At 47.3% G+C, this 70913-nt stretch overlaps 2 protein-coding genes across 3 annotated transcripts; both read left to right on the plus strand.

Moving 5' to 3' along the window:
• Nucleotides 1-14781: 14781 nt before the first annotated feature.
• Fcamr (Fc alpha and mu receptor) lies at nucleotides 14782-25991 on the plus strand. The gene is made up of 8 exons (XM_051203965.1): nucleotides 14782-14820; nucleotides 17046-17103; nucleotides 18393-18533; nucleotides 22374-22712; nucleotides 23634-23750; nucleotides 23907-24534; nucleotides 25015-25130; nucleotides 25685-25991. Exons 1-8 carry the CDS (start codon nucleotides 14782-14784, stop codon nucleotides 25837-25839), a joined length of 1593 nt encoding a protein of 530 aa, XP_051059922.1. The 3' UTR covers nucleotides 25840-25991.
• A 22591-nt stretch (nucleotides 25992-48582) lies between these two features.
• On the plus strand, nucleotides 48583-67335 carry Pigr (polymeric immunoglobulin receptor). Of its 2 annotated transcripts, XM_051203958.1 has the most exons (10): nucleotides 48584-48703; nucleotides 56220-56564; nucleotides 58892-59545; nucleotides 60744-61076; nucleotides 61799-62131; nucleotides 63319-63511; nucleotides 63917-64038; nucleotides 64409-64540; nucleotides 64652-64710; nucleotides 65941-67335. In XM_051203958.1, exons 1-10 carry the CDS (start codon nucleotides 48631-48633, stop codon nucleotides 66034-66036), a joined length of 2340 nt encoding a protein of 779 aa, XP_051059915.1. In that variant the 5' UTR covers nucleotides 48584-48630; the 3' UTR covers nucleotides 66037-67335. The 2 variants fall into 2 exon arrangements, with proteins under 2 accessions (XP_051059916.1, XP_051059915.1); XM_051203959.1 differs by lacking the exon at nucleotides 60744-61076 and having other exon boundaries at nucleotides 48583-48703.
• The last annotated feature ends 3578 nt before the right edge of the window (nucleotides 67336-70913 follow it).

The following is a 70913-nucleotide window of genomic DNA, read 5'->3' on the forward strand; positions in this document are numbered from 1 at the left end:
CCATGTCCTCCCTCCTTTTGATTTTGTAGCCATGTGTCCAGTAGGGGCTGCCTGCCGGAATGTGGGCTGAGCTTGTTGACTTGACCCTGTGTGAGTAGCTGCAGAGAGTTTGTGGATGAAATAGCCGTGCCACGAGCAGAAGACAGCATCTCACTGCACGTCTCCCCACCCCATACTGCACGTCTCCCCATCCACCCCCTCACTGCATGAGTCTTGCTATGGATTATGAGATCTGTAACTGAAGCTGAAAGCTTGGGGAGCGCAGTGTTCATGGAGAGATCACAGGCTGGCCAGCTTCATGTACGTGGTATTGTGTGCTGAGTCTGCTTGCCGAGAGGGATCTGTTCCATGAGTGCAGAGATGCCCTGGGAGAGGTTGAGTGTGTAAAGCGAGGGTTACGGTCCCTGAGAGTACACATGGAGGACAAGAATGTTGACAGTGGTTGCAAGGCGTGCCACTGAGGCTGAACTGCAGAGGAGGAAGTGCAATGGGAAAAGGAAATGTGCCTGCCATCCCCCACATGAGCCTCTAACCTAGAAGGCACATTAGACAGAGCAGATGACTCAATGCAGGTGCTGCCTTATAGCTAGGGTGATGGAGGAAAAGAGTACACAGACGGTATCTGTGCTCCAGAGACTTTCCTGGGATCCAAAACCCTGACCCCGTGGGAAGAAACAGGGATTAAGGAGGAAGAACGCACGCCGGAAGTAACAGAAGGCACCCTCAGGCCAGACGTTCCGTAGAGAAGAATGGAAAATCTGAAAATCAACGTGCTATGGAGGCTTAGGGATACTCGGCTCCTCCGCTAAGCTACTGAGTTGCGAAAGAGTCTTAAACAAGCATTGTGTCTCTCACAGCTTGGCCTCTGACGCTGCAGGACATGGGAGCAGATGAGGTCAGTATAAGCGCTGTGGAAGCAGAAAACCCAAGTAATATGGCTATTCATCCATGCTTAAGATTCCTGCTGCATAGCCCGGGACAATATAAGAACAATCATTCCCCCAATGGACTCACTCATATGGGACAACAGGGGAAGTCCCACCTAACCTCTTCCTGCTAGCTATTGGCCATTTAGTTCTTTATTAAACCAATCAGATGGTGTCTTGGCAAAGACACATCTTCACAGTATAAACAAATGTTCTGCAACAAAGCCCCTTGTTCCAGTTTCCCTCCGAGGACTCTTTGGGACAGCCGTGAGTTATACCTGCTGTCCCAATACAATGATTGCAAGCTCAGGCTTGCTCAGGTCTCTCTGGCCATGGAAGCTCTCTGACACAAGGCGGCAGCAGCCACCCACAGTTCCAGCCCTTTGGCAAGATCTGCTAGGGAAACGATGGAGAGGTTAGTGACCGGAGACCGAGGAGCTTGGTCCCTGATAGAAGGTTGGATGGAAGACAGCCCTGCCAACACCACCACCCCCTTCCACCCCACATCCTAGAGCATGTGCACCCATGCCAGCAAACACACACACACACACACACACACACACACACACACACACTGTTCCCCCCACCCCCCACACCCTCCTAGTCTCCATTTACCTGAGAGACGGCTGGACTAAGCTACCTCAAGTTTAGGTTTTTGTCTCTTGCCTCAGCCTTACCAGAAACAGACTGATTATCAGTTTGTTTCCGTTTCTTTATCAGCCCCTAGGCTGATAAGTTAAGAAACCTTAACTTGAAACCACAAACTACTGCAGGAAAACACTTTCGGCTGCAGACAGAGGAGAGAACGTTCGTGCTTTTTCTGGTGCATTTTGAACTTGTATTGAAAAAACGTTACTCCCCCCCCCCTCCTTTATGTTGAGCATGGCTAAGCACGATAGGACAGGGATTTTACATTTCCAATACCCCTCGTGTTACAACCTTATAAACGGTAGTGGACTGTGAATCATTAACGGCAGAACAGCAGCAATGTGGGAAAAGTTCGGAAAACGGTTTTCTGACGACACAAAAGAAATATGCATTACAGTACAACCGCCCTTATGGAAAGAAACATTTCCCTTTCCTAAACAGAAACAGACCAACAATCTGTTCCACTTTGTGCAAAGAAAAACAGGATGTGTTTTTAAATCGAAATCACTCAACCAAGCTTGGATTAATTACACACACACACACACACACACACACACACACACACACACACACACTTGTGGGTACGAAGATGTTTCAGACCTCCATTAGTGTTTCTCTTCCTTTTTATTAATTGTGTTCTTTGACAGCTTCATTGTCTAAAGCCAATAGTTCACAAGTGAGGGTAGGACCCTCTAATGCTTGGCTCCAGTCATGTGGGGCTGCTGATTGGCCTGTTATCACTCAGAGCCAGAGCAGGCATCGGCAGCTGCTATGAGGTCATGGGTTTCATGGCTGTGTTGTGGCAATAGAATAATGGCATTTCCCAGTCCTTCTCCATATCTTCTGGCTTTCACATTCCTCTCCCCGTGTCTTTCGCAATGTTCCCCGAACCTCAGAGAGTGGGACATGAATCCCTTGTGTCCCTGCTTTCTCAGGAACAGCCATTCTTAACAAATACTTAAGACCTCATGCCCCCCTTCAAATCTCTTCTCAACCACTCCTCCAGGGTCTCCTTCCTTTCTCCTCCCAAACCAAGAGGACATCGGTCTAGCCTTGAGTTGGCTGTCCCAGCTTATGATTTCTGATCGCTGTCAATTTTCTAACAGGCTTTCACTTTTCAAATGCTTTTCTTCTAATTCATGGGTCTACTGTCAGCTGCCCTGCTTTTAAAAAAAAGCAAAAACAAAAACAACCTCACAAGGTCGATCCCCAAATGTTTTTAAGACACATCGTCATACAGATTTGTCTGGAAAGGAACAACTCGAGTGACGGTGAGGGACAGAATCTTCAGAGTTCTAACCTGTAGTAGGGCCAGCAGTAAGGACTTATGAGTCCTGCAAGGCTAATATTACATATGGGCGGCATGAGCAGACGTTTGGCAGACAGAAAATCAATATGGCAACTCACACCAATAATACTTAAAGTTTTTCATCCAGAGGAATGTGAATATTCAGGGAAAAACAAACAGAAAATGCTAGGAAATTATTTTAAATTCTACTGGGATGGGGGCGGGGAGGGGAGTGGGCGAAAAGAATTAATCCTGTATTTCTCATTCCCAAAGACACAGTAGTACCAACAGGTAGATATCAAAATGAATTAAACATTTCTTAGTTAGAATTTCTTAAAACTTGCACATGAAAATGAAATTGGTTTTCAGTTCTCTGACACTGGAGATAATCAAATGGAAACTGCCTCAGTTTTAAAGATAAAGCCTTTAAATGTATTGTGCTTTAAGTAAACTAAGGATTGCTATTTTAAAATTCCATAACAGTCTACGAGTGGTTGAAAATTATTTCCTAACCACTCTGGACCATTATGTTTTTCTCACCCTTCAGAAGTCCTTTTTTTTGTTTTGTTTTTTTTAAGAATATGCAAATGATGAAGCAAACTGTGTGTTTACAATATCTATTCTATGATTAGGTGGTTGAAATGAGAAAGAAAAACATGGGTAAAAGAGGACTTAAGAGTAGCAACCTATAATAGTAATTTGCCTCCCCGGGTAAAGTAATTATGTCAGTGTAGAGCTTGAACGTTGTGGTAGTGTGAATGAAATTGGCTCCCATAATCTCAGGGATTGGCACTATTAGGAGCTGTAGCTTTGTTGGACTGGGAATGGCCTTGTTGGAGGAAGTGTGTCAGTGTGGGGGCGGGCTTTGCAGTTTTCTGTGCTCAGGATGCGGCCCAGTGTCTCAGCTGGCTTCCTGTTTCCTGTAAAATGTAGTAGGATTCTCACCTACTCCAGTACCACATCCGCCTGCATGCTGCCATGTTCCTTGCCATAGTCATAAAGGACGGAACCTCTGAAACCATAACTGAGCCACCCCAATCAAATGTTTCCTTTATAAGAGTCGCAGTGGCCATGGTGTCTCTTCACAGCAATAGAAAATATAACTAAGACAGAAGTTGGTACCAGGGACCAACTGGGGTGTTGCTGTGATAGGCCTGACTATGTGTTTGTTGGGAGGAATTTGGACTTTGGTGGGGTTATGAAGGCGGTAGAATGCCTTAAGCATCACTTACTGGGCCATACTAGTAGGAGCATGGAAGTCAGAGTTATTTGAATTGTCAGGGGCTTACTCAAGAGGTTACAGAGGAGAAGAATTTTAGTATGTTTCCTAGACATTGTCCTTGTGATATTTTGTTGAAGAAAGTGGCTGTTTTTTGCCATCGTCCGGAAAGTCTACCTGAGGCCAACATGAAGAATCCGGGGTTAATTCTCAAAACAGCCTAGCATAGACTCTGTTGTGTGGGCTCTGGTGTTTGTGCTTATAAAGACTTATAATGAAAAGGAGCAAACTGAAGAGGGTAAATTACAAAATGTCAATGCTGAGGAGAGAAAGAGAGCACCAGGAAATGCAATGGAGCTAATTTCTGTGTTCAAGAAAATAAGTGGATTAAGAAATGGAATATAGGGAGTGGTGACCTCAGGGCTAGACACCACCCAGCTAAGTTTCCAACTTGTGGAAAGGGACTGAAGAAAAGTTTAGAGTTGGGTGTGGTGGGGTACACACCTTTAATCCCAGCACTGGGAAGTCGAGGCTAGCAGTTTTTCGAGTTTGGGGCCAGCCTGGTTTAGAGATCCAGTTTCAGGATAGCCAAGCTTAGGCAGTAAAGGACGGAAAGTTGGTGATGATATAATTGAACATGGAGACCACCTTCAGGCACACGGTTCTGGCATTAGAGTTAAGGATAGAAGAAATGGGCTATGGAATTTGCCTCCACACCTAAAGAAAGCCACTAAGACCAGGCATGTGCCAGGCTGTCCCTGAATGGAGGCCTAGTAGAGAGGCCATTGCATGAAGCTGAAGCCTAGATTGCCTTGGGGAACCAGAGATGTTAGAGATGCCAGAGTCCTGGGACACCTGCCTACTAGCGGAGTGGGACAAGCCCAAGAGAAGTAAAAGTATGTGTGGTCAACAAAGCTGAACAGAGGTGGAGATGTGAGGAGCACTTTGACATCAGACTTGGAGACACAGAGTTTGGAATTTGCCCAGCTGGTCCAGTATTTCCCCGCTGTGCCCCCTTCCCTGCTTTTGGAATGGTCATGTTTGTATCCTGTGCCTTTATATGTTGGAAGTGTGTGATGATTTTGATTGTATAGGGGATTACAGTTCAGAGATCACAGGAATCTCAGATGAGACTTTGAAGTTTGGACTCTTAAACATTGTTGAGACTGTGATAGACTATGGGGACTTTTGAAGTTTGTCTAAATGCGTTTTGCATTACGATATTGGGAGTGGAATGTGGTAGTCTGAATGTCATTGGCCCCCATAATCTCATAGGGAGTGCCACTATTGGGGGGGTAGCTTTGTTGGAGTGGGTATGACCTTGTCACCGTGGGGGTGGGCTTTGTGCTCGGGACACTGCCAGGTGTTTCCGTCAACTTCTGGTTGCTTTCTGATCAAGATGTAGCCAGCACCACATCTGCCTGCATGCCACCATGCTCCACACCATGATGAAAATGGACTGACTCTCTGAAACTGTGAGTGAGCCACCCCAGTCAAATGTTTTACTTTATGGGAGTTGCTATGGTCATGGAGCCCTAGTAACCCTGACAAAGGTAAGAGTGGGAAAAACCATAATTGTTTAGAATGTGAATAAGAATGAAAATCCCCATCACTGTGGCCCAGGAAGTATAGTATTCATAAAATCCTAAAGACATGATCTCATCACTTGGTTGCCCACCATAGCTGAATGGTAAGAACCCATTACTAAATGCACCACATTCTAACCACAGCACCCAGAGAAACCAAGCTGTAACTAGCCCAGAAGCTTCATGTCTGTTAGGTCATAGTGATGATGCTGTAAGATGCTATCCAGGCTGCGGGGCAGAAAAATCATCCGTGGACTTACCCAGCAGTGGGCAGTGAATGCTACAATATTCACTTGCCAGGAAAAGTGTGTCCCCTGATGCAATAGTGGTACAGCAGCTCTGGGAACAACCAACCATACTAGGATTGGATTTAAGGGTGACTCCATAGGAAGTAAACCTAGTCAAAATTCCATGGTGTGTGTGTGTATACACACACACACACACACACACACACACACACACACACACGAGCTTGTAGAGGATCCAGATTTGATTCCCAACATCTACAAGCAGCTCTCAACCTTCTATAACTCTATGACCTCTTCTGGTCTCCATGGGCACCAGGCATGCATGTTATGGTGGTTTGAGAGAAAATGGTCCCCAAATGGAATGGTACTATTAGGAGGGTGTTTCTTGTTGGAGGAATTGTGTCAGTGAGGGGGTGGGCTTTGAGGTCTCTTTTGCTCAAGCTTCCTTCAGTGTCTGTTTACTTACTTCCTGTTTTGTACAAGATGTAGGGCTCTCAGCTCTAGCGCCACGTCTGCCTGCACGATGCCGTGCTCCTCATCGTGATCAAAGTAGACTCTGAACCTCTGAAACTGTAAGCAGGCCACCCCAATGAAATGTTCTCTTCATAAGAATTCCCTGATGAAAGCAGAAACAGAGACTCACACCTAAGCACTGAGCCAAACTCCTGGAATCCAGTTGTAGAAAGGGAGGAGTGACAAGCAAAGGGGTCAAGACCAGGCTGGAGAAACCCACAGAGACAGCTGACCTGAACAAGGGGGAGCTCACAGACCCCATTCTGACTGGGGAAACATCATAGGATCAAACCAGACCCTCAAAATGTGGGTACCAGCCAGTTAGGAGGCCTGGGCAATGTATGGGGCTTCTGGCAATGGAACCAGTATTTATCCCAGTGCACAAATGGACTTTGGGAGCCCATTCCACATAGAGGGATACTCTCTCGGCCTAGATACATGGGGAAGGGCCTAGGCCCTGACCCAAATGATGTGACAGATTTTGATGATCCCCTATGGAAGGCCTCACCCTCCCTGGGGAGTGGATGGGGGTGGAATGGGGAGGGGGGGTCAGTGGGGAGGAGGGGAGGGAGAGGGAAAGGGAACTAGGATTGATATGTAAAATAAAGTTGTTTCTATTTTGTGTGTGTGTGTGTGTGTGTGTGTGTGTAATTTCCATGGTCATGGTGTCTCCTCACAGCATGCAGACATACATGTAGCACCCATATATACACACAGAAAGAAGTCCCTCTAGGAGGAATCTATTACTGTGTGTGTGCTTTCCCCCCTAAACATTCACACAGCCCACTACATTCTAACGATGGGATAGTGCAGCTCCCGCTCTTACTCAGAGCAGCTCCCGTTTACGGTCAGAAATGGCTGATTCAGAGACTCCTAATTGGTCAAAGTGCTAAGAGCAAGAGATGAGAAAAAGTGCTCATCTCAAATGAAGCATCTCCGTTAACCACCACGCGCACAGAGGACATCACAGAAGAGGAGGCAGGAACACGTAAGAAGCAGAGATGGACGGAGTGTGGAGAAACGCGGTCTTCCGGACACGGCATGGCTGTGGTGCTCATGAGCTCACAGTGACCACCTGTGCAAGACCTGCAAAATCAAGCCAGTCGAGATTACAGCAGGGAAAACTAGCGCATGGGTCCATGAAGTCCCCGTCCCAGCAGACGAGCTATTGGCAGTTGATGGCTGCTGGGGGGGGGGTGGGGGTCGTTTTTTAAAAGAGTATAGCCCCTGGTTGGTGGTCCATGTTTGCGCAGGTGGCACTAACCAGATTCCGTTTGCTATTTAAAAAGCAAGCAACTGCAACAACAAAACAGAAGAGGAGATTATGAGAGTGGGAGGGACGCCTGTTAAAGGAAAGAGGGTAGAATTGGGAGTTGATGTGATAAAGATACATCATATACATTTGTGAAATTGTCAGAGGAAAAAATTTAAAATATTTTAAAATAGGAAGAAAGGGATGAGCTAGCGAGAAGGACACCAGGAATCCTGTGGGGGTCAGGAAGTAAAGTTTTGGCCAAGGTCTAACTGGTTCTATTTGTGTGTGTGTGTGGGGGGGGTGATGTGTGATTGGAATTGATATAGACGTTAGTCGGGTCAGTGGGTCAGAGGGTTGTGACTTAAGACTGTAGAGGGGCCACATGAAGTCCTTGAAAGTAACCCTTCTTTAGCAAATGTAGACCACTATCTCACAGGAGTAATTCTGGATATTATGACCACTGTGCTCCCACAATGCCACCGCTAAATACTACAGTTTTCCCCATCAGAAACTAGGTGAGCTCTCGACAACAATTCAAGCTCAACCATAGAGTAGTTCCAACACGGCACCTGCTTGTCTTTCTCTTCCCTGTCAATTTCACAACTTGCTGTTTTCTTGAGAAGAGGTTTAAAAGTCGTTGGCATTCATGTGGATGGATAACTATAAATATTTTCAATTCTGTCCCAGATCTATTTACCCTCCTAGTACTCTCTCATGATATAGCCCCAAATAATTTAGATGGTCCAGATGGTTTGAAGAATTCCCATTGACCGACCATTGGATGGCATTATGTTCACTAATCAAGCCACATAAGCGGGAAGTAGCCACCACAATGGCAGCCTTAGTGAGACACACATGGCGCAGAGCGTGGGAGGCAAATGAAGATGTAAGAACCTGTGACAGGGCAGGACAATGCAGAAGGTCCCCATCCTGTATTCTTGCTGAGGCCATTTCAATTTAACTAGATTTGATCTCCTTGGTGGAGAGTCCCATGGAAAACCACCCAGCTCTATCTATGAATCAAAGACCAGGCTGTCACAGCTAACTTACTTTAGCCTTTGCTAAAACTGCCTGCTTGTGCCAAACCTTCTCCAGCCAACCACTTGGCTTCTGTTACAACTGCTTGCTTCAAACCATTCACTTTGGGACACTCCCCGCCACCCTCTTGTAGCTGCAGAGCAAGATAGCTGGTCGAGGTCTCTGCCTTTAAACCCCTGTGTTCTGGACACTCACTCGGGGTCACTCGTAGATCCCACGATACATGACTGTACTCCCAGCCCCCTGGAATAGACTTTCAATTGGCTGTAAAATGTGTCTGAGTGGCCATCTCTGGTGGACTACCCATAACAAACCTGCTAGATCAGGAGAATTTTCAGGCATCCAATGAGTCTGCCAGGAACTCTCTACCAAAGGGGGGAAAAAAAATCCATCGTATACCCTCTACTACAATGAAGAAAGCAATATGCCTGCTATATGTTTTTGGCTTAGGAAACAGCATCTTCCACACTGGAGAGTTCTGTTTGGGTGCACACAACAAGCGGCATAAAATGAGGCCCACTGAATGAGGTCATTATTTGGGAGCTGGTGGTCCAAAGGAAATTCAACTACAGCACACACACCCTTTCATCTCCTTCCCATTTCTGCCAAACTCCTTTTTCCTTTCCAACAAGTTCCTCTCTGTGCCATATTCAGAAGACAATGTCTCACACCCTCTCTTCTACAACGCCCCCTGGGCCTTGGAGGGAGGAATGCAGAGTCCTGCTTCAGATTAGACTCTCACCAGCCACTCATTCTCAGCACTTTGACCAATAAGAGTCCACGTATTAACTGCAGCACACTGCTGTAGCCAAGGTTTGAGAGCAGCGCTAATCTTTAGGTATAGATATAAATATTTAGAAAGAAGTTTAGCAATGAGTTTATTTAGCAAATCAACATTAGTAGCTGCCTCCTCTAGGGCTTGTGACCCACCCACCCATGTGCATTTCACTAAATGTACAGTAGCAGAAATGAATTCCTATGAAACAGGCCTCAAGTTCAAGCAGAACAGAGTTGGTTGCTCCCAGAACACTTGTGCTATCATAGAGGAAACTTCTAGTTCAATTATTGCTTATTTCTTTATAAGCTATGATCAAAGCATGTAGCGTCTTCAGCAACAGGCTTAATATTCATTTCTGTTACATAACTGAGGGGAGATGTCATTCTGTAGATATGTTTCTCTTATTGGTTAATGAATAAAGCCCTGTTGGCCAATAGGAAAGCAAGATAGGTGGGACTAGGAGACAAGGAGGAGTCAGGGAGAGTTAGAAGATTCAAGATGTAGGGATTTGTGAAGAAAGTCTGGACCCTCTCTCCAGTAAGCCAAGACCACGTGGACATACTTAGATTGATAGAAATGGGTTAATATTTAAGACAGAGCTAGCCAGTAAGACACACTAGTAACAGGCCAACAGCTTTATATCTAATACAATGTCTCTGTGTGTTGTTTGGGGCTGATGTGGCAGTGGGACCAGGCTGGCAAAAATCAACTCAGTAACACACAACCAAGAGCAATGGCAAACAACCTATAATGGAGGGGAGAGGCTACCCCTGGGGTCTTCCTGACCAAAAGTACATAGGGAGATATCCCACACCTGGCACTGATATTTTCAAGTAATAACCTGTGGCTTCTTGGAGCCACATTATTTATCCACTTAGAACACCTCCATTCAAACTCTTTCTTATCATCGTGTAGTTTAATTATCTTTCAAACAAGTAGATTTTCATGACTTTTTCACCCATCCCTAGTCTTGACTCCTAGCTCCTCATCCTTCCGTACCTTCTGTAGACAGATCCCTGCCCCCCAATTTGGGACACCAGCTCACAAAAAAAAAAAAAAAAAAAAAAAAAAAAACCAAAGACACTGAGACTTAGTATTAATTATGGAAGCTTGCTTAGGCATGTCCCATTTGCCCCTATAACAAATTAACCTGCCTATCCTGCTTTCTCAATGTCCTGCTTTCTTCTTCCCAGAGCTCTCTGTCTCCAGAAGTCCCACCTAACCTCTTCCTGCCTAGCTAATGGCCATTCAGCTCTTTATTAAGCCAGTCACAGTGACACATCCTCACAGAACATTCCACAACAACCTTCTGCCTGTCATCCCCCACTTCAACTTTCCCATCCCGAGTGTTCCTCATCTTTATTTTCACAACACACCTGGAGTACACCTTCTTAACAGCGATGATAGAAGAGGCAGAAGTCCCAGGCTTCATGCAGGGATGCGCTAGTTTGGTATATAGGGTCGGGTTGGAAAGGAACAGTAGACACACCATAAGACGTAGCCTTGGAGGACAATGGCAGAGAAGGCCCTTCCAATGGATCAAGCTCTAGATTGAGTGGCCAGTTACCTATTTTAGATGAAATAAAAAATAGCCTGATAAGAACTGGAAAGATGGCTCTGAGCACTGAGTTTAGTTCTAGGCTGTTCCACCAGGTGGCTCACAACTGACGCTAACTCCAGTTCCAGAGGCTCTGACATCTTCCTCTGGCCACCGCTTCATATCAAGAAATATATGGAAGCCTACGTGTATAAAGAGTCGGAGATGGGATAGAGGCCTGCGGGTGTATGGGGAGTAGGTTAAATGTGTGCAGGCCAGTGTCCACAGCTTTGAACCCACGGAGAAAGACACAATGAGGCCCTAAGTGGACACAGTCATTTGGCCATGTAACAGCAGCCATCTTAAGACGCTAACCACTCAGTGCTGGCACGGGGGATAGCGCCCTCTGGCGTGGTCCAAACAGCATAGTGCTCAACTAAGCTAACTAAGGTGAGTTAGCTACTGTTTTGTTGCTGTTGTTATCTGTCTGTGAGTGCTGAGAATGGAACCCAGGACCTCGTGCATGTTAGGCAGGTTCTTGGCTTGAACACCTACTTGCAAGCCCAGTCCTACAGTATTTACTTTGCTACCCAATGTCTGCCAGCTGAACATTTAACCTCAGGTAAGGCTCCATTCCGTCATGATGCCATCAGCTTCCTTAGTAGTAGATTAACTACTCAGAGCCCCTTCCATCTTGCAAGGGAGATGGTTTTAGTATCTCAGGGTAAAAAACTATGATCTTAACCACATAATCCCAACCAATAAGAACATCCCTCTCACTTTCCAGACTCAAGTCCTTCTGGAAAGAGGGCAGCGGTGAGCTGTGGGCTGTTTCTCACAGCGATCCACACCAGGCATTCTGGAGTAAACCACAGAGGATGTTTTCAAGTAGCTTGCATCCACTCCTGAAAGATCTCCTTTGCCCCCCCTCTGTGGGCAGACTGTACAGCCACTCAACGGAACTCAGCCCTCTCCTAACTGCCTTTAGCATGCAGTCTGAACCTCAGGGTTGAATATGGCCGGGTCACAAGCTCTACTATCAGCTAAATGATGGTTACGGTTGTAAAAACTCCACTGAGTGCCATTATAAAATGATTGCTTGCGCTACCCAAACAGTTTGCTCTGCTATTTGGAGTGATGACAAGTCTCATAGTTCAACTTCCTTTGCGAATTTCTGAGTGAGTGATCAGGGCATGTAGCCATGGGGTTGGTTTTCCAATCCTTGACATGCTGACACGAAGGGAAAGTGTATCTTTTCCAGCAGATAACAAGAGCAGGGGAAAGGGCTTTAAAGCAGGTAGAAGGGTCAGAAAACTGCAATAACACAGCAGGAGTATAAGTCTTGACTGGTAAGGAAAACTGCCCAAAGCTTCTCCATTCGTTGCTGTCCGTTGTGGGTTTTAGAGCTAAATTTACTGTTTGCTATTTTTTAGTTTTGTGAATGTGTTCAGCACGTACAGCCATTTGCTAAACCTAGGAATGGGAGCTTGAAGGATGCAGGAACAGGTAGAAAGAGGCTAATAGTGTACAGCCACAAGATTATTTAGCCTGATTCTGAACTCTGGAGACCACAGTATATGACCCGGTAAAGGCCAGTGTAAAAGAGCCAGCCCAGACTTTGCTCTGGGCAAGGAAATCCAGTTACACCCTCATCTTAGTAGGAGCTAGTACAGTAGGAGCCAGGACAAAGTTTTCTGTCCATAAAATTTCAGAGCCAGAACATCTTGGCTCTGGGTCTGTGCTTTGAAAAGTAGCCCAGTGTGACAACAACCATTTGTGTCTTCTGTGGCCTTAAAGTCTTCAAACCAATGCAAAGTTGATTACATTCTGAAGGCACACTTTAATATGTATCATTTATACAGTGAATGTGTGATGTTGCCTTTAAAATATGAATTCAATTCAGCGTCATCTTTAAACCACTTTAATTTTAGTCTTTCAAATACCAATGAGAGGGAGAAGGGAAGGAAGGAGGGGGGGAAGGAAGGAGCCAAGGGGGGAAATTCATGAACAGATGAAGGGATGCAAGGGATTTTTAGTTTTAGCATTTGGTTAGTGTAAGGCACCTGCTTCCTCTTGCTATAAACTAAAGTAAGGATATCATCACTGGCTAACATTTCCTGGGAATGTATTACAACTTTCTTTCTTTCTTTTTCTTTTTCTTTTTTCTTTTTTTTTTTTTTTTTTTTGCATTTATCCTACATGATATCTTTATGAAGCAAGAGCTACTACTTCTTGATTACACAGGAAAACAATATTCCCTAAAGAGAATAAATAATCTGGCCCATATTATTTTTCACAAAGATTTGAAGGGAAGGGAAGCCTGGCTTCAAAGTCTGTGTTATTCAACACAGTATGATGTTATTTCCTGAGGGGCTGACAGCGGGGAAAACCAGGACTCAGTTACCTCTCCACCACCTGCTGGAGAATGATTAGTTCTGGGGATGAGCCTCTGGGGGCAGGGCCATGTGCAGTCTCTCATGCTGCACACTACTCAAGGATGCCTCTCACACTGCAGGAGCATTCCAATGTATCCAGGAGGTTATTGGTGGGGATGAAGACCAGGAGCTCTGGAATGGAAACCGAGTGGGAGTCTATGATGGCCAAGTCCTGGCATATCTGTAGACTTGACTGTCACAGTCACCAGTATATGTACACACACACACACACACACACACACACACACACACACACACACGGGCAAGGCGGGGAGAGAGAGGGAGAAAGAGAGAGTCCTAGCCATACTCCAAGAATCCCACTTTAACATCTTCAACCTGGGCAAGCACTGTATAGTACCCACAACTGCCCATGGCTGATCATGTTGTGCAACCAACAGAATTCATTCTAAGTAAGGAGGGCCTTCTGATTTGGCCCAAGGGTGTCATTAACCATGAGGGGTCCTGGAAAAGGTCCTGAACCACAGGCCTCAGCATCCTTCCTCCTTTGAGCACCTTTGCTTTGAGCACTCAGTTTGTATCAGTTCAAGACCAGAGGACATTGGAACACTGCATCTTTCACAAAGAAAAGAGCCTCTGCGGACAAATTCCCAAGGGGAATTCCTGTGGTGCTTTTCACCTCCTCCATCAGCTTGGACCACGCTTGTCCGTGTTCCCCTTCTGCGAAGAACACCTCACTAATTTCATTGTTCATTGTTCAGGGCACAAGTTGGTAAGCACCAGAGCGCGAATCTAAGAGTCACTGAACCAAACCACTCAAGTGCCTTCTTCACAGGAGCCGAAGTGTCCAGGTCAGCAGTGGGACAGCAGCTGGTGGCTAGCTTTCGGGAAATCCTCCCCCCGAATCCTGAAATCCCCTTCTCCCCTGCTCAGGCCATTGCATCACTGGTTCTGGAGGTCCCCAAGTAGGGCCTCTGAGATGGGGCACCCTAAAATTCTGGGCCTCCAACAGGGTATAAGAGAAGAGAAAGTAGGGACCAATGTGCTTCCCTGAAGCAACTGTCACCAACCCTGGGGAAGGTCCCAAAGAAACAAGTGACGGTGAGAACCAGAGGCCAGAATTGACTTTCTCTCTTCAGTAAACTAGAGAAGGGACCCCGATACAACAGGCACGAGGTGAGTACCGAGGCTTCCTCTTTGGTCCCCCATCTTCCAGATCCACCTCCCACTATGAACACATCACGTTGCCTTCTCCGTCTCCAGATTTAGAGAAAGCAGCTGGCAGACACCGCAACACCAGCATCTCCTTGGATAAAAGAAAAGAGTCCAACGTGATTTTGCTCTGGACTGAGATGGACCAAGATGCCCCAGCTAAGCCCAGAGAACAAAAGGTGATATGGCTTTGTCTTGGAGGTCTGGGTCTTACTCTAAGAAGGGGTAGTATCTGCAGCAGCAACTGTGACTTTTGCTCTAGGAACCACCTAATACTAGGCAGGCTCTTTCCAGAGGCCAGAGAAGACTCGGGGGTGGGGGTGGGAGTGGGGAGGTCGGGCACCAGCATTTCTTTTCTGCACCCTCTTCTCAGTCCCGGCAAAGGATACTGGGAAGGACAGAACCAGCACACACAGCTGCCCAGGCAAGGGTCCTCTTTTGTAGTGGAGGGCAATAGGCACCCGTGTGGGTGAACGTAGCAGCCTCCAGCAAAGCCAAGCCTGGTGATGCTGTGCGCTTCCTTCCCCGTGCACATGCCAGACCATCCCACAGAATGGGGGAGAAGGCGGAAGAGAAGTGGGGTGGATTCAGAGGGGCTCCGGGTGGGCAGGGACGTCTCGAGTAAGGAAAAGGAGGTGCCTGTGTTTCCCGGCAGAACTCGGGGGGCACAGGACTCTACTTGGGGTGCAGGGTCACAAAGGCCTGGGATCCCCGGTGCCCCGCAGAGAGGATTCCTGAAGGTCATTGGCAGGGAGAGTGACTGGAGACATTGCACTGATGATAACCCCCCAGTCCCCAATCATGACTGATAAGTAGCTAGGGACATTTCATTTTATCGCACGCCATGCTTCCTCATTGCCCTGCGGAGGCAGCTTTGCTCCTGAAGCTGAGATACTGTCACACCATCAGGCTTCAAAAGAACTGGGCGGCATGGTGATGTCGGCCTTTATGTGGACTGTATTAGGACTTGGCACGTTGGAAACAGTAGCCTGGGAAAATCCAAGCACCAGGCATGCAGGGAACCTGGGTTTGGTGAATATTAATCAAACTAAGGACTACGTGCAACCACACCCTGGGAGAGCTGGGGTGTGTGTGTGTGGGGGGTGAGAGGCAGGGAAGGGCGAGGACTGCCCTCAGCAGTGCCCAAGGGAGGGGACACATTAATGGTGGTAGGGTGGAGGGAGCTGGAAGGTGACAAAACAAAACAAAACCTATGTCTTTTCAAACCGGGGACTCTGGGTCCCTGGATAGTCAGGCAGCCAAAGGTTCCAGTAGACATGACTGAGGCCAGCCAAGCCCAGTGACAAGCAGCTGCTGGAAGCCTAGTTTTTATTTTATTTTTCCTCTCCTCCTCTTTCTGCCCATCTCTTTTATCTCTTATCCCCCTTTTACTCTCCCTTTCTCCTGTTTCTCTCTTCCCATTCCCATTTGCTTTTCCCCTCCTTTGATTCGATCCTGCACAACGGGCCAGTGGCTTTCTGTGGCATAGTTGGGAGTTGTTCCTTGCCTGGGTTCCAAACCCCTGGCATAAAGTTGGTGCACTGATCGTTCTCCAGACTGGTAAAGTATACGCTCACATTAGAAGAAAACACAATGTCACCTGTGTGGGTCTGCAGCCCACACAGCCAAGCACCTGTGAAATTTCTCAGAGAACACAGACGATGTGTACGGGGTACAATCTCGTCCTTCTTAACTGAGAAGTGACCCCTTCGGGGTTCTCTGGTGGAGCACTGGGCTCCTGGTCCCAGTAGCTGCCCACAGGCTCACACTATGCTCCATCTAGTGTCGGGGTTTAAAAGTAAAAGGATGTGTGTGACACAAGGCTCTGCATTCAGTGGGTTCCCAAGGCCAGAAGAAGAATGCAGAGCAGGAGGGCGGATGGAGATGGAGAGGGCGGGAGAGAGCTTCCTAGAGATCAAGTCGAAGAAACAGAGTGGTACCCTAAAGCCAGCAGGATGCAGGGTTAGCACTAACTCAGTCCCACATGAGCAGTGAAACACATGGACACACCCCCCCGAAGAAATAACTCTTCCTCTGCAAGTAGAAAGGATGAAAAGAGACAAAGGAAGGGTTGCCCTGCATCCCAGGAGTGCGGTACCCCACACACAGTGTCCGCCAGTGACTCAAAGAGCCCGATCGATCATCTCCAGGAATGCCTTCCAAGCATCGCAATTCCAACCATGCGCTAGCTTTGCAAGGGCTCTTCCCCTCTGGACTACTCTGCAGAGCCGCGCCTCCCAGGACACACCGCCCTCTGTCCTCTGGCTCTGCCTTTCAGGTGGGGCCACCCCAGCTGGTGGGGCAAACTCAGATTCCACAGCCAGAGCGCCCAGCCCTGGACCCCCTGCCACTCACTCTAACTTGACGTGTCTCCCTCAGGCCTCTTGTCTTTATGTGGTTACAGGTCTCGGGCCAGAGAACCAGGTGGAAAACACTTCTCCTCATACTCAGCCTGCTGCATGGTGAGTCCACACACAGCCCAGGGTAAAGCTTCAGAGCCTGCTGGGGACCTGGAATTCAGCCCAACCAGGCAGATGTATAGTCTTCTCTCAGGGGACCCCACACCATTGTGCTGCAGATAATGAAGGCCGTGAGAGATCACCGAGACTGCTTATGCCTGACTTAATGATATCTAGAATAAAAGCCATGGTTTAGACAATGCCCACCCCTCTCCCCCAACACACACACACACACATCATCAAGGTCCCCTCCAGCCCTCACCCCCACCCTTCCACCCACCATGCTCACCCCCCCCCCCCGGCTCTTCCATTTAAGTGGATGACTAAAAATTAGCTGTTTACAGAGTGTTACAAGGTTCCAAGATATGCAAAACACAAAGTTACAGGTTTCATTTCCCATCGTTTTACAAATACCTAAGCGCCAGGCTTAGCAACATAGAAATGGAGACCCTATCCTACACACAAGAACAGCAGTATACAAAGAAATTGTATGATGCCAAATGTGAATGCATTTAGTCACTTATCTAACGTATATTCATGAAGTGTTTGGTGTGCATCAGGAGCTGAGAACAATGAGAGGAGGAATAGAATCCTAACCGTATTTGCAGCCTGGTACGCTGGCTGGCAGGCCAGAAGTAGGTAGGCCAGGCCTTTCCCCATGCAATGATGTCTGTACATTTTATTATGATGGTATTGGTGAGCTCCTGAAGAATGTAGGGTGTGTGTGTGTGTGTGTGTGTGTGGTGTCTGTTACTTTGACCTAATCCAGGGAGGTAGGCGTTTTACAAATCATTGTTGAATTCATTAATGAGTGAAAACATTATGATAACACTAAAAATGGACTAACCATGTCTGGTTCATCAACAAATCAGATTGAACCAACAGGCAGTGCTGTCCGGTGTGTGATGTAGAACTCTTAATCACTCACTGCCCTTCAGGAAGGTACAGGACCTCTCTGTTCACATAGAGATTAATAGTCTTCTATGTCTTGTATATTCTAAACTTGATTGTTCCAAGTTTTCAATTGAATATGTTGGTCAGTACTTTAATCCTCACCCAGGGACACATCCTGACTCCCCATGTGCACTGTGAACTAAGGTATGTAGTCTCCCGCTGCCCCAACCTCTGCTCTGCCACTTAATCCCCACCATAATCAGAGCCAGCAGGACACTGTGATGCTCTCTTAGTCCATGGGATGTGGGGCAGGAATTAGAGCTTGACTTCACGTTTCCTGAGAATGGCTTTGTAGGCATTTGGTGGCCTCTGATAGCTCGGTTTCTCCCTTTACCCAGGTTCGTCCATGACCCCTCCACACAGACGACCCCATTCCAGAGGGCTACAAGCTGGCCCTCCCTCTTCCAGGACCCATCTCTTCACTGCGGACGCACACACAGCTTCCACACCCCCTTGCTACTGGAAGAACTCCCTTACAGGTACAGCCCCTCCTCTGCCTTTGCCTGGCCAAAGACTTCTTTTGTCAAACCAAGTCCTGTCCCAATGTAAGGTCCGTCTCAACTGCAAGCATCATTCCCATCCCTGACCCCAGTGGAAGTCATAGCAACACACCGCCATTCAGCAATGATAGACCGATGAGGCCTCGGGTACCCCACATCCACCAAGAAGCAGGGAATTAGTTAGCAACAGGGCCTCCAGGCGCCTTAATCCTAAATGCCAGTCCTTTCTCTAAGTCTCAGCATTGGCTAGTATAAAATTCAAATCCTTTAATTGTAATGGAAGTCAAGAGTTACCGATTGGCAGCTCACCACTTGAGGTATTGGTTCTTAATTCTGATATTAATGAAAAATTATGTGTATTGCAAGAGTCAACCAAAGATACTCAAGTAGAAAAGCTAGACTGCCTCATCATCCTGACTAACGGTCCAGTGATCCTATCAAATGTGCCAACTCCAGGACACAAGAACTTCTAGAATCTAGGGTGTGAACATTTTAATAATAATAATTTTAATGCCGATTAATATTCTTGCTTTTTAAAGATAAAATGTAATAGTAGTAACCTTTATCATGGGTGATGTGGTTTGAGGTATGTTGTTTAAATAAGGCTTCAGTGGTATTGCTACAAGCAAAGCATTTATGATTGCAACTCTCCTGTAATTAGACCTCAGGTCATCACACACAAGAGACAAACCCCTTACAAATCCATCTGTACTCAGAAGGTGGCTGATTTTATGCTCTGCTGTTGCTGTCTTAGAATTATTTTGTTGCTATTGCCGGTTTGTCTTTGTCTTTTTAGCCTAAATTGTTAGCTTTATTTATATTAGTATATATAAAACAATGGGCTTCATTATGACATTTCATATGTATGTATGTATGTATTATGTATGTATGTATTATGTATGTATGCATGTATTGTGTATGTATGTATGTATTATGTATGTGTGTATGTATTATGTATGTATGTATTATGTATGCATGTATTATGTATGTATGTATTATGTATGCATGTATTATGTATGTGTGTATTATGTATGTATGTATGTATTATGTATGTATTATGTGTGTATGTATTATGAATGCATGTATTATGTATGTATGTATGTATTGTGTGTGTGTATTATGTATGTATGTATTATGTATGCATGTATTATGTATGTATGTATGTATTTTGGCGATATTTGTTCCACTCCCCTTTCTGGCCCCCACTTCTATTCTAACAGATCTCCTTTCTCTTCCTAATTAGGCGCCTTCAACTTTCGTGTCCTCTGTGTGTGTATGTGTGTAAGAGAGAGAGAGAGGAAGAGAGAGAGAACTACTTTAATTAGGGTTGCTTATAGGAGCATGGATGAAGGGTTGTTTGCAGGATTATGGTCAGTTTACTAGTGTCTATACCAACAACCATTAACTACCAATAGATCCTCAGAGAAGGCAGGAGGCCCTCCCCCAGCAGGCGTTAACTACCTATGAGTCCTCATGGAGGGGCGGGGCCTCTTCAGCCCCTCTTATCTCCTATTAGAATATTGGTAGACTGGATCTTGTATCAGTCTTGTGTGGGTAGTCATAGAGACTGGGAATTCATGCGTCTGCGTTCATCAGGAAGACTGGTTTTTGCTTTTCCTTTATATTGTGTGTCTGGTTTGGGTGCTGGTGGTTCCAAAACCATAGGCAATTGGCTTTTCCATAAATTCATACCTTTATGTTGGGCGCCAATATGAAACGTGAATAATAAAAACCCAGAGACAGATATTGGGGCTCAAGCTGAAGATCAGGAAGGCAAAGCAGCCAAGCCACTAGAGAGCTCTTACCTCTCCGAAATCTTCGGACTGAAAGGAGAGATCCTGCCCCTTCAAGTTCTCAGACTGAATCCTCTGAGGTCCTGTCCCACCCCACCCCACCCCCACATCCCTCTCTCCACCCAGACATATCACTCCTGCCCCCACCTCTCTAGTGCTGGGATCCAAGGCGTGAGCTCTGTTTCTCTTTTAGACTGATTCACTCTCACGTAGCCCAGGGTGGCCTTGAACTCATAGAGATCTGTCTGTCACTCCTGGGATTAAAGGTGTGTTCCACCACTGCCTGGCTTCTATGGCTGTGGCTAGCTTGGCATTCTGATCTTCAGGCAAGCTTTATTAGATCGCCACAAAGGGTTTAATGGCATCCCTTTCTTTCCTGTACGGTGGGATGGTTTGGGGAAGCACTAGTCTCAAAACTCTTCCAGTCTCTGCCTCTTGGTGAGCTTACAGCATGTGTTGTCATACACAACCTCATCTTGCAACGTGATAATTTGGACAAGGAGTCTTGCACTTTCCTCTTACACTAGGATCCACAAATTCTTTAACTGTTCCCAGTAAGGGAATACTAGTCAGAAGGGTCTTGGGTTCAGAAGCCCCAAAGACACATACCAAACTACCAGGTAACTCATACCAAATGGCAATGCTTGGTGGCATTTCTGTGGGAAGGAATTATGAGGCTGGCTTTGACAACAGCCCGCCAGGCAGCCGTCCTGGCTCCTAAGGGAGGGCAAAGACCCTCAGGAGGGCTGAGGGATGTGACAAGTGTGCTGGGCAGAGATGGACCCCTTTGTCTCACCCTAACCAGTGTGAGGGAAGCAATGTCTAGAGCGTGACCCAGTACATGTGCCATTATACTCCAGGTTTCGTCTGACAAAAGGACAAAGTGTGCTTTCTTCGACCCAGTGTAGGGCCCTCACCAAGAGAGGGGATTTAGGCCACAAAAAAAGAAACACCAAATGTGCAAATAGCCAGAAGTCGCAAGGTTGTTATTGGCAGCCATAAAAGGCCAGCAAAATGAGAAGCCAGTCTTTCAAGGAGGACACTAGAGACAGAAGCCACCAGAAAGATATCTGGGAGGCAAATAAAAAAGAGACTACTTTGAACATTAGCCGGGTTCAGAAACACTGCACCACAACCTCAGCCCCCCCCCCACCCTCTTCTCAGTTCTGAGTAGCCAAAGAACACAAAGCGAGGGATCCAACCAACCTGTACATCTCCTCCCGGGTGGCCTCCTAACCTGGCAGGAACAATAACAAAAAAAAAAAAAAAAAAAAAAAAAAAAAAAAAAAGCCTTCCGCCGGATGAGACACTTGAGTTTCAGTCTGTTGTACATATGGATGTATAATTTTAGGCCACACTAGACTCTGTGTGCCTAAAGAGACAATGAAATCTACTATACACAGATTATGCCTGGGGTCTCATTAAGGAACACAGAGTCCTCAGAAAGTGTGAAAAGCCAGCGAAAGAATGCACTTTGCTTCTGCTGACATCGTACCAAATTAAAGGCTTCCTGTGGCTAAATATTGCCAAAGCAGGTGTACCATAATTCTTCTCACCCATGCTCCTGTACCAGCCATGCGCCACGTACGTGTCGTGTTCTGTCCTGTGGAGAAGTTGCCAGTGTGGGAAAATGTCAGCCACTGATCTATAAGATGCACCATCCAAGCTAGCAGAGGATGCCACACTAGTAACACTTCTCTTTTACATGCTGTGCAAACCAGAGCCCTCTGCTTGGAGTTGCCTCCTCCTCCTTACAAGCATGTAGATGGAGTTTAGTGGCATGAATGAATGCAGGCTCTGGACAGACTTGCAAGAGAACACCTAACACATAAATGTGAGCTAGATACTGGATAAGAGTCTTTCAGGTGAGGCCTTGAATTCAGCTCCCTCCCATACTTTGGAAAGGGGCTACTTCCTCAGTGGCTAAGCTCTTCGGTATCTTCTGATGAGCAGAGTTCATAACTAGCTCCCTAACAGTAGTGATACTCACTGCCCCCTTTCCTTTGACAATTTTCTCTGCCTGCAGATGCAAATGCATTAAGAGGCCCACGACTGGTGTCTGGAGAGACTGGGGGAGCCGTCACCATCCGCTGCCATTATGCCCCCTCCTCAGTCAACAGGCATCAAAGAAAATACTGGTGCCGCCTGAGCCCTCTGTTGTGGATTTGCTACACCATCGTGTCCACCAACCACTACACTCACCATGACTACAGAGGGCGCGTGACCCTCACTGACTTTCCACAGAGCGGGTTTTTCATGGTGAAGCTGTTGCAACTATCCCTGAATGACACGGGGCTTTACCGCTGTGGTATCGGGGACCGAAATGACATGCTGTTCTTCAGGACGGATCTGATTGTGGCTGCAGGTATGAGCTGACTGATGGCTGATGGGCAAATATTTGTAAAGCTGAAGTTCAGAAGAAGTGGGTACAAGAAAAGGCTCAGAAGTCCAAGAAAGCCCTGTGCCTTTCAAATTAGAAAGGGGAATAGGAGCAAGGCCCTAAGAGGTACACTTTTGGTGTAGATAAAAGTTATCTTCAAGAAGGGCAGATGCCAGGGAAGGGTGCCCAATGGAGTATATATAAGGCTGCACATTTCTGTCCTGAATGTTGCAGGATGAATGTTTGAATTAAGTTCTCGGATTCCAGAAAACTTGCAAAGAAAAGATAGCATTGCCGATGCCTACCTGGGGAGGAGAGAGGGTGTCTGGGCCAGGCTTTCCTATAGTAGTGCCTTGCTGAGTCCCTGTGCAGGCACTTGACAGAGCTCCAAGGCTCTATTCCAAAGACTGGATCCAGACTCAAGCATAGAAATCTAAAGCAGTGTGTGTGTGTGTGTGTGTGTGTGTGTGTGTGTGTGTGTGTGTGTGTGTGTGTTTGCATGCACACATGCACCACAAAGGCTGCTCTGCAGAACACCTAGTCAGAACTGATCTTTCTGCTGAGCATATAAATTCCCTTGAATGCTGCAGTACACCTGTCTGCTGCAATTGTGGGCTTAGTTACTCCTTTGTTGAAGAGTAACACGTAGGCTCCTAGGTATCTGGATAGGAAATATGCAGGCCTGAGGGAAGGAAATAGGAACATAAAATGTGAATATTTACAAAACCTTAGAAGCACGCTGAGTTTCTCACCTTTTAATTTTATCTGACTTATTGGCAGAAGACTGCATCTCTTAATCAGGTGCATCCTGCTTAACAAGCATTTTGATCAAATGTCCTTTGCTGAATCTACTAGGTAGCATAGATAGAATTCCCTCATGGCCTCTTTCTGGATGTATCCACACAGGTCCTTCCAACACCACCTATGCAGCATCTTCAACTTCTGGTGAGCTCATCACAACATCTCCTAGGATAGCTGCAGCAGCCAACAGAGGGACCCCGGGAGTCACCCAGATTCTAGAAGGTGGGGGCCCAGAACAGTACAGAACAGCTCCAACTACAGCCAATAGATGGACCCCAGGAGTCACCCAGACTCTAGAAGGTAGGGATTCAGAAAGAGACAGAAAAGCTCCAACTACAGCCAACAGATGGACGCTGGAAATCACCCAGATTCTAGAAGGCCAAGGCTCAGAACAGGACAGAACAGCTCTAACTACAAGAGTAAGCAAAACTACAGCTCCAGCCAATGGAAGACAAATCCCAAGAACAGCCAAGACAACGGTTCCAGGGACAAGCAGCAGAGAGGAAGGCTCTATCAAGGCAACAGTCCCCACTCCAGAGAGTCCAACTTCAAAATCAAGAAGCATGTTCAGTACAACACAGGGTGTTTGGACATGGAGCACCAGAAACTCAGCAGCAACTAGAGCTAGTACCAGTAAGGGCCGGGAGAAAGGTACAGCTCCAGAGGCTGATGGGCCGCAGGGAGAAACAGAGGTCAGCACACCTCCAGAAGCACTCAGGAAGACCACAGGAACCACCAGACCATCAGCGCTCATCTCAGAGCGTGTCACTTGGGAAACTCTCCAAGAAGCAAGGGAAACCTCTAAGCAGGAAACGCTGTACTCTGTGGAGGAATCATCCCCAGCTCCAAATGCCTGGACGTTGAATACTTCACATACGCAAATGGCATCTGGAAGCATTGATTGGCGCCTAGAAAACACTGGCGGAGAAAGTAGCCCCCAAACACCAAGCCAGCTTTCATCAGGGGGCGTTGTGTGGACCCCTGGCAAGGAGTCATCCATGAAGAGGTAAGCCTTGGGTACCTGTACGCCTTGCTTTTTGGCCAGCCCTCCCTCCTGCGGACCTCTTTCCCTTCGTGTCTATGAATCGGTAAAGGGTGGGATGGGGTGCATACGCACTGGCCAGCAACCCCCCACACGTCAGTGTCCATACAGTGGGCACTAATGTGAGGATCAAAGACCCCAGAGAAGGGAAATAACCCGGTGAAGACCCAAAGCCACTGCCCTGACTGCCACGCATCCTCTTTCTCAATACGGCACACTGTGGCCCATACACGAGAGGGTGGAGTGAAGCAAAGGACCTGGGCTTGAGGAGCTGCAGAGAGCAGCTCTGCTTGGAGCCAGTTACAGCGACAAGGGTGGCCAATTGGCCAGGAACTCCGCTTGGCCACCTGTGAAACCAGAGAGGCGGGCTACTGTCTTAATAGTCATCTAGCTCCAGCCTCCCTGATTCCATGCCCCTGTCATCCTTGACTCCTCCCGCTGCAGTGCTCTTACAGGAGAGAGCAGCCCTTGGATCCTGACTCCAGTCTCCACTCTGCTGCCTCTGGTTCTGCTCGCACCTCTGGTCCTATTGAAAAGGAGACTCTGGAGACAGAGGACCTGTGAGTTGAGCTTAAGTAACCCCAAAGCTAGGAGGTGAATGGTCCTGTCCCACTGATACCCTCAGGGCTGGGTCAGGTTAGATTGCATCTCCAGACTTTTGGATGGATGTAGAAAGCGTAAAATCTACTCTGAACCGCTGGACTATGCTTGGTCGTGGCTTCTTAAAACCCCCTCTCCACCTGTGCCTCTGGGGCATTCCTGGGCTTGAGGAGGTCTTTGGAGGGTGCTAAGCACTATTAACTGTAGGTATGAAGCCATGCTAGCAAACTCTCCACGCAGCCTGCCCTACTCTCATTTAATATCCCAAGGATGCAAACTCCACTCTGTGACCTTGGTAAAAAGAAAGTGAGGCTTTCTGGGAGGCAGAGGGAGAGGCTGAGGTCCCCAGAGCTAGGGACCACATCATCTGGGTCAATCATCATTGTTCTAATGGGCCCAGCAACCAGACTTCCATCTTAGGAAATTCTCAGACAAGTGCCTCTCTCTCACTCTTAGGAAGGCAAATCTGTACATGTGTCCCAGGACACTCACAGCCTTCTCTATTTCTCTGCAGCTCCGGGGGCAGAAAGGCCACCAAGGATCACCCTAATTCAGATGACACATTTCCTACCAGGCGAGCAACCTGATGTGGGAAAGAACTTGCCCCAGGATGACCTTCCTCCTGCCCCAGCCGGCCTGTCTGTCATGGAGAAGGACCCAGAACCCTGAGGATAAAAACAGCTCAGTCACCATGGAAGGAGGACCAAGACCAGATCTCTCCAGGATTATTCATCCCCTCCTCGCCTTTACCCACAGGAAGACTAGCTAACTGAGCTCAGCCTCCATCTGGGGACACTTGGGGGCAGGCGGGGCTACCAACTCTGGCCTCAGAGGGTCGGCCTCTGCCTGAATCCAAAGGTGACCTTACCGCAATGCAAAGAAGTCTTCAAGAAAGGGTTTGATTTGACTGTTTTTAAACCGCCTAGTCTGCTGCCCCTTATAAGCTTTTTCCCCCCTCCAGTGCGAGAGGGAGAATGGGAAGGAAAGGCGGGAGAGAGAATACTGCTCTGTGGGGTCTCTGCTGCCTCTCTGGGTGCCCTTCTTTCTCTACGCTGGTTAGTACAAAGCCTGCTGCTCCCCCTCAGCATTCTCGTACACCAGGCTCACCTGAGCAAACACTGCAGCTCCTTAAGGACGGTCATTGCATTTTATCCGTTCCACTACATCTCCAGAGAACTAGCAACTTGGTGGGACCCCAGCCAACTAAATGCCCACGCCTGCTTGTCTGGGGATGACCTGGGCTTTGTGGGCTCTGGGGATCTACCTGGGCAAAAGGTCTGAATCCCCAGGGGCTCCCATCACTTTGGGTTGGGAGGTTTCTGTGTGAGAGCGGAGGAAAAAAACCCTCTTCTTCTCACTCCGTCTCCCCATTTGACCCTGTTCTCGTCGCACTGTAAATCTTTTGTCCAGGTCAAGATTTTCTGGGATTTTCCTAAATGATGGGAGAAGAGGGTACTTTTCTTCAGGGTTTCACCTTCTCTGTCAATCTCCACTTGTCCCACTGGCTACGAAGCTTTGCCATCCAAGGCTGTGGACAAAGCTGCAAATGGTTCGGGAAGGGAAGGGGAAAGGGCAAATGAGAGGGATTTTATGTGGATGTTGCCTTATACCCGTGTGTGCTGGGGAGCTTTTGGTCCACGGTTGACCCTACGGTCTTGTCCATAAGCCAGGGTTCTCTATTCCGTGTGTTGGCAGGTACAGGCACTGAGCACCAGAGGCCATGGGGAGAGAAAGGGCCAATACCAGTGTAAGAACTGTGATGCTGACATTTCCAGGAGGCTCGGCCTTGCCTTCTAAACGGTCAGTGGCATCCAAGTCCTTCAGAGATACCTCTTCATTTCTGGTCATGACCCCAGATGCTGAACCGAGAAAGCCAAGATACACACCTCGGGGCTCATGAGGGGCTTGTCATAGGTAAGGAGGCGGTGAGGAGGCAGCGTGAATGCAGCTAGCCAAGTGGAAACCCAGAACTTCGGAGCTACAGATACTTAATCTAGACCAGTGGTTCTCAACCTGAAGGTCTCAACCCCTTTGGGGCTGAAACAACCCTTCCATAGGAGTCACCTATCAGATACCCTGAATATCAGATATTTACATTATGACGCATAACAATAGCAAATTACAGTTATGAGACAGCAATGACAATAATGTTATGGTTGGGGTTTACCACAACATGAGGAGTTGTATTAAAGGGTTACAGCAACAGGAAGGTTGAGAACCACTGATCTAGAGGGGATCTGAGGACCAGTGGAAGAAGCCACTGGTTTGAGGCCGCCAAGTTACCAGGCAACCAAGCTAGTAAAACCAGAGGGAAGACTAGAGAGTGTGAGACCTTGGCCTAGTGTATTCTCACCTCACCACAGCAATGGTGATTAAGCAGAACTTGTCAGAAGTTCACCACACCATAACCCATCACCCACACTGCTGTCTGCCTGCTATCTCAGTCTGCCTGAGACCCAGTAAGAGAGGCAGAGTAGCCACCTTTGCTCCGTCCCACCAACAAAGAAGAAGCAGCTCTTGACAGGTACACAAGGCAGTCAAGACCACCTAGTTTACCGATGGCTGCGACGGGTCAAAACCACAGGCTGTTTGGTTTGTCAGACCCATCATCTTTACCAGGAATACCCATAGGCCTTGGGACTATCTTAGATTTGCCAACTTGACAGCCTCTGAGGCAACCACTCGGCTCTGTAGCCACAGAAGGTACACAAACCACTGGCTACACTACATTCCAGCAAAACTCTCAAACAGAAAACGGCATTTGGCCTTTAACCATAATTTTCAATGCCTGCATTAAGCAGTAAGACTGCACAAGACTGTTAGATACCTGAATACCCATCAGCTCCTTGGGATATTAAGACGTGGTCAGAAGAAATTAAGTTGAGTCTCAAAGAAGTTAGGGAAATGTTGGGTTAATCAACAGAGATGCTTGCATGCAGGGCTTCTTAGAGCCTTAACTATGCAAAGGAACATGGTGAATAGCCAAGAGTGTGGACATCACGTGTCCTTAGCAAAGCAATCTCATTGCATTTGGTCTCCTTAGACCACTCGTATAGAAGCCAAAACATTAAACCAAGGCATGGCCTCCAAAGGCACACACAACTATCTTAGATTTGCCAACTTGACAGCCTCTGAGGCAACCACTCGGCTCTGTAGCCACAGAAGGTACACAAACCACTGGCTACACTACATTCCAGCAAAACTCTCAAACAGAAAACGGCATTTGGCCTTTAACCATAATTTTCAATGCCCGCATAAGCAGTAAGACTGCACAAGACTGTTAGATACGTATATTTCTGACCTGAACTGTCAGATCTGTCTCCTCAGGAGCTCCCTGCTGCCCCTTTGCTGATCCCTTCTCCTTCCTCTGAACTGCTCTGAGACCCTTTGTCCCGATCTGGGCAGCTATGTCATCCTGTCTGGCTGCCCATCTTAGTAGAAGAGGGGGAATGGGAAGGAAGGAGGCCCCGAGGCCAGGCGCTGGGGCCAGGGAAGTTTCCAGTACAGGTGTTTTAGAGATCCACCAGGAGGAGCTGCAGGAGTTCAATCTCAGGCCTTAGTGTTTTGGGGGAGCTGGGATAAGATCTGGGTAGAAGCCACAGAGAAGGAAGTAGTATAAACCCTGTTTATAGCTCTCCTTTATGGTTCAACGGACTCAGGCTGGGCTTAAAGGGCCAGGGACAAGCCACACAGAGCAAGCCAACTCCACTAACACCAGCTCCTGCTGCCGCAGCGAAAGCAGGGGACACTTCCTTACTGGGCTAGAAATCAGAGGCATTTCCTTCCATTTCAGGATTCAGGGATGCCACTGAGTTTCACAAGGTGAAGCCACAGGGCACAGCCCTCTAATGCTCTTTCTACTTATTAATGCGTGTAGCTAAGCTCTCATTCACACGTCTCCACACAGCTCATTCTGTGAGCGCCAGATGCAACACTTCTGGAAGGTAATTACGGCCAGTCCCGTTTTATGGATGAGGAAGCTGACATTCAGAGGAAACTCATACTTCCAAGGGGGAAAGTACGTGGGCTCCCCTGCAGTCTCTATCCTTGATCACAAGTATTTTTGTCCCCCATCTTGGTTGTATTTATTGAGAGCTGTAATCAAGGATATATACAGTAAATGAACCACTGATTAGGGGAAGGTTTTTAATTGTGAATAAGAGAGGGAGAGAACATTCCGAAGCACCTGGAAGAATCCAGAGCAGAGAGAAAGAAGCAGACAGGACATGAGCAGGGCTAGAGAAGCAGAGATAACAGAGAGACGCAAGAAAGAACAGCAACAACGGCATGCGTGGGCTTGGGGGAGGGGGAACCTTGCTATTATACACAGGACAAACAGCTATGGTGTGTGTGTGGGGGGGGTTGTAAGATGCAACAGCCTTGGAGCTAGCGTAGTGGAGTGGGGAGGGGGGAGGGGAGAAGGGCGGGGAGGCTAGCATTGACTGTGAAATGCATAGCGTCATATGTGAATGGGGACTAGAGCCTGGAGTCAGCACTGGTTTTGGTATGCACCACGGGTACAAGGCAAGAGGGAGCCAGATGCCCCCCACCAGTGGAGGGGGGGATACGGATGGGATGTGCCTCCTTCTGGCGGACAGAATCCCTCCCGGGGTTCCTGAGGAGTGCTGGCAGTATCCTTCAGCCGAGGCAAGACTGTCATTTCTGGATACATGCACTGCATTTTGGGGTTTGGGAAACTGGGGTTTCCTTTATCTGACAATAACCTTGTCTTCTGGGGAACTGGGGTTTCCTTTATCTGACAATAACCTTGTCTTCTGGTCAGGCCTTTCCCTTGGGTTGCTTGTCTCTCTCCAGGGAGTCTCGTGTGTGGAAAGTTGCGCAGTCACTTCCAATCCATTGGATTATCTTCCATCACTGACCAGTTTATTCTTGTCTAAGCTTAGCAGGATGTGGTGTGGGGTGGGGAGGGGGGTTCACAAGGCCAGCCTGAGAACTGAAACTTCAGCCCTGAGGCAGAGACTAAGAGTAAAACACTCTCTCTGATGGGCAGGCAGAGACAGTGGCTGGCCATGACTGGGTAATAAAGGTGGCAATTCTCCAAGATGGCCACCTTCTCCCTCCGCCTCTTGACTTGAGATAAAAGCCTGGCAGCTTCAAACAAAGGCCTTGTGAGCTCCCCTCTCCCACCAGCAGGACACTTGCTGGTAGAGTGGCTCAACAAGTTCAAGACTGAGCAGGGTCAATAAGTCACACAACAGTTCTGGACCAATCAACACTCCTTGTCTTTGTCAAACCGACCAACCCTAAATTAAGGGAGGAAACCTCTTGAGAGGCTTTAAAACCCCAGCCCTCGGAAGGGACTGGAGTTTGCAGCTTTCTGCCACCCCCTCTATCCCCCCCCACCCCCCCACCCCTGCTGCCACCCCCTTTACCCCCCACCCCACCCCCTGCTTTGCTCAGGGTCTTTTTCTGTGTAGCTGCCACATGAGTGTGTTTCCTCACGCCCAATAAATGACTTCCTTCAACTGTCAATTTTGTCTGTGGTGCTTGAGGCTTCTCTGCTGCTACCTGGTGCCTTCCAGATTGCTCCTGCCTTTTATTCTTTGACTGGCAGAGCAAACTAACCCGATCAGGACCCCTAGATCGTACAATCTCAAGACCCCCTAGATTGTATCACCACCAACACGTCAGAGGTTGTTTTTCTTTCAGCCTCGAATAGGGGGGTCTGAGAGATACTGAACCCATTTAGTAGCTGCCTGAAAGATTTCTTCCACCCAAGGACACACTGGGATGCATGAGCCAAACGGATGAGGAGTTCCAGACCATCCTCCCCCTGGGGTGACCACCCCAGGGCTGATACGATCTGGAGGCTCTACACTGGAAATGGACTCCATAAGTGACCCAGTGTGTGCCACACTCTGCATTCTTCATTAAGTGTCATAGCTCAGCTTGGGGAACTGGCCTCCCGAGCCCCCGCACAGTCAGCAGAAAGACAAGCACAACTCAACTGTCCACTCGGAGCTCAGCGATTTGCCGAAGGCCAGCAGACAGGTAGCAGCCACAAGATGCCTCCACCCACTACCCCGGATGGAGGCATGTGAGAATTATAATTCTGAAGCAGCAAAGCTGGCACACACCTGTCAGTGATGATCACTTTTTTCCCTAAATGTTTTAGACCAGGCAGGCTGCTAGGTCTGGAGCGATTGAACACTTGCCCGGACCCTTTGGCGAACACGTGGCAGTTCGCTTTGGTAAGGGTTCAGGCAAACTGAACACGGGTGAACATGGTGACCCTTGCCTGTAATCCTGGGGTAGAGGAGTCAGAGGATGGAGAGAAGTTGCAAATTCAAATTCGGTTTGTGCTGTAGAGCAAATTCTGGGCTACAGAGTGAGACCCTGCCTCAAAAGACATTAGAAACAAAACAAAAGAAAAGAAAAGCAGGCAACAGATAGAACATCTGCTTCTTTAGAGCCTGGCACTGAAAGACTCGCAGAGTGTGGTCCTTCACGCTCCCACTCAGGAAAGACGACACCCCAAGTCACTCGCAAGAAGCGGTCTCAAGGCAAATAGCATGAGGAATTTTTATTCCAAGTGCACTGGGGTCCACAGACGCACGCCACGCAGGGGTAAAGAACTGAGGACCTCGAGGGCAGAATTGAGATAGCTTTTATAGCATTTACATCAAAGCTAACAAGGCCAGTTTCAAAGCTAGCCTGTTATTTTCACTAGGCCTAAAAGCAAGGTCATGGGATAGTTCAAAACTTGGGTGGTTAGTAAAGTTTCCTAGGTTACAGAGATTTAGCACACCTGCAAGGTTAGGGGGTTTTTCTTTCTCAAGAACCAGCCAGCGGGCTCAGTGGCCATGTCCCTGAGCAGCTGGGAGAATGTACTTCCCAGTCAGGGAGTTAATCTATATCTATTGGCAGAGGTTCTTGTTTTCTCTGTCTTTCCCTTTTTGCTATGAGTCCCATCTTTTAGTTATTCATTTTCTTTGTGGACAGGATGACCCATAACAGTTCAGACTGTTGTTGTGGATAACACCATTCTCCAGAAACTAGGTGATTATGAATAATAATAATAATTTCCAGAAACCAGTCATCGTGACCAAGCTATTTCATGTGTTTTTCTTTTTTCCTGAGCTTTGCATGCAGCTAAGGTGATTTTAAAATACATGCTGGTGGACTTTTTTTTTTTTTTTTTTAATTTCTAACTTTTAGTAGTCGACTATTAAGAGAGTTAGGCTGTATTTTCATCCTTTCGGCACAAGAAAGGGGGATTGGTTAAAAGATGCAACCAGCTCAGGACCACCACAGTGTAGCATGGCAGCTGGCAATTATTGACACTATTCAACACCAGAGAGACAGGAGTCTCCTCCCAGAGGTGGGAGCCCTGCGGCTCAGGTGGACAGATGCTGCAGGGTGTTACACAGGTGATTTCTCCAGCATTTGCCTACCTGGCACACCTTGGGCTACAGGTCCAATCCAGACCAGGAACAAGGAAACAGCAAGTCTTCAGGGAGACCCCAGTGGCTTATGAGAGGGGCTGGGCCTGTCACCTGGCCCAGTCTGTTGACTTTGGATGTCTACTGGAAACTTCTTCCTCCTTCTCCCTAGCCAAGTGTAGGGGTGAGGGGAAAGGAGAGTGGTTTTGTTACCTCAGAAAAGACTTGTTCGTTTGTCCTTGACAACTGGAATAGTGGCCTCAAGGCTCCTCAGAACCTGGGAGATCCCTAAAGGGGAACTAAGATCTTGTTCGACCACAGCCAACTTTCCATTTCTTTCTTTTTTCTTCCTTCTTTCCTTTTTTTTTTTATTTTTTTTTATTTTTTTGAGACAGGATTTTTCTGTGTAACCCTGGCTGTCCTGGGACTCACTCACAGAGATCCACCTACCTCTGACTGCGGAGTGCTGGGATTAAAGGTGTGTGCCACCACAGCCCAGCCCCCTTTCTGCATTCTTTCCTTCAGCTTTGCTTTATGTACAGGGATCCCTGCCACAACCTCTTCCTCTGCTTCACCCTCAGGCAAACTGATAAAGGGTTCCACAAAGCTGCCACCCCAGGGGCTCCAGAAGTTACATTCACTCTCTGATTGGCTGTCAAGAGTCACCAAGGCTAAGCAAACAGTGAAAGTCTCAATGTCTGGGGTAATGAAGCAGCAGGTGGTCATGAGGAAGAGGTAACCCGGGGCGTTCATCTGGGCGGAAGGAAAACCCTAAGGCTGAAATGCAATGCATGTTTGGTCTGTAAGTGACTCTTCTGAGAGCCCCCGCCTGCCAACAGCCCTCTTCCCTCACTCAGCTCTCCTACACTCTGCTTCTCTGCTTGCCAGCCTCTTTTCCCTCCTTGGCGGGACACTGCCAGATAGCAGGCTCCGTGTCTTGGGACCTTCAGGCAAGCCACTCAAGAATCACCTGTCAGGTCCAAACAAAACTGGGCTGGCTGTGGTGCCTATTGGTGTATCAAAGCACATGCTGGCCCCCAGGCTCTCTCAGCCTCGTAAATACCTGTTAGAGCCCATGCCCTCCTCCAGCTTCTCATTTCTATATTACCCTGTCATTTTGGCCCTGTGTTCTCCAGGCTCTCACTTGATTCTTGGTCCCCTCTCCCTTGCCCCCCCCCATTTTTTTTATTTTACATATGGATCCCAGTTCCCTCTCCCTCCCATCCTCCCATGCCCCCCTCCCATCCCATTCCTCACCCACTCCACAGGGAGGGTGATGCCTTCCAGGAGGGATCGTCGAATTCTGTCAAGTCAATTTGAGTAGGACCTATGCCCTCCCTCCTCATCTCTTGGCCCTTTTTGCTCTCTCTCTCTCTCTCTCTCTCTCTCTCTCCTGTCCTCTCGTACCCTCCCATCCACAGGGCCCCGTTGAGTTCAGTCTACCGGCCATGCTGAGTCTACTACTTTCTCACCCTCCGTTGAATTCTTCCAGATGTCTCTAGCTGTACTATGCTTATATCTACAATAAAAAAAAAAAAAAAAAAAAAAACAACAAACTCCTCAACCATACCTTAGAGTGGGCATGTCCTCAGTTTATATGCATTGCCCAATATTCAGGAAAGTAGGGGATGCTTATAATCAGTCCTCCCTTCTCTTTATTTTCCCACTTGCCTGGGGGTGGGAGGTGGGGAGGGAGGGAATCAGGCCTCATTTAGGCTCAGCAAGTTTCAGCAAACTTTTGCTCAATACCAGCCAACTGGACTTTTTCCATTTCATCTCTCTTAGTGAGATCCAAAACAAGGAGCACACTTAGTCTGTTGCTATCTAGCGGCTCTCTGGCTGCCAGCTGGGCAAACAGGGGCAATAGTCCCATCCCATGCTCTTCCCCAGTATCCCCAGGCAGAACTGGGACATGAAGGAGCATCGTGTTCCCACTGAGGTCAGAAAACTCTGTCCTTATCTGCTGATGGGCTACTGTGAAGTGAGGAATTCTGAACAGCTGATGCCCCTTTCGGAGGCGGAGAGGATGTGATCTAGCCTTGGCAGATTCTCTGTGCTGTTTTTCAGTGATTAATGGTAAACTGACTATACTCTCAGCTTGATAGGGAATGCTGGATTATACAACTGGCTGTCCTGGGATTAAACATTGACTCTACGACAAGGGTTAAACATTGACTTAGCTAAAGGCCTACAGTTGGAAGCAGAGCTGATGGTAAACAGCACTTCATCTGTTCCTTATTTATTTCATTCACCTTGCACGGCAACAGTCACAGGGACCATCCCCTGCCAGATGTGAAGGACCAGAAGTTAGAGAGCTCCCTCCTCGGTAGACATATAGAAAGAAGAGCCACCAATACATAATAAAGATGGCAAAAATCTGGCTTCTCACTCACACTTCTGATTCTTAAAGGTCTGGTAGGTTTTTCCTACCACCAACAGACCCCAAAAGTTCAAGGCTAGATTTAGGACATATTTACCCCCCAAAGCTGTGGGCCTAGCAGCTTTCCTGTCTTTGTTCAAACTGAACAACCCTGAATTAGGGGGAGGAAGACCCTTAAAACCAAGAACCCTCAAAAAGAGACTGGATGTCAGCTACCGAGATCTCTCCCAACTCTGCAGGGTGTCTCCTCACCCCTAATAAAAGCCTTTCTTCACTAGTTGACTCTGTCTGCTACTTCTACCTGCCTTTTAGTTCCTTAACTGGCAGAGAAAGATGAACCAGATCCAAACTCCAGGCTGGTAACAGACAGCAGTGCAAACTGAGGAAGGGCTATATAGTTTGAGGGATTCCTCCTCCATACTCTTAGAGTATCGAGCTAATGACAAGCCGAGGTTGGAGTTGGATCTGTGTGGGCCTTGACCTTCTACAATCCACTGGATCAACCAATGGGGCAAATGGAAACCCCTGCTGTCCATGGAAATATAACTCAAAATACTCCTCCTCGATGTGAAAGCTTTGGTAAGGGGCAGGGTAGGGTGGGGCCGGGCAGGCTGGGGTGGCAGGTAGCCAATGCAGGAAGGTCTTGTTATAGGCCTATCTCTTCCACTTCCTTTCTAAATTACTCTTGGGCATCATTTCACATCTGTGCCCCATGGATCTTCAGAGTTCAGGTCAGAATTACTCTTAGTTCTGAGTTCCTGTTCTGTCTCGTGTTTATCAGACATGAGTGGCAAGCCCAGCCATTATAAATATTAACTTTTAAAACCTTTATGGATTTAGGATAAGCAGGTCCAAAGACATCAAGTCACTTGTTCAAGCCTTCCCGAATAGCAGATGGAGAGACCTGGGTATGAATCAGGGACAGTCTAGGTACAGATCCTGTCCCTTCTCACAGGCTGCTTGTTTCTGCCACCCCCACACACCCACCTGACTTGTGCAGGACAGCATTGTATGGATGGCTACACACCCCGAGAAATCAACAGCACACACATATGTATATTTCCCGTTTCCCTGGCTCTCTAACGGATCATGGTCAGAGGAAATACCTGTAGTAGACCCTGTCTCCAAACTATATCTATGCCCTAATCCTAGAAGCCTGTAAATGTGGCCTTATTTAGGAAATGCCTTTGTAGATAGGATTAAATTCAGGACGCTGGAATGAAGAAACCATCCCAGATAATGGGATTGGTCCTTAAATACTATCACAAGTGTCGTCATAGGAAATGTGAGCTGAATACGAAGTGACTGTGGAAGCCGAGCCTAGAAGGTTCAGCCGCTGATCAAAGAATGTCAAGAAACAGTAGCAGAAGCTAGAAATTGAAAGAGACAAGAATCGACTCCTCATCTAGAGACTTCCTAAGGAGGGTGGCCCTGCTTACCACCTTGGTCCTGGATGTCTGTTCTTCAGAACCAAGGAGGAACCCATTTCTGTTATTTAACAGTACTAAGATTATGGTCGTTTGTTAGTCACCACAACAGACTCACACAGTGCTCAGCCATCACACACAGGCCTAAAGCCAGAAACAGCCTACAAACCAGCTGGTCCTGCTCTTTCATTTTATAGATGAAAAGTCCACAGAGCAAAAGAGGAAGTGATTAGGCAAAGGTCATTCAGCGAAGTGGAGGCACAGCCAAAGCCAGCATCCAGGTGTGTTCGGTCAGGCCCGGTGGCTTTGACTCTCCCCACACTGGATGAGAACTAGGTCATATTTTCTCATTAGGAGACGGTTGGCTTGAGCAAATGGAGTAAGCTTCAGAAAGTATTGTTGCCATCATCGTCACTAAGTCGAACACTAGACACTTTCCCTAGCTGGGGGCCAGCGTCTCCACCTCAGAGGTGGGCTCACTCACTAGGTTCCAGAGAGGGGAAATGCAGTGGGGGGGGGGGAAGGGAGGGAATACAACCACTGTCCTCACACCACCGGCTTGTGGCTGAACTCAAAAGTGGCCACAAGAACGTTACTTCCTGATTATTCATTGGGTTCTACTTTTATATTTCCTCTTTCCCAAAGCTGGATCTCTAAGTGGGAGCGATGGGCTTTGGGTATCTCTGTGGATGCATGTGTTTAATATGGTCTGCTAAAACATTTCTGGATACCCTGGATACTAGTACACGATCTAGAGAGCCATCCGCCATGTTGGAGTTATGTATGGAAAAGACAAGGAGACCGGTAGACCAGGCTGCCGCCTCCGGGCAGCAAAAGAAGTGATGGTTTAGTTGATGTACTTCCCTCCCTCCTCTCTTCTTCCTTCATCACGTGTCTGTGCTAATATTCAGGGGTTTTCCTCCGTACCTACTCTACCCCAGATGACTAGACACAAGCTAGTCTGCTTTGGGGGAAGCAACGGAAGTATCTTGGCTATTGCATTTAAACAGAAGGGGGCATAGGACAGAAGGCCGTCCAAGGAGCTCTCAGATGGCAGAAACAGTTTGCACCATCTCCGTCCCCATACATCTCCCTCTCCAGCGTATCCACCCTGAAATGAGGAGAAAGCAACTGCTAAGAGGAAGAAAGAGAAGTTGGCTACTGATGTGTCCCTGTGACCTTCCGCCTGGCACCTGACCCTGAGCCTGAGTTCTGGTAGAAGAGAGGAGATTATCAGTGACATCTAGACAGGTGGGAAATCTCAGCCAAGAGGCTGCAGCGCTGCCTGAACTCTCAAAACTAACAGGGGTCCAAGTCTCCGCATCACCCACTGCTCCTCTAGCATGAGTTTAAAGGCTACACAGGCATTATGGGAGCATGGCTCTCCAAGAGACCCCAGGACGCTACAGATTGGCCAATCCACTCATAGCCACAAGAAGGGCAAAAGCTGGGAGGGGGGAGGGGAAGGGTGGGTGAGAGGCCTTCAAGTCCGACTGAAGGGACTGAGCAGTAGCGACAAAAAAAATTGCAGAGTGAACCCCAGAGCTCTTGGAATGAGCAAGGATAACAGGCCCCCACTGACCTGGTGGGACAAGTTCTATCTTGGTTCATAGGATCACGCTTCGGTCTGGAGGAACACAACAGCGCAACGGAACCACACACACCAAAATCCCAGGTCTCTCCCTGCCTCACGGGGCTATGTTGCCACTCGGAGGAGAAAAAGGAAGACAAAGGGAAAAAGGAACCCAATCTGAAATACCGTTGAACTGAACTGAGCTGCCCTGGAAGCGACTATAGGTTTTGTTTGTTTGTTTTGTTTTGTTTTTCCTTGCACCTTGTTGATTTCTCGACGTCAAAGTCTGCAATTGTGCACACGAGTGAGCTCACATGCACGTATGGCCGTCCTATTTCTCCAGCCCTTGTTTCTCCTTTCCCCCTTCCCCTTCTGGGAGTTTGCTTTAGAACTCTTGAGGAAGAGCCGGTGTTGTGAGTGAGCCGGTGAGCGAGCCAGTGAGCCCTGCACAGGTACAGGGGAGGGGAAGCTCGGGAGGGTATGCCGTGTGTTGGACAATGGGCTCCTTTGTGTGGCACAGGAAGGTTATGATATCTGGACCATACCTAGAAGACCCAAACAGGTTATGACCTGAGAAGGTTCCATGGCAAGGAAGGTTGCTATCTCAACTCAGCTGGCAGGGGTCCTCGTCTGTGTGCAACCAGGTCAGGGCCCTAACCCAGCTCCCCTCATTCAGCTGAGCTTCAGGGAGCACAGGTAGAGTCTGGGTGAAAAAAAATGGGAGGAGCAAAGCTCCCAAGGTCCCAAAGGCTCTAGACTGAGAAGGGGACTCTGAGGATGGCATTTAAAGAACAGCATTCCACAGGGTGGTGGTAGCACACATCTTTAATCCCAGCACTCCAGAGGCAGAGACTGATGTATCCCTGTGAGTTCAAGGCCAGCCTGATCTACAGAGTGAGTTCCAGGATAGACTCCAAAAAGAAGAAGAAGAAGAAATAAAAAGCATTCAGGCTTCATGTGCTAGAGGGTCATGGGAACAAGGCAATCCGTAGTGACTGGGGACGCGAGGCCAAACATTAAGGGACATTCTGTCCAGTATTCTGAAGCTGCAACAAGGGAAGATCCACAAGTGACATGGTCTCCCAAGTACAGGGGAGAGCCAATGGGGCCAGCCAGGGAAGCTGGGATCTGAGGGAGGGAGTCACGTGCTCTGGCTGGCTACTTACCTAATGGGACATGGGCCCTTTAAGAGCCAGGTGCTGGTCAAGCCCAGAGCACAGTTTCTGTTTTGGCAGCAGTAACCTGTGCTTTGCTAGGAGCTTCTAGAAAAGCAGGGTTACTCACTGACTGACAGGCTGCATCCCGAAACTGGATCAACTGGCAAGAAGGAAGTGGCTGAGAGTAAGTGTGCTGCCTGGGGTCCTGGGATAGGATGCTCATTGGGATCTTGGTTCAGATGGTCCCCTGATTCTCAGCTGCCAGCCTAACAGAGAGGGGGAGGCGACAGGGCTGAGTGTGTACCTGTATGTCACAAGGGATCGCAGGAGCATATGAAGACAGGCAGACACGAGCATGGGCATGCCTTTTCTGCAAAATATCATGCATGGGTGAGAAGGAGCGACATTCGTTGCCAGCATACCTGTTACCCTTAGTTTCCAAATTTCCTTATCTTCCTACCATTACTAACTTACACAGTACCTAATCTTTCCGAGCCTCAGTCTCAATCTGTACAATGGGGATTTTAAAAAATAACAGCTATCACTGCTGGTCAAAGGGGGCTAAAATGGGAAAATAAGTGTGTAGTGGAGCCATGTAACAGTGATTTGGTGCGCCTTAACTTAGTTCAATTACTCAAGAATTAATTGAGGAGCAGGCAGATCTGGATTCAGACTATACAGTGAAGCACACAGCCTCAGCTACCTTTCAAAGGGAGCCACACTCAATTAATTGCTTTTCCTCGGCCTCTGTGAGGCTCTGAAATTATTTCCAATTGCAGTGCAGACTTGTCTCCATTTATTAGTGCCATTAGAAACAAGTATGCATTATGGTATCACTCTGCCCTGCTCTAAATAGGAAGAGCACTATCTTTGTGGAGTAAGAGACTAAGGGGGCAGAGCCACCTTCTGGGTACAGACATCAACCCTCTGCCCTAACACGTACCCAAGCAACCACCAGACAGCCTCCTCCTCAGCTTTGTCCATCCTGACTCAGTGACAGCTTAGTTTCATCTTCTGTACCAGGTACATCTGTACAGCCAGCTGTCTCTACACTTGAAGCCACCCAGGTCGGGACAGACACATTTCATATGACAGTTGTCATTAACGTTTTCCCCAAATGCTAAGGGTCTTAGAGATTTCTTAATAAAGAGGGGTTTGCCAGTTCCGGGACTTAGGTAGAAGGCATCTGTCTATCCAGTGGCTGAAAGCAAAGGCTGGACTCTGAGCCAGATACAAACCTCTCCAGTCATGCTCCTGCTTGTCCTGGATATGGTGTGATAGTCCAACACTGAACAGGGAGTCAGGAGAACACCTAGCTTTATGACCATGACCTGTTTCTCACTCCAGTTTCCATTTAGTAAATCTGCTTGTCCTGTGACTTCATGGCTTCATCTCATTCCCACCCCAAACACCAAGGAGCTGGGAAGGGTAGACAGACATCACAATTCCATCTTACAGTTGAGACGATGTGATGTAGATGATGTCAGATCACCCAGCAAGTCTGAACAATATGTTAGTACATCCTTTCTGATGTGGTGTTAAAGACACTTCGACATCCCCTGTCAAAGCAAACCACTCAACTTGAGAAATACACCTGTAATCGGAGCACTTGTGGGGCTAAGGTGGGAAGATGGAGGGATTGTGAATCAGGGGTCAGCTACATAGAGAGGCTCTGCCTCAGAAATAAACAAACAAATAAAAATGCAGGTTGAGTATTCCTGAATCTGTAACTTTAAAATCCGAAATGCTTTGAATGTAGACATTTTTAAGAGCTAACACCACACAGGCAGAAATTCCACACCAGACCTCAGGTAATGGGCATTCATCAAAAATATAGGCATACTAAATATATATACAGAATTACCTTCAGGGTATGTTTAGACTTGGGGCCCATTCCCAAGACCACACATCTGAAAATAGTTCAGAAGTTAGACTGGGGTCCACTTGTGACCCTAAGCGTTTTGGATGAGGGACACCCAACTTATAAAATCAGTGCATTGGGGCACAATCCATGTCCTCTTCTCTCTGACTCTGGGTACAAGGAAGCTTGGGTTGAGTTCTAGAGTCACTGGCACTGGCACAGCATGGCAGGAGACAGATAGAGCTTTGGCATGGATGTACCCAGGTTCGGGAAACAAAGGAAACACTCCTCACCCATGCCCAATTATAAATAAATAGCAACTTGTGTTATCAGGAAGAACTCTTGGTACCATCTCCAGGTCCAACTGACTCTTCATAAGAATTGCCTTTCCTGTGAAGGGTGGGGAGGAGAGAACTCTTGTTCCTCTCTCTCTTAAGTTGGCCTTCCCGCTCCTTCCTCTTCCTACTGATTCCTCTCACAGCAAGACCCTCTCCAGCACACCAGGGTAACTAAGCTCGTATGTGTTTTTATAACATTTATTTTTATTATTTTATCGTGCATGTGGTGTGTGTGTGTGTGTGTGTGGTGTGTGTGTGTGTATATGTGTGTGTATGTGGTGTGTGTGTGTGTATGTGTGTATGTGGTGTGTATGTGTGTGTGTGTGCATGTGGTGTGTGTGTGTGTGGTGTGTGTGTATGTGGTGTGTGTGTGTGTGTGTGGTGTGTGTGTGTGTATGTGGTGTGTGTGTGTATGTGTGTATGTGGTGTGTGTGTGTATATGTGTGTATGTGTGTGTGTATGTGGTGTGTGTGTGTGTGGTGTGTGTGTGTGTATGTGGTGTGTGTGTGTGTGTGGTGTGTGTGTGTATATGTGTGTGTATGTGGTGTGTGTGTATGTGGTGTGTGTGTATGTGGTGTGTGTGTGTATATGTGTGTGTGTATGTGTGTGTGTGTGCATGTGGTGTGTGTGTGGTGTGTGTGTGTATGTGGTGTGTGTGTGTATATGTGTGTGTGTATGTGTGTGTGTATGTGGTGTGTGTGTGTATGTGGTGTGTGTGTGTATATGTGTGTGTGTATGTGTGTGTGTATGTGGTGTGTGTGTGTGTGGTGTGTGTGTGTATGTGGTGTGTGTGTGTGTGTATGTGGTGTGTGTGTGTATGTGGTGTGTGTGTGTATGTGGTGTGTGTGTGTGTGTGGTGTGTGTGTGTGTGGTGTGTGTGTGTGTGTATATGTGTGTGTATGTGGTGTGTGTGTATGTGGTGTGTGTGTATGTGGTGTGTGTGTATATGTGTGTGTGTATGTGTGTGTGTGTGCATGTGGTGTGTGTGTGGTGTGTGTGTGTATGTGGTGTGTGTGTGTGTGTGTGGTGTGTGTGTGTGTATGTGGTGTGTGTGTGTATGTGGTGTGTGTGTGTATATGTGTGTGTGTATGTGTGTGTGTATGTGGTGTGTGTGTGTGTGGTGTGTGTGTGTTTGTGGTGTGTGTGTGTGTATGTGGTGTGTGTGTGTATGTGGTGTGTGTGTGTATGTGGTGTGTGTGTGTGTATGTGGTATGTGTGTGTGTGTGGTGTGTGTGTGGTGTGTGTGTGGTGTGTGTGTATGTGGTGTGTGTGGTGTGTGTGTGTATGTGGTGTGTGTGTGTGTATGTGGTGTGTGTGTGTATGTGGTGTGTGTGTGTATGTGGTGTGTGTGTGTATGTGGTGTGTGTGTGTATGTGGTGTGTATGTGTGTGTGTGTGGTGTGTGTGTGTATGTGGTGTGTGTGTGTGTGCGTGTGTGTGTGTGTATGTGGTGTGTGTGTGTATGTGGTGTGTGTGTGTGTGTATGTGGTGTGTGTGTGTGTGCGTGTGTGTGTGTGTATGTGGTGTGTGTGTGTATGTGGTGTGTGTGTGTGTGTATGTGGTGTGTGTGTGTGTATGTGGTGTGTGTGTGTATGTGGTGTGTGTGTGTATGTGGTGTGTATGTGTGTGTGTGTGGTGTGTGTGTGTATGTGGTGTGTGTGTGTGTGTGCGTGTGTGTGTGTGTATGTGGTGTGTGTGTGTATGTGGTGTGTGTGTGTATGTGGTGTGTGTGTGTGTATGTGGTGTGTGTGTGTATGTGGTGTGTGTGTGTATGTGGTGTGTGTGTGTATGTGGTGTGTATGTGTGTGTGTGTGTGGTGTGTGTGTGTATGTGGTGTGTGTGTGTGCGTGTGTGTGTGTGTGTATGTGGTGTGTGTGTGTGTGTGTGTGTATGTGGTGTGTGTGTGTGTGTGTGGTGTGTGTGTGGTGTGTGTGTGTGTATGTGGTGTGTGTGTGTGTATGTGGTGTGTGTGTGTGTGTGTGTGCGCGCGCGCACGCGCGTGAGTGCACAGACTGGAAGCCAGAGACTCTGTGCTGGGTGTGTCCCTCTATCTTTCTCACTTGGCCACCCATCTACCTTGGGCAACTTTCTCGGCCATTTGTGCTTCATACCCTGCTTCCTGGGGTGGCTGCACAGATGAAAGAGTTAACATCAGTAGGGGGCTTGGGAAGAATTCTGTCTCTGTTCTTCTAACCCAGGTCACAGAGCTTGCCTCTTGAGTCGCCGGGCTCAATCTAAGCAGCCCTCTCTGAGTCTTGATAGGATGCCCCGACTTCTTGTCCCCTTCCACTCTTTGACCAGGGCCTCTCACTTACTCCTTCACGTTCACAGTCCTGTTTTTGTCAGAAGCTGTCACTCGGCTGTCACTCGCATTCTCTGTCCCCTCTGAGCCCCTGGAGCTTTGAGAATCCCGCCTTACCTTCTGAGAGGCGAAGGATTTAGGTTGCTTCAGGGACACAAGAATAGACTTACTAGCCAAGCTAAGACCCAGGCCCAGCTGTCCCTTCCTCAGAAGAGGGACTTCAGAGGTTAGATAAACAAAAGCTTGTCCTGAATGCTGAAAAGGTGTCACTTTAACCAAAGGGGAACTCTCCAAATTAGGCTTGTAAGGAGACAAACTCAGTTCACCCATGTGGCCCATACTTCTGCCCCAATTCACAAGCTTGTAGGCATAGGTAAAAATACACTGGGAAACCAGCATTAAACCTCAAACAATGAGGAACATCTCAGCCTCATCAGTGAGGAAAACAGCTCTACTGTAGCTTAAGTGCAAGTATACTAGTGAGTTATCCGTGCAAGGGGTTATAAATCACCACTCTTTGGCTTTACTAAGCCAATTAAGAGTTCAGTGAGTCCTCTAGTGGGAAGACCAAGACTCTCCGTACCCAGACAAATGTGGGTAGGGTTTTTAAAGTCAAAAGGCTGTAATCATATCATACCTGGTATAGGCTATGGGTCTTTACAATGTACCCTTTGATCTTGTTAAAAGTCACACAAGACTATCCATCTAGAGCAGCGGCTCTCCACCTGTGAGGTGAGACCCTTTGGGTGTCAAATGACCCTTTCACAGGGGTCACCTAAGACCATCAGAAAACACAGATATTTACATTGCCATTCATAACAGTAGCAAGATTACAGTTATAACATAGCAACAAAATAATGCTATGGTTGGGGGTTACCACAACATGAGGAACAGTATTGAAGGGTCACAGCGTTAGGGAGGTTGAGAACCATTGCTCTAGAGGAACAAAACTGTTTTTCCATATCAGGACCCTTTCTCGGCATAGAGGGAGGTCCTTTTGGTGTTCTCCTCCTTTACCAAGAGGAGAGAGAAGCTATTTGGGGGGGGAGGGGCAGGCATATGTGGCTCCCAAATCAGGGAGGTTGAGGAGTCAAGGGCAACCTGACCTTCCTTAAGTTAGTCACCAGCATATTGATGACTGATCTCTGGGCTCACGCAAGAAGCAATAATAGACTCATAGTCCCGGTGCCAATTCTGATACAGGTCTTGGGATCAAGAGTCCCTGGCCCTCAGGTTTCCCATCTGCAGCAATGAGGTAACAGTGTCTATGCCTGGGATCCCTGTAGCAATACATTAGATCATGATAGAGGATCCTAGCAAAGCACTTGGGATGGTATGAAGGCAAAAAAAAATTCTTCACTCTTTCTTTCCCTTTTTAAACGCATCTCTAGTCACCCTGCCGTTGGGGCCTCCCTGAGATCTAGGTTGCTGGGTTTGGGGAAAGTCTGACTGAGATAAAAAATATCTTAAACAGGGGGTCCCTTTAGCCGCTACCAGAGAAGCAGCTCCAAATTTTAGCTCTAGACAAAGAAGAATTCCTGCTTTTGAAAATGTCTCCTGCCTAGCATCTGCTCTGGGAGTAGACTCTTGACTTCTTTGCCAAGGTGACCCTCTCCTAGGTTTTTCCTTCCAGGTGTGCATGCTCTCACACCTGGCTTCCAGCTAAGCACAAAGTTAAAGGTATACACACATCTCCCTGCTTCCAAGCTGACTGATCCCAAAATGATTGGTGGCCCTGGCACCTGGTCCTCCATAACAAAAGGAAAGTCACTTCACTCACCCAGGGGAGGGTAGCACCCCAGCTGAGCCTAGGAAAAGAAGACCAGGTCTTGCTTGTCTAGAGTCAAGGACAAGAACAAGAATAAAAAATGACCACCACAAGATTGGGCTCCTAAAAGTGGAAAATATTTGACCTTCCCCCCTGTGACTGCACCCAGGACCTGCACAGGGGGGCAGGTTCTAGGTCTCTTAGGACTTGGCCCCACCCATCCCAACTGTTACATAAAAGATAGGGCTCCCAGTCAGTTGCTCTTGCTTAGGAGTTTCTTGTCACTCAGATGGCACCTGATCACCCCTTGGCTAAGACTCCACTCCAGGGGTTTATCATTGACTTGGTAAGAAAGCTCAGGCCATTAACCCCAGTAAAAAAAAAAAAAAAAAACCTTTATTTGCCATCTGACACCCTTGTCTGTCCCCACCCCTGGCCCTCATTCTTCCAAAGAACTAAAGAAACAAAATACCTTTATCTCCACAAGGAAATAAAAGAGTTTCTAGATGGGAAATTCCCTCAAGGAAAAGAAATAACCAAGATAAACAAGCATATTGCCTTTGGCTCTCTAGTGAAGGAAGTCTCTGGGAACCAGGAGTTAGGGACAAGCAAGACTTAATGCCCAGGCTGCCTCCTGCTTACGGCTACCTTATCTTTATGGGCTCTTGTTATTGCCTAGGGTCGATTATCACTGTTGTTCTCCTTCAAAAGCTCCATCAAATCCATTCCACGGTTTAAAGCCAGGCAAAGTCCTCCAAGTCTGTTGGTAGGCGGCCTCCTCTCTCCTTTCTTCTCTCTTGGTCTAGGCAGTAGCATCTAGGGCGCCCATTTGGTTTGGACAGTGTAGAAGTCCACAAGCGCTGCCCGAATGCTCTTTCTTTTGTCTGACAGAGCTCACCAGGTAGGAAAGAAGATAGCATCCATGTTTTTGTCTGATCCCGAAATGGAGTCACAGGAAGCCTTGGGCATGACTCGTCACCTCCAGCTCTTAATTTTTCTCGTGATTATGTGTCTTTCTATCTGTCTTATTTCAAGGGTACTTATAAAACTCAAATGAAAAAATGTCAGGTCCCAAAGGAAACTCCAGTTCCCCCCAAACTGCCAAATGCAGTACAAATATCCAGAAATGGGCTGTAGGAGGGTTTCCTGGTAGTTGAATAAAAGCAGGCATTCCTGGGGCATTTTCGAAGCTGGTTCCCCTCTACCAAAAAGGAAGGGACCTCTGACAAAAGGTATCTATCTACTAGCATATCAAAGCCCATGCTGGCCTCCAGGCTCAGTCATTATCTCAAGTCCCCATTACACATTCCAAATCCCACAGTGGGCATCCTAGCCCTTCGTCTCCTCCCCTACCCTAAACTCCCTCCAGTTTATAGGCTTCCCCCCCCCCAGCTATTCTTCTCCTTATAACTCTGCTATCCTCCCTTGTTTTAAATTTTCTCTCTTTGTGCAGCTCTCGGCTGCTGCTTCCGTCCCTATATTTTCTCTATTTTCTCTCCCTGCTACTCCCTCTTATAGATAGGATACTATCCTCTCTCATAGATAAGCCTGGCCATGTCCTGACTGCTGGCCGTGTCCACTCTATTTTCTTCTCTCTCTGTTCTGGACTCTTCCAAATGCCTCTCTCTCTCTGCAACCACCGCCCCCACTTCTCACCCTCATGTCTACAATAAAAAAAAAAAAAAAAAAAAAAAAAAAAAAAAAACCTTCTTAGCCAGGCAGTGGTGCTGAACGCCTTTAATCCCAGCACTCAGGAGGCAGAGGCAGGCAGATCTCTGTGAGTTCACCATGGTCTATAGAGTGAGTTCCAGGACATCTAGGGCTACACAGAGAAACCCTGTCTCAAACAAAATAAAAAACAAATAAAAATCGAACAAACAAAAGGAACTTCTTCTTAACCATTCCATGGGGGGGGGGGGGGATCGCTTCGTCAGTTCATACAAACAATATCAAACACAGTCTTTGACCAACAAAAGGCATTGTAGCATCCAGTGTTAGCATACCATCAGTGTCTTGGATGCAGCGGAGAGGTTGAGGGCATAGACAAGCCAGGGCTTAGATTCTCCCCCACCTCACACTGCCCATCTCACAGTTAACAGTTGTGCGGCATTTGCAAGTTTTTGTACGCCTTTACAAACACCAGAATTGCTAAACTCCTTCATTCTGTCAGTTTACTCACCACCACCACCCAAAAAAAAAACATGTCAGCCTCCTCCACCTTCAGGGAAATGGGGCCATGTTATAATGTGCTACAGTGATATTTTGTCTATGAGCTAACAAATACAGCTTGCCTGAAGATCAGAGTACAAAGCTAGCCACACTGCCTGTTTCTAGGATCCCAGTTAGCCATAAAGGATAGGCAGCGGTGACAGAGGCACTCGGAAGACAGAGGCAGACCCATCTCTGTTAGTTCAAGGCCAGCCTGGGCTGCACAAAATTGATCCAGTCTAAAAGGGAAACAGTGTTCACACAGAGGTGATCCCAGCACTTGGAGTGACACGCCTTTAATCCCAGCACTGAGGAGGTGGAGACAGGATGGCCTATGGCTGGGTAGAGAGAGGAATATAAGACGGGAGGAGACAGGAGCTCATGGCAATCAAAGCATTTCTGAGGCAGAAGTCTAGGCAGTCAGTCTGAGGATTTGTAGAGACAGATGCAGTCTGAGGATGCAGTTTGAGGTTTCCTAGAGACAGCTTTCAGTCTGAGGATTCGTGGAGAAAGGATCTCTCATTCGGTCTGAGGTAGAGGTAAGAGCTAGTGGCTGGCTGCTCTGCTTCTCTGATCTTTCAGCTTTCAACCCCTACTATCTGACTCCGGGTTTTAGTTATTAAGACCTATTAGAATTTGTGCCACAGTGTTCCCAATACTGTGTCCTGGGTGATGACAAAGAAATGCCATCAATATCACTATCCCAAAGAAACTTAGGTAAGAAATAAAGCGCCTTATGACTATCGAAGAACGCCTATTGTTTGCCGAAGACAGTCTTTGATATTTTTAATATAAACTGACTACATGGCTTCTTCGCGGTATAATTAAAAGGAAGCTTTATATTATAGATAAGAGAGAAAGACGGAGAGCCGGGGGGGGGCAAGAATTGGGAGTTCCTAGCAAAGGAAGATGCCATGCGTACATTCATTTATTAACTCAACAGGAGTTGCACAGTCTCTGGAGACAGGAAGCAAATAGGTGTTACGGAGGAGCGTCTTTCATTTGGTTGTTATCTTCCAGCCCTCACACAAGAAGTCAACCTGAATGGCACAGCCCCCTTGGAAGCCACCAGCAATGAGGTTCTTCGTAGCCACCACTCTCCTGGTCATCCTCCCAGGTGGGTCTGTTGCCCCAACTCCCCAGATCAAGCTCTTTTCTCCTAGACTCCTCGATTCTAGGATCCCAGCTCCACGGAGTCACGGACATCGGAGCCACCCCCAGCAATGTCCCTGTCAACATGTGTACCCCTACGAGACACAATCACACAAGAGGCAATTCAGAAAAGGCGTGTCTAAAAGTGGGTTTTGATGATCACTGGAAATCAGAGACAGGGAGGGAAAGTCCTGATTTTTAAGACGAAGAGTCTGATAGAAGGTCCTCTCTGAAGACTTAGGGAAAAAAAAAAAAGACTTTGACCTTAAATCAAACATCTTTTCTGAATCATGTAATTTGGGGGAAATAAACTAAATTAACTACTTTTCCTCACCCTTAATGGTTTTAGTTTAGTAATGTTTTAGTTTAATAAAAAAAAAAATGGAGAAGAAGAAAAAGGAAATAATCGATAGTAAAAACATAACATCCTGAAAAGTAGTGTTAAGATACCATTAGCTTGTCATTCATTGTCCTTAAAAAATACTATTGTTAATGGGTTACTGTTGTGAAATACAAGAACAATGGGAAAAGACTACAGATTCGATTCAGATCTTAATTAGCCAAATTTATTGTTTTTATAACAGGACAGCTAATCTCTAAGCCAAATAAGAAATATGCTGTACCTGAGTAGATGGGGGAACAGATTTTAAAAGCAAACACCACAATTAATCCACTTCTGCGGAATTTACAACTACTGAAGAACCCCTACCCCAGACATGAAGAACTGTTTCACCCCCCCCCCCCAACAGCAACAGGAGAAACTGCCATTGCCCCTGCTGACAGTGATAAGCATATTTACAGAAGCCAGAACAAGCTGTTAACAATTTCACAACAGTTGCACAATTTAGGGGAGGGGACAAAGGCTCAGAGCTTTTAGGAATTTAGGTCAGAGACCAACAGCTACCAAAGTAGAATTTTCTTAGCCACCACATTCCCCATAAAGATCATATGAATCAAACCGTTGCTTTCTGCACAATCATCGGTTTAAATAGAATTCATTCTTTTTAAGTGTCCATTATCAACCAGTTTAAAGTTCGAAGGCTGACCATATGCCAAGGAATGGTAAAAGATAGGTCTAGCTACGGCGGTCAAAGGGTGGTAAGCCATGGGAAGAGAAAATGGATGGAAACCAGTTAGAGGCTTCATCACACTCTGCTCTTGAACCTAAGCTTTTCTGGACTGTGTTTAATGTTTCTAATATAACTCCCTGGTTGTTGGCATAAAAACAGCATTTTCCACACCCAGACAGCACAAATCTCATCCCTGGTGGTTTTGTAAAAACCATTTCTGCTAGGGAACATACTTGCTTTTCAAGTTGTCCTATAGAATCATTGAGGTGTTGTGTGTCCTGGCCTACTTTGTTGTTTAGTTTTGAAAGTCTGATCTTGAATAATTAAAGCTGATGTTTCCCAAGGCAGCGATCCCTGTTGTCACTAGGAGGGGGTATAAGCCGAGTTACTATTCTTTTTCTTCTAACTAGGCCCTAGCCCTCATAGTGGGAGCGTCCTTTATATACTGCTGTCTACTGTCCTCTCTAGTATACATATCTACTTGGGGAAGGGTACAAGCTAGAATACAGAGATTGTGTAGAGCTTTGCTGCTACACAACTATTGAGGCCAAATGTGCGGGCCTACGGTGTCCTTAAAGGAGCCAGAAATTATATTCTAATATATTCAGACTTACTGGTATACATATGAGGACTATAGGACATAAAGGGAAGCTGAATGATTATAAATTGAAGAGATTAAACAAGTACTTGTTTCTTGGAGGTCTCCTAGGGTGCGCTTACTTTTCTCTGGTTCATAATTTAAATTCTCGGATGGGCTAGTAATTGGGGTAATAGAGAGACTGACCCCTATTCTCACATAAAAAGGAAGCCCAGCGTTGAGGCAAAGTCAATATTCATTTCCAAGGTTAGGGAGGGTATGATTTAATCAAACTGTGTAGTAACATTAAGATCTCAAGCTCAGGGACATCATCGGGAAATGGAGTGAGTCTATTGCTACCATATACAGCTCGGTTGAGATTGAAGTCTGACTTATCACCATGGGTGGAGTGGAGTGGTCCAAGGAGGGAGAAGGACAGGAAGGCACATTCTAATCTTTGGTTAAGGCATCCAAATGGGCCGGGGGGGGGGGGGCACTAAGCCTAACCCTAACCCTTTCTCGTATAGGGAACTCCACAGCCCATTTAAAATTGAAATTCTTGATGTTGAGTTGGAAACCCCAGGACTTGTAAGCCAGGTCTGTGTGCTCAGTTAGTTCCAGGGTTGGGGGGGAGTTCTCACTCCAAAAAGAGGTATGGTCTAGGTGCCCAGAATCCCTTATTCAGACAAACTCAGCCTCACCGTTTGGGTCAGAACAATGATAATCTCGTTGTTGCTGATGTTGATATATTGGCTCATCATCAGCTAGACATATATGAAAAGGGGTTTCATTTATCACATGCTGGGAATGACAGTGACATCGCTTCCAATATATTGCATCTTGGAAATGAGAGATCCCAATCTTTTTCATCCCTGGAGCAGAGAATCCTTGAAGAGGATTAGACCAAATCTAAACACAGGCTGGGAGGCAACATTTTGTAGAACAGGTATTATTTTTCTATTGTCTGACCATGGATATAAGATGCATGGTTCCCATGACAACTCCCAACCCCAAACCTTAACATTTTCAGTGGCTCAAGCATAAAAGATACCTGTCAAGATTCCCAACATCATCATCAGTCTAAGTCCGAGATGCTGATGAACCGCACCTTTTGGTGCCGCTGGTCATCTCCCATTACTCTCCATTTTCACCTTTGTTTTGACCAGTCATGTCTACTTTAAAATGGGAATGGTGGGTCTAAGCCTCAGTCCCCGCTATCTTGATGACCATGGATGTTGTCAGGATTACTGGCTACAGCCCCTTTCAGGAAAGTTCCAGGGTTCTGCTGGGCAGGCAATGGACCCATACCAAGTCCCCAGGTTGGAATCTCTGCTTCTGTTCAGTCAAAAGCAGAGTTAGCGGTGGGGGTGATAGATGATTGGGGACGTCTCAGATGGTCTGCTGCAATGCCTGATAGGACTTAAGGAAGGAATCATGAGACATTTCAATAGTCTGTGGCCTTCCCTTTGCAGGAGTAAGTGGGAGTTGCTGCTAGGCATTATTTCAAATGGTATAGCTTGCCTGGTAGGGATCACCTGGTTCTAAAAAGAACAGTATGGGGCAGCTCTATCCACTCCTTGCCAATTCCTGCCCAGAATTAAATCGGTATCCCTTTAATAGTCCTGTTAACTCTTCCTACCTGTCCTGAGCTCTGGGACTTATAGGTGCAACGTAATTTCCAATGTATTCCTAGAGTTTTAGCGGCTTGCAGAGAGACTTTGGCCATGAAGTCAGCCCATTGTCAGACCCCAAAGAAGAGAGGAGGCCAACCCTGGGAATAATCTCCATCAGTAACTTTTTTTAGTAACTACATTGGCTGTTTCTGACCTTGCAGGAAAGTAGTCTATCCTGAAAAATAAATAAATCTATGAAAGCTAGCAAATGCAAGTAACTAAACCTTGTCGGGGTGACTTCAGTACAGTCCAATTCCCAGTGTTTGTGGGACTAAGTCCCTTCCTTGAACACTCATAGGGATGTGTTTTATTCCCCTTGGGTTCACGTGGGTGCAGATGGCATAGTGGCAGCTAACTTGCTCAACTCTTTCATCGGGGTGGCATAGAAAGTACCTGTCCCTGATTGAGTCTTTTAGTTTGGTCCATCTCAAGTCACCCTGATGGATTTGTGAGAGAAGGGATGAACGCCAAGACTTCTGGTAGGATGGGGCATCTGTCTGGAAGCATCCACCAGGCCTCTGTGTCAGTGGGCCCCTACTGTGTGGCCCATGGAGGGCCACATGTTTGAGGTGGCCCCACTGGGCTCTGTGGCTGCCCTTCCTGCTGAGACATCAGCAAATCTGATGCCTCGGGTTTCTACCAAATCCCCTTTGTGGTGTTCCACACAACGGATAACAGCAAGCTTCTCTGACAGCCAAAAGGCTGCTAAGAGAGCAAAGAACTCCTCCTTGTTTTCGATCTTCTTTTCTGTAGAGGTCAGCAGGCAAGGCACCAGGGACACGTGCAGTGACAAAGGCATAATAGCTGTGGACACAGATGTTGACAGCTCAACCATTTCCCCATCTCAGTGCCGGAGTCAAGGCTATCGGTCCTGCCTTTTGGGCCGATGTCCTTTGTGCCCAGGTTACCTTTGTGAGTGTCACTACAGCCACTCCTGCAAACCTGAACCTGCCTTGTACGTAACGGCTTCCAATGGTGAATAAGGTCACATCTGCCTTCCCAAGGGGCTGGTGTCGGGGTCCAGTTGTCTATATTGCAGGTGGTCAATGATGCAGGCACGGGCATGGGCTGGTTGTCCTTCGGGATCATTCAGGAGGGATTCTGGGTTTCACATAGCAGACGGTGAGAATTTGATCCTTGAACAATAGTGTTGGGGCAGGCAGTGGCCCAGATGCTACCTGGCCATGCTACTGCAACAGGGTCTATGCATTCAGACAAGCACTCCTTGTCTAGGGCCCCAAAGTTTGAGTCAGCATTCCTTTTATCACCCTATTGTTCATCCACAAGTGGAAGTGGTTGTCGGTGTCAGGTGCCGGAGAGCTAGGGCGGGCATCAAGTCCTCCTTGAGCCTTTGGAATGCCTCCTTTTCTGTGTCCTCCCAGCTCACAGGGCCACTTCCTCCCAGGCTCTAAAGTAACAGTTCTGCTATTCCTTCAACACTGGGTATCCACGGTCTGTAGTATCCAACTGTACCCAAGAATTCTCTCAACTGCCTTTTACCTTGTGGCTCAGGAATATTCAGAATAGCTTGGCTCAGCTTGAGGACCGGGTCCTCCTGTTGGATGTCCCCCCTTCCTTCTTGCCTACAATTAGGAGGTTTATTTTTTTCTAATATCCTTTTTTTCTACAGTTTGCACACTGATTCTTCTCCAACATGGATGGGAGCAGATTTGGCCCCCTGGGGTACTTCTGGTTTTTAATTAGTCTCTTTGAACATGGTCATATTATTATCTGGCCAGTCTTTCTTCTCATTTGGATCTCTATTGTTAAGTTTTCTGAGCTATTCCTAACAACCGTGATCTATTCATTCCCTCGAACCCTTTTAATTTCTGTAACTTCCTGCGAGTATTTGGGAATGGCTGGTGACAAAGGCAATATTACTAACCTGCTAGTTTTCTGGGAGCATCCAGATCTATGGAGGTAAATTCCGGGTAATTTTCCCTGAGGTGCTCCAAGAATCCAGCAGGAAATTCATGATGTCCCTGAATTACCTCAGATACTTTTGAGTGATTAGTTGGGACCGCTGCTCTGATTGCAGTGACAAGGCCCACCAATAGGTGTCTAGTGCTGCCTTAACCTTGGTCAATGTTGGGATCCCAGCTTGGTAAAGCTGAGGGCAATATTCGCTCAATCCTTTCTTCTGCATTTGCAGTGGTTACCCCGAACCCATCACAGCCTTCCTGGCTGCAGTCATGATCATATCTTCCTCCTAAGCAGTAGAAAGGGCCCCTAGAAACTGCCCACAATCAGCCAAGATGTGTTGGAAGGTAAAGAAAATAGAGTCCAACAGGCTGAGGAGGGCCTGAGGCATCTCAGAGAAGGGAGGGTTCTAAGTCCTCCAGTTATTCAGGAGACTGGTCAAGAGAAGGAGGTCTGGGCCTCTCATCCCCATAAATTCTTGTGGCTGTGGGGGTGGGAAGCCACTAGGGGCTTCCTCTCTAAGAGAGAGAACAGCTAGGGTAGAGCAGAATCTAGCCTACCTACTCCAAGTGTGTGAAGGTGAGGGCAAGTCAGGATAAATTATGGGGCCCCTCTCATGCACTGGACTGGCTGGATGCATAGGCTATAAAGCGGGGGAAATCCATCACCTTTACATGGGCCAGTACAGAGAGTCCAGGCATTTTACGTAGGTTCCTATTTATTGACTTTGATTTATAGACTTGGTAACTAAAACAGAGGAACCTTGTTTAAGGGCACAACATTGCAGCCATGGAGAGGGCTCAACAAGGAGGGAGAACCAGAAATACATATAAGGGAAGTGCTGTGTGTGGCTAGGGTTCCCTGGGACCACTTCACAGACTCCTGGAAATATGAGGGTTGAAGGACCCTGCATCATCTGGCCATCCCACAGGAAAAGAGGGGTGTTCTAGTTCACAGAGAGTGCAGAGCTTCCAAGGTGACATCTTAACTCCATAGTCCGCCTCATGGAACTCTGGGAAGTATTGCATGCAGCTCAAGGGACACTTGAGCTGCATGCAATACTGTCAACATCTCCTTTTGGCCGCAAAACTTATAAGCATACCAGAAAGTACAAATCCACCAAATGCGAATAATGTAAAAAAAGACAAAACATTCATATAACCAGAGGAGGCAGACACACACATAGAGTGGCCACCTTCACACATAGAGTGGCCAAAAGCCACAGGGGTTCAGGAGGACATCTCCTCTATCCCTGGAGACTGAGTCTACAATCACATTAAATCTCACCCTCTGTGTCTCCCCAGGACTTCCCGAAACAGCTCCCTGAGTGTGCATTAGCCACTTGATTTGCAATTGCCAAACAATTTGTAATTGTTTCAATTTGCAGTCGTCACAGTCTGGGACAACCCACGGCCTCCAAGTCCACAAAACTACTTGCCCCCATCTAGGGCTGTTTGCTGCTGGGCCTCCCAGTTGTGGTATTTGCCCCCAACTAGGGCTGCCTCTGACTAATGATTCTTTAATTTGTGGCAGCCATGGTTTCTGATGCCCCTGAGTCTCCAAGTCTGCCTTAGACTTGCCCCCACTCGGGGCCTATCCTGGATCCCTATCCCTGAGTCTGGGGGTCCCCCAGGATCTTGCTGGGACCTCTAAAAATGTTGTGGAGTTTGAGACCCCTGGGAAAAGGTCACAGACTCAATCACAGATATAACTAGCCAAAACTATTATTTATGCTGGCAGGGCAGGTATCGCTAAGCCAAATCAGAAATGTGCCACACCTGAACAGATGGGGGAAAGGGTTTTAAAGGTGACCATCATAATTACTCTACTTCTGCAGAATTTATAGCTACACGAGAAACTGCCATTCCCCCGTCCACAGAGATAAGCATGTTTACAGAAGCCAGAACAAACTGTTAATCATTTCACAACAGTTGCACAAGTTAGGGGAGGGGACCAGGGGTCAGAGCTCTTAGAAATTCAGATCAGAGGCCAACAGCTCCTAAAGTGGATGCCTGATACAAAATGAAATGACTTACTTATCACATCACTATTAAAATGGAACCAAAGTATGATTAAGAAGCCATTTGATTTCATACAATTTTGTGTGGCTGTCGAATTATGTAAATAACTAGGGAATGCATATTAATTAGAAAACCATATTCCTCCTGATGAGCTATATGGATCATTTCATCCCATTTGGCCTCCCTCAGTTCTTAAAACTCTTGCCTTCTGTTCCCACAGCGGTCTTCACAAAAAGCCCCATATTTGGTCCCCAGGATGTGAGTAGTGTGGTAGGTACCTCGGTGTCCATCACATGCTACTATCCAGCCACCTCTGTCAACCGGCACAGCCGGAAGTACTGGTGCCGGCAAGGAGCCAGCGGCCTCTGCACAACCCTCATCTCTTCAAATGGCTACGTCTCCAAGGAGTATGCAGACAGAGCCCACCTCATCAACTTCCCAGAGAATAACACATTTATGATTAACATCGAGCAGCTCACTCAGAATGACACTGGGAGCTATAAATGTGGTCTGGGCACCAGTAACCGAGGCCTGTTCTTTGAAGTCAGCTTGGAGGTCAGCCAAGGTAAGAATCCAGGCTCCCTAGGATTCTGGGGGAAAACAGTTTCAATCAATTCAGGTACAATGCGAGCTTACCTGAGGAAGATACCTCTTAGAGAAGGGTATCCTCACATAAAGGCTAAAGTCTCCCTCCTAAGGCAAAGGCTCTTCATATCAACACATATGAAGCAAATCTGGGGGAAGTGGATGAAATTTCCTATGTCTTCTGGATCTCTAACAAGCATCTTAGGCTTAAATGGGTACCAGAAGGACAGCTTTTGTTGTGTGTGATAGAGTTGAGACATGATGTCTGTCAGGTCCAAAGGAAACTCCTTTTTCCCCAAATTCTGAAGAAAAGACAAAAGCCATCATTCCTCAGGAACTTGTGAAACCAGTTCTCTTCTGCTAAAGGAGCCATTTCCCTTACCACTGACAGAAGGACAAATGGCCATTTGAGGAGTCTATTAGCATACTGAAGCAAATTCTGGCTTCCAGGCTCCCTATCACAAGTACCTGTTCTACACTTCAAAGGGGTGGGCCAGGATGGCAGCACAGCTGTACTCTCCCTCATATCTACAATTAAAATCTTCTGCTTAACCTTACCTTGAAGCAGTGACGTCATCAGTTTATAGAACACCTATAGCACCCAATGAGGTAGAAAATACACCAAGAGAGTTTTTAAGAATCCTTACATTCCTACCACAATGTTCCTTTACATCAAGGCTTTCGGGCCACAGAAGACTTCATTATAAAGGGATTTTAGTGGGCTCCATTAGAACTATCAGCATGAATTAGATTCTTTTTAACTGGTGTCTAGGCCCCTGAAGGGGTTGGCCTCTTAACAAACCCACTGTGATTGAAAGAAGAGAGGCAGATAAAGGTTTTCTGACTACAGTTAAAAGAGAAAACTCAAGGGAGGAAATTCACAGGGGCTCTGAGGATATGCATTGCTCTTTGGGATGCATGTGCCACAGGAAAGTCGTTCCTGTGCTCATGGAGAGTCATAACACCACAGATCCCCAAGAGGTAAGGAGTATTCACAGTTGACCCCATCTAGATACCTTGAAGAGTACTGCAGGGAATACAGGCTCCAAGTTAAACACGTCCAATAGCAGACTCTGCTTTTTAAGGCAGCCCAGACTATTTGGAATATTATCTTTAGACAATTCATGTTCAATTCCGTTAGTTTCTGCACATTTTAATTTAGCACCTACCAAACAAGATGTTGTGCTAGTCATAGCAGAGAGGGAAATGTGAAGAAAATAAATGTGTCCTCCCTCCAGTCTACCGAGGTAGAGCCTGCCCTGGATACGATGACTGACGAAGAGGTTCACAAGGGGAAACTAGTCCAAGCCTAGGGAAACCCTTCCTGAGAAGATGGAAGTCAGGCCGGGCCCTGGAAGAGGAAATGGATGGGTGTTTGCTAGCTTCACTCATAAAAGCTGTAGCCAACACCTCCACAACAAAGACAGGTTAACAAGAGATCACATAGCTTCATCTAACCAAGTTCATTTTAAGTTTAACTAATTATGTTATGACTATGAGTGTTTTGTAAGCAAATATTTCTATGTGCCAAATGTTTTCTTGGTACTCAAAGAGGCCAGGAGAGATGTCAGATCCCATGGGATTGGAGTTGCAGATGGTTGTGAGCCACTGTATGGGTTCCAGGAATTGAACCCTGGTCCTGAAAAAGCAGCCAGGGTTCTTAACTGCTGAGCCATCTCTCCAGCCCCCTGTTTATTGAAGTTATGCTATCATAGGAACCTTCACAACGGCCATGCAAAGATCTGGTTCCTATGCAACTTTTATGTTGGGTTCCATGAAGCAGGGGTGGCCATGCAGAGATGAAACCAAACAGGAATGACTAGTGGCAGGAGACTGAGCGGAAATCCCAGCAAGGCCCATCTGTCCCAATTCTTCTTGGCCCCTCAGCTGTCATGCTTCCTTTGGGGTGTGAGGCAGCGAAGACCTTGATATATAGAATGACATGTCAGGAGTTTCTGTCTGCCCCATTGTTAACAAAGAAAAATGGGAAGGTTAAAGTATTATTTTTAGGGTTTGTGAATAGCTAGGGTAAAGAGGTTATTATGGTCTGCCTTGGAGAAGAGGAATTCTGGTTTCTAGGGCTTGCCTTTCGGGACAATGGAGTGAAAATCAAAGTGTGGGAGAAAGTCAAAAATAAAACCCTTGCTTTGGAGGCCTTTGTTTTGGTGCATCATTGTGTAAGTTCCAACAGAAAAATTCTGACAGTGTTCCTCTAGGGAGGCCCACCCAGATCCCTCACTAGGAATAGCAAATGGCTCTATGTTACAAACAAAAGTTATAATTTTCCCCCTGTTCTTCATTCCTCAGCTCCTGACTTCCCAATTGACACTCATGTCTACACAAAGGACCTGGGTAGAAACGTGACCATCGACTGCCCTTTCCAAAAGGAGAACGCTCATAGCAAGAAATCCTTATGTAAGAAAATAGGTCAGACCTGTGAACTTGTCATTGACTCTACTGAATATGTGAATCCCAAGTATAAGGATAGAACACGTCTTTCTATGAAAGGGACCAACCCAAAATTATTCAATGTCGACATTAATTACCTAAGACTCAGTGATGCTGGGCTGTATGTTTGCCAGGCTGGGGAAGACTCTAGTGCTGATAGAAAGAATGTTGACCTCCAGGTACTAGAGCCTAAGCCAGAGCTGGTTTACGGAGATCTGAGAGCCTCGGTGGCTTTTGACTGTGATTTGGGCCGTGAGGTGGCACACGAAGCCAAATATCTGTGCAGGATGAACAAGGAAACTTGTGATCTGATCATCAACACCCTGGGGCAGAGAGATCCAGCCTTTGAGGGCAGGATCCTGCTAACCCGCAAGGACAACAATGGCCGTTTCAGTGTGTTGATCACAGGCCTGAGGAAGGAAGATGCAGGACACTACCTGTGTGGAGCCCACAGTTCTGGTCTGCCCCAAGAAGGCTGGCCCATCCAAGCTTGGCAACTCTTTGTAAATGAAGGTGAGACCCTCCAAAAGGCAAGCAAGATGGGATGGCATGGGTTAGCAGATGAGACTCTAGCTCAACTCTCTGATACGCCCATCGATGTTCACGTCAGTCAGTGGTATCTACTCGCTGGAAAGTCTTGAACTAAGTGGGAGGCAGTTCAGGAGAGCTAGGAAATGCAGCCTCTGCGTTATGTTAGTTCCCAACAGTCCCTCTGCATTATCAAGGGTCTAGTGATGGTTACCCTTGGGTAGCAAGAATAAGGAAAGTAGAACCCCAGCTGGAGGCTTGACTATAGATGGGACTCAGTACCATGGTAGGGCCCACATCCTCTCCCCAGCCCACCTAACTCCATAGAAATTGTATACCACAACCCTCACACCCAGATGGGAGAACACTGGCATACCATAACCTTAAAGCTTCCAGGAAAGCAGTACCCTAGCATCTAGATGTTCCACTCACACAGCTCTAAGGGTTGTTAGTTATTTGGAGCATCCACCACAAGCTACCAACAAGGCAGAACAATTCAACCCATGCTGCCTTTCCCCCGGGAGCACAGTGTACAGACTAGCCCTCCTGAGAAGCAGCAATCCAGTACTTGCAGTTCAAAGTACCTGTCCTTATGGCTTTCCTTTAAGGGGACAATGTTCCTGACACCATCTTCCTGGCCAACTCTGGGTCTTCATCAGCATCCCTGACATTGTCCGTCACCATGGGTTCCCCCTAGACCTCTGCATTAGCTTTTGTTTTCTTGAAGGTGACTCTTGGGGTCTTCACTGAAATCATGCCTCATTGTTTTAGCTTCTATTTTAAGGTATACCTATTCCAAATATATTTTCTTAAACTAGGTACACTGCATCAAGCCATATTGTAGGTTATGCTAAGAAGCAGATTGAAAGCATACCTAGAGGAAGAGTCTGTAAGCGTTCCTCTTACAGTTAAATAAGTGAAGAGTCTCTCCTAAATACCATTCATTCCTGACTGAGAATGGAATAGGAAGAGAGCAAAGAGACCCCACATTGACCTCACTGGAGACTGGATAGCTACAGACTCAGACATAAATACAATCTATTTCATTTTCCGAGGAAGAGGAGGTGATTTGTCTAAACTTTCCTATTCCCATGGCAGATGCCCCGGGAAGAAAAGTTGCCTGGGGCATGCAAGGGTATTTGGGTATTTCTGTCCTTTCACGCCTCCCCATTTGTCCTTCCAGAGTCTACCATGCCCCCTAGTCGCTCTGTGGTAAAGGGTGTCACAGGAGGCTCTGTGGCTATAGTCTGTCCCTACAACCCCAAGGAAAGCAACAGCCTCAAGTACTTGTGTCGCTGGGAAGCGGATGGAAACGGACACTGCCCGGTGCTCGTAGAGAGCCAGGGGGTGGTGCATGAACAGTACGAGGGCCGACTGGCACTGTACGATCAGCCGGGCAACGGTACCTACACTGTCATCCTCAACCAGCTCACCCCCCAGGATGCTGGCTCCTACTGGTGTCTCACCGACGGTGACTCTCGCTGGAGAAGCACTGTAGAACTCCAAGTTTCTGAAGGTGAGAGTTGACATGGAGCAGGTGGCCATGGGATGCTCAAGACTGTTGCAGCAGCAGCAGCTTCATCTATGCCCTGGACATCTTTCCTGCGATGCCACCTCCATCCACGCTGGTGCAGGAAGGAGCCACTTGTCCAGAGGTCACATTTGCACACCCATAACCAGCAAGCACCCCCTTCTCTTTCAATCATCATTTGCAACACTTCCTGATATCAAATACTAGCCTCTTTTGCTGCAGATAGATGCCCCCTGGAGTAGAGTATTGAACATGTTCTTTGTACTAAGCCTAGAAAAAAAAAAAAATAAGTAGAGAAAAGTAAGGGGCTGGGTGTGGTGGCGCACGCCTTTAATCCCAGCACTCAGGAGGCAGAGGCAGAGGGAGGCAAATCGCTGTGAGTTCCAGACCAGCCTGGTCCATGAAGCAAGTTCCAGGACAGCTAGGGAGAGAAACTCTGTCACAAAACAAACAAACAAAAGCAAGCAAGAAAAGCAAGGGAGCAAAGAGAAGCCACCGAGCAAGGCTGTATGTTCTATGCCAAACTCTGGGCTGACAGACACAGTGGTCATCAATAGTCATTCCATTAGCGTATCCTCTGCATCTTACGTATTCAGAACCGTGTATCATAATGCTACCTTCGGAGGAAAAGCACGTGGCATACCAAAACCGCCCCTTTCCTTCCCCTGCAGCATCTCCAAGCCTCAATTTCTGTGTCTGTTTGCCAGCTACAGGGACGCCAAACCTCGAGGTGACACCACAGAATGTGATTGCAGTGCCAGGACAGGCCCTCACGCTCTCCTGCCACTATACATGCAAATACTACTCCCAGGAGAAATACTGGTGCAAATGGAGCAACGAGGGCTGCCACACCCTGCCTAGCCTCGACAAAGCGGCCCGCCTGCCCTCTGTGAGCTGTGACCCGAACAATCAGGTCATCTCCATGACCCTGAACCCAGTCAAGAAGGAAGATGAAGGCTGGTACTGGTGTGGGGTGAAGAAAGGCCAGGCCTACGGAGAAACTACAGCCATCTATGTAGCAGTTGAAGAGAAGACAGGGGGTAAGTCTCCAAGTGCAGTCAGTGGCCACAGCACCCCATGGCATGGCTGATCAAAGGCCCCTGACTAAAAGCTTCCCCATCAGGAACAACCACCGGGTTTTGCTATGAGAGGAAAGGAGTAGGGAAGCAAATAACAGGAGCTTTTCTGACTAATCTCACTAATAAGACAAGTCTCACACCAGAGTGAAGCCCCCTCTCCATCCAGAAATTCTGCAGAGCAATTTCAGAGTCACACTGGCATCAGCACACTGATCCGCCTCCATCTGCCTAAGACTGCTCTCCAGAGATGGCCAGGGACCTACACCTGGACCAAGACCACTAAGGCACAGGACTGAGAGTGTAGCTTGCATTATTAGAACATGTGCTTAGCATGCACAATGCCCTGGGTTCAATTCCTGGTACCAAAAGAATGAAGGGGGAGAAACAATTAAGGCAAGCTCATCTGGTAAGTTTGTATTCCCAGCCCCTGTTTATAATGCCATAGGAGCCAGGTAGTAGGTAGTAGTTCACGCCTTTAATCCCAGCACTTGGGAGAGAGAGGCAGGTGGATCTCTGTGAGTTTGAGGACAGCCTGGTCTACAGAGTTAATTCCAGGACAGCCAAAGCTATTACACAGAGAAAATCCTGTCTTGGAAAAACGGCACGCGCGCGAGCACACTCACTCACTCACTCACACACACACACACACACACACACACACACAGAGAGAGAGAGAGAGAGACAGAGAGAGAGAGAGAGAGAGAGAGAGAGAGAGTCATATAAGATATCTTGTATGATGAGGGCTTTTTAGCCCCTAGATATCTCAGGAAGTCTGAGTCCAGCAAGACTGGCTCACTAGAAACCATTGACATGCTGCTGCCTGGAGGTAGCCCTAGAACAGGATTTGATGCTGAGAAAATCTCTCTGTCAGCCTTTGTCACAGATGGATCTGTTACATAGAACCTTGACGATGGAAATTAGCTTGGTAAGAATAGGGTAGAGAACTGGGTAGAGGGAATCATGGGGTGGGGGCAGTAAGAGGAGAAATAATGTCTGGAGTCTAGAGAAGGTCTTCACTACCAAGTCTAGTGCTAGCCCCGGAGCCCTTCCCAGAAGCTTTGAGGTCTCGCGCTGTGATTTCACCCTAACCCTCAGGCATAAGAACACAGAGGAAAAACCATAACAGCCTTTGCTTTGCTGTGCTTCAGGGTCACGCCAAGTCAGCCCATTGGATGCAAACGCACCTGCCAACGTTGCTCCAGAAGAAGAGGTAGTTGAATCGGGTGTCAGTGAGAATGAGAACAAAGCCATTCCAAACCCCAACCTTCTGGAAGAGGAAAGAGAGATAGACGGTGTGGGAGACCAAGCTCAGGAGAACAGAGCAGCTGTGGATGCTGGCAGGTGAGTAGATTCTCCAGCCGGACAACATTCCAGAAGCCAAGCCCCAAGTCTGGGGCACTAGAACCAAGAAGCAAAGTGGGAAGAGACTAGTAGTAGACAGTCAGCTCTCACAGCCTTGGCTTATGCTTGCCAAGGGAGGAGAAGGTGCACATTCCATCTCCCATGGCTGGAGAAGTCCAGTTCAATATCTGAAGCCCGGAATATAGAGAAGGCCAGGTGCTTGCTTTGCTGGCTTGGGGGCATGGAGGGGGGGGGGTCCTTAGCAAAACAGACTTAAGAACTGCATCCAAAAGATAGAGTAGATAGATAGTCTAAGGGTGGGGGACCTCTAGTCTAAGGGGGGGCCATCCTGCACATCCTGAGGATCTCCCTGTCAGTGATGGACTGACTCAATCCCTCTTGCAGTGCTGATGGACACAAAGGGACCTCCAAAGTGCTGTTCTCCACCCTGGTGCCCCTGGGTCTGGTGCTGGCAGTGGGTGCTGTGGCTGTGTGGGTGGCAAGAGTCCGACACCGGAAGAATGTGGGTAAGTACCCAGAATGCTCCCCACCTCACCTCCGGTTCGGCTACTCAGCCAGGTGACTCAGGCATAGCCCATTTCATCCCTCCATTTCTTTGTGGCTCAAGACAGGGCAATAGCCACCTTCCACAGTGCTGATTTAAGCTAGAATGGAGTGCTGCAAACTGAGTCACAGATTGGCAAAGGTCCTAGAGTCTTGACTGCCCCAGAAAGGGAGTCAGACTATTTCCATTTGGATTTGGAGGCAAGCATCAAGAGGTACCACTCCTTGGTGTTGCTTGGGCTGTGGCATGTGGCAGGTCTTCCCAGGCAAAGCAGCACATCCCGCTCTCCTTAATCACGGCCCTACCCTCACACCCAGTCCTCTGTCCAACAGACCGGATGTCAATCAGCAGCTACAGGACAGACATCAGCATGGCAGACTTCAAGAACCCCAGGGATGTGGGAGGCAATGTGAACATGGGGGCCTCTCCGGATACCCAGGAGACAGATCTCGAAAGGAAAGATGGTATGTATTTTGAGAATGCTTAGCCCTTGGGAGGGGAGAACTGGACCTGTTCCCATCTGAAGGAACAGAGATGGTTAGGACTAAGGACACACACTCTCTCTCTCCATGCAGAAATCGTGACTACCACTGAGGTTGCCACGGAGCCAGAAGAATCCAAGAAGGCAAAACGGGTAAGGAAGAAGGGGTATATCCCACTGCATGACAGGGAATTCGGACTGCGGTTAGATATCAGAACAAAAAATCATCCCCATCTGGAGATTAACCCCCAAACAGGGAAGACGGCACAAATTCTGTATTTGAGAGGATTTTCTGAGAAGGAGACAGATCCGTCAGTGTGAAGCCTCAGAAGGAGGGGGCTCAGTTGCAGGCTGTGAACCCAATGATGGGGTCACAGGCGGAGGGTCACATGTTAAATGGTGAGGACTGAGTGGGTGATCTTCCTGAGCTACGGCCGGGGCCTTAGGGTTTTCCCATTTTCCCATGGCCACACATCCTCCTTCAAAACCTTCCTCAGGACTCACCTCTGGCCTGGCTGGAAGACATTTATGCACAGTGGGCACCTTGATCATCACCGGAAGCCTTTGCCCACCTCAACCAGTATCGTGAAACCCCAGAAGAGGCAGCTCCTGCCACTGGGTTGCAAATTGTCCTCCTCCCTTGTCTCCCAGAGTCTCCTTATGAGGCATATTGCGGGTTACTGATACTTTTTACTGTATCTGCTCCCCCTCATCCCATCAGAGATCCTGCATTGAGCAGAGTCAGGATGTGGGCTTAGTCCTAGGGATGAGTCCCTGCCATCTGGACAGTGCTAAAAAGAAAAAAAAAGAAAGAAAGGAAGGAAGGAAGGAAGGAAGGAAGGAAGGAAGGAAGAAAGAAAGAAAGAAAGAAGGAAAGAAAGGAAGGAAGGAAGGAAGGAAGGAAGGAAGGAAGGAAGAAAGAAAGAAAGAAAGAAGGAAAGAAAGAAAGAAAGAAAGAAAGAAGGAAAGAAAGAAAGAAAGAAAGAAGGAAGGAAAGAAAGAAAGAAAGAAGGAAGGAAAGAAAGAAAGAAAGAAAGAAAGAAGGAAGAAAGAAAGAGACCTCTCTAGGGTGGCAGAAAGAGAAAACACAGGGCACCTTGGCCGCCAACGACCGAGGCCGCCTCACCTGTGGACAGCAATAGCTTCTGGGGACAGCCCCCACCAACAGAGGGTGTTCCACTCCACTTTGCATAAGGGGGTAGGGAGATAGTGGGAGATATTTTTAGATGCTGCAACTTTCCATTTCTCAAAATTTAGCTCTTCCTGCTGAGCATGGGGCCTGATGACAGTAAAGGTCTCAGAAGTGTGTGTTGCTCCAGCAGAACTCCACATGCATGTCACTCTTCTGGCTCATCTACTAATGCCTCTCCTATTGCTCCCCAGTCATCCAAGGAGGAAGCTGACCTGGCCTACTCAGCGTTCTTGCTCCAGTCCAGCACCATCGCTGCACAGGTCCACAATAGTCCCAAGGAAGCCTAGGGGTGCGGAGCGCCTTACCCTTGCCTGTGACAATCAACTGAGAATCATACTGACCCCCTGGCAGCCTGCGCTCACTCATTGTCTCCTAGGCTTTGCCCTCCTTTCCTCAGACTCACGCTGGTCCCTTCCTCGGTTGTCAAAGCCTGGCCTCGCTGTACCTGTTTGGGAGGTGTGAGGAGTTCGGACCTGCAGCTTTTCTCTGTTAAAAGGTTAACTAAGGTGGAAGTAAGGAGTCAAGCCTGAGAGACATTTCTGAGAGAAGAGGTTCAGAGTTAGGGCTCTCCTCAGGAGGGAGAGCCATTTGAAGCCTCTTACATCATATGATGGCATGTCAGTGCAAGTCTTCTCTCCTCCATCTCTCCCTTCCTCTCTTCTCCATTCAAAAGACACATCTGAAAACGTAGTAGAATCCAGGTGCCTACGAAATGCTGAGTCCCAGGCCAGAACCTGGGACTACACATCATCGGAAGAGACCCCATCTTCTCCCAGACCCTGTCTTTTCACTAAGACATGGCACCATTACCAGGCATAGCTCCTACCTCTGCACCTAACAGTCTGAGGCACAACTAAGTCATAAGGACACCACCTTTTTCCGATGGAAGAGACTTGCTCTAGGGCATCCATGAGATAAACTAGTGTCCCACCAGATTTGGTAACTCCTGGCTGTTGGCCTGGGGTCTGCCTTCAAGACCTCTGCCTTTATCGGAGGGCAAGTGTTGGCATGAGGAAGTTAAGAGGAACTGAGTAAAGTGGGCATGATGGTGTACACACGCAATCCCAGCATTCAAGAGGTGGATAGGATCAGAAGTTCAAGGTCACCCTTGGCTACATAGGGAGTTTGAGGCCAGCCTGGGATACATAAAGACCTTGTTCCAAAGCAGAAAGAGGAGGAAGAGAGGGAGGAGGAGAAGAGAAGAAGGAGAAGGAGAAGGAGAAGGAGAAGGAGAAGAAGAAGAAGAAGAAGAAGAAGAAGAAGAAGAAGAAGAAGAAGAAGAAGAAGAAGAAGAAGAAGAAGAAGAAGAAGAAGAAGAAATACAAATGGATCTTTCTCTGGTGCAGCCTTTCCCCTTCCTGTCACTCATGTGGACCTCAGATAAAGGAACAAACACTCTCAGCCTCATGTGTTTGGAGAGTTTTGAGTAGACAGGAAGAAGGCACAGCCCGGGAGCAGCTGTTCTTCTAAGCGTCGAATGAAAAGACTGTTTCCCTCTGAGCTCCGCACATTGAACCAGCACCTACAGGCTGAAACCAGCAAATCAGAAAAAACAATTAATAATTAAAGTCTATGATTGCTACCAAGGAGGCTCGGGCTGCATTTGTCCCCCACACCTTAGCTCCTACTTCAGGTGCCCCAGGAGAAGTGTTCCAACCAACAAACTCAGCCTTTACGAAGGCTGAGCTGAAGGGGTTTTGAGAATATTGCCTTGGGGACATAATGCTCTTAGTTGTGCTCAGTCAGTCCTCCTGCTCTCCTCTGGGGCTGCCAACTGCAGCACTTAGTCTTACTTCCCTGGCCCTGGCCTAGATGAACCTTTGAATCCTTCACAGGCAAAAAGAGGCAGAGAAAAAGATGAGGACCAGTAGGTCCTTTTCTTTGTAATGTGGATACAGATCTCCTTCTCTGGTAATGATAGAAAGTCACCCAGAGGAGGCTATGTCACCTGTTATTAAACATTATACATCTCCATCCCCTACACTGCAGACCACTTAAGGGCTCTGCCTGCAACAGGAGTCTGAGATTCACTGTCCACATTAATGTCAGTAACCAAAAGCTGGGCTTGTCACATGGTCTACCCCAATCCCTGCACTCAGAGGCCAAGAAATGTCACTAAAGCCACAGGCAATGTATTGTATTATCAACAGATAATAACAAGGGCACCACACAATCTATCCTGAGGAAGTCCCTTCCTTACAAGAAGGAAGCTGGGTCACAGGTGGACCTGAACTTAGGGTGACATACAGCACAAAAGACCAACAATCGATTGTGAGCTTGATGACGATAAACAGGTCAGCCATGACCATCAACAATCAAGGGAGAGACTTAAATATCTGATGACAAGGAGACCTCCCCTGTGTTGTAAAATTATCTTTTGAAAGGCTGACACATGATAGCGTGGCCATGCATTAACAAGGCCTCCCTTGCAATGCTGAGACATGTGATATAGCAGTTGATTTTACTTTGTGAACTGAACTAATCTCCTCCCATTAAGACTTTTCCGGACTCAAAACCTAGAAACTCTTCCAAGAACACTAGACGAGAATTAATATGAGGTTAGAGACAAACCATTGATGATGATGACCCCAAGGCAAAGAAACATGCAATGTACCCCACCCAAGCTTCCCTGAAATACCTAACTGTGCTGGGGAGTCTGCAGCATAAAAAAATAAATAATAAATAAATAAATAAATAAATAACAATGAAGGGTTATCTCAGAAACAACACTATCAAGTGCAAAAGAGTGTGCCAGTGAAAAATTTAACACTGAGGCCAACAATGCCAAGTTGTCCATGAAGCTAAAATAGAAATGAGCGAAAGATCTCCCAGCTGTATAAGCCAAGGAGTTCAAGAGAGGCTCTTGCAAGGCAGTTAGGCCTAATATCACACACCTCTAGTCACAACATTAGGAGGTTGAGGCCAGAGCCCTCTGTGAATTCCAGGCCAACCTACACCACATAGTAAGACTGCCTCAAAAATAATAATTAAGATTTCTAGGTGACAGACAGGGCCTCTGTGTGACCCAGTGAAGGAGAGGAAGTCAAGATAAAAATGACTAGAATCCCTGTGAGGGAAATACCAGAAGACCATCAGAAACACCCAAAGGAAGGTGGGAAATAAAGATAGGTAACACAGGAAGAAAGAAAGAAAGAAAGAAAGAAAGAAAGAAAGAGAAAGAGAGAGAGAGAGAGGGAAGGAGGGAGGAAGGAAGGAAGGAAGGAAGGAAGGAAGGAGCCATAGACACACCACAGAATCATCATGGTGAAGTGGCCAGGAGCAGCCAAGGGGCACACAGACACTCCATGGCACTCATACCAGGCTGGAGTCGGTGGTAGCTGGCAGGGAGGTGCCGCTGCCTGCTGAACATAGCCACCGTGAGACTGGCTGGGCTACAGAGTTGCAGTCAGGAGCCAGACACACTCTGGGCAACTATGGGGACGGTGGTAAACCTACTGCATGAGAGCCTGAAGCTGAGACTCCCAGGATATGCCCAAGAGACCAAACCCAAGCATCTTCGAAAAAGGAGAAAAAGTTGAGGTAAAATCTAAAGGTGTAGTTAATGACGTAATTGATGAAATTACAGTAAGAAATTCCCCAATCCACTAGAAAGAAATAGACAGGAAGCATTTAGAGTCCCAAATAGGAAGAACATGTCATCGTCAAGATGCTAACCCTTCAAAACAAAGAAATTGTATTAAAACCGTACGGGGAAACACCAACCCAGCTACAGAGGCAAAGGCAACAGAACCAGCAGCAACATTACGAGCTAGAAAGCATGAAGATGTGGCAAGCACTGGAAGTACACACCTGCCAATCAAGATGGTTACAGCCAACAAAGTCGTCTCATAAAATCAAGGAAGAAATAAGAACATTTGCAAACTAAAGCAGTTTCATGACCACTGTGCAATCACTGGAGGAACCATGCAAGGGGCTAGAGAGGTGGCCCAGCTGTCGAGTGTGTCCTGCTCTTCCAAAGACCTAAGCTCAGTACTCACCACACACAGCTAGCAGCTTGCAGCTGCCTATTACTCTACCTCCAGGGCAGCTGATACCCATTCCTGGCCTCCACACCTATGGCATATACTCTCACACACATACACACATTGATACATTTTTAAGTCCTCAAAAAAGGAAATACTTATTTTAAAAAAAAGCGTACTAAAAGAAAATCCTATTCACAAAACAAAGGAAAGAATGAATTTTATAAAATGAATAGATGAACGAAGGAGAGCTAGGGAAGAACCCATCATATCCAACACGGGAAGTCAGCAAACCTCCAATATTCATGTGAGACAGAGAACAATAGTTCAACCAACCAGAACAGCTAGCAAAGTCACAGACACTAGCAAACATCCCTCAAAAACAAACTTTCACATAAATGGCCCCAGTGCCCCCATTTAAAGATTCAGGCTTTCTGAATACATTAAAAAGAAAAATGCAACTCTCTGTTGTCTCTAAGAAACATTCTCATGGTGAGATCAAAATATCAGAGTCAGGCCATAAAGCAGATGACAGCTGTAAACAGGCTTCCTTGGCTATTCTGATAACCGCTAAGGTTGGCCTCAAGCCAAAACTAGTCCAGGGAAGAGATAAAGTCACTACATCACTATATCAGTGGTTCGCAATTTAGAAGTCACAACCCATTTGGGGATCACATATCAGATATGCTGCCTATCTGATATGTACATTACAATTCATAGCAGTAGCAAAGTTACAGTTATGAAGTTGCAACAAAAAAAAATTTTATGGTTGAGGGGTCATCACAACAGGAGGAACTGTATTAAAGGGTTGCAGCATTGCCGGGCAGTGGTGGCTCACACCTTTAATCCCAGCACTCAGGAGGCAGAGGCAGGTGGATCTCTGTGAGTCTGAGGCCAGCCTGGTCTACAGAGCTACACAGAGAAACCCTATCTCAAAACAAACAAACAAGCAAAGGGTCGCAGCATTAGGGAGGTTGAGAATCGCCACACTACACGTTAACAAAGCGAATAACCCATGAGAAGACATAAAACGCTCCAGATCTTAGGGCTTGTAAAACTCCCAGCTAACATCGAGTGGATCGGTGGCCTCTTTGTGGTGTTGGAGGCTGAACCCCATGAGCTTGTGTATTCAAGGGAATCGCTCTACTATCGAGCTATAGCTTCGCCCACTATAGCTGGCC

This window comes from Phodopus roborovskii, unplaced genomic scaffold (genome assembly GCF_943737965.1).
Source record: "Phodopus roborovskii unplaced genomic scaffold, PHOROB, whole genome shotgun sequence".
NCBI classification, from domain to species: domain Eukaryota; kingdom Metazoa; phylum Chordata; class Mammalia; order Rodentia; family Cricetidae; genus Phodopus; species Phodopus roborovskii.

Excerpts from the sequence above, each read along its gene's own strand:
- Fcamr (XM_051203965.1), top strand. The coding sequence starts at position 14,782 with ATGGACCAAGATGCCCCAGCTAAGCCCAGAGAACAAAAG. Across the intron at positions 18,534-22,373 it reads CTGGAAGAACTCCCTTACAG|ATGCAAATGCATTAAGAGGC; the intron begins GTACAGCCCCTC and ends CTCTGCCTGCAG. Across the intron at positions 25,131-25,684 it reads ACTCTGGAGACAGAGGACCT|CTCCGGGGGCAGAAAGGCCA; the intron begins GTGAGTTGAGCT and ends ATTTCTCTGCAG.
- Pigr (XM_051203958.1), top strand. The coding sequence starts at position 48,631 with ATGGCACAGCCCCCTTGGAAGCCACCAGCAATGAGGTTCTTCGTAGCC. Across the intron at positions 48,704-56,219 it reads TCTCCTGGTCATCCTCCCAG|CGGTCTTCACAAAAAGCCCC; the intron begins GTGGGTCTGTTG and ends CTGTTCCCACAG. Across the intron at positions 64,541-64,651 it reads AGATCTCGAAAGGAAAGATG|AAATCGTGACTACCACTGAG; the intron begins GTATGTATTTTG and ends CTCTCCATGCAG.